Here is a 72,089-nt window from a genome sequence, read left to right as displayed (position 1 = left end):
GTTTGAGCATGGATTTCTTGGGTGATACAGATACAGGCTTTTTAAAAATTCATTCATTCATGTATTTATGGCTGTGCTGGGTCTTCGCTGTGCATGGGCTTTTCTCTAGTTGGAGCAAGCAGGGGCTACTCTTCATTCCCCTAGAGTTGTAGGTGCAAGGGCTCAGTACTTATGGCACTTGGGCTTAGCTGTTCCAAGGTATATGGGGTCTTCCTGAACCAGGGTTGAACCTGTGTTCCCTGCATTGGCAGGTGAATTCCCAACCATTAGACCACCAAGGAAGTCCCTGTAGGTTTTCATTTTTAAGAAAAATAGCCATATTGAGGTATAATTCATATACTATAATTCATTCATTTAAAGTGTACAAAATTAAGCTTTTTAAAGTGTTTTTTTTTTTTTTATTTTAGAGTTGTGCAACAATCACCACTGTCTAATTCCAGAACATTTTCATTAACTTGCGTACAGGGCGTTTCATTCCTTTCTGCCTTCAGTCCCTGACAACTCACCTACTTTCGTTTTCTATAGATTTCCCTATTCAGCATTTCATATTAGTGGAATCATACCATGTGTTGTCTTTTGTGACTTACTTTTTTTCACTTAGCATAATGTTCTCAGGATTCATCCATGTTGTAGTATATGTCAGTACTTGTAGCCTATTCATTGCTGAATAATATTCTCTTGCATAGATTTACCATATTTTGTTTATCCATCAGTTGATGGACATTTGGATTTTTAACACTTGTTATTACAAATTATGGGCTTCCCAGGTGGCTCAGTGGTAAAGAATCCTCCTGTTAGTGCAGGAGACGCAAGAGACGTGGGTTCAATCCCTGAGTCCAGAAGATCCTCTGGAGAAGGAAAAGCAAACCACTCCAGTATTCTTACCTGAAGAATTCCACGGACAGAGGAGCCTGATGGGCTACAGTCTCAGTCAGACACGACTTAACAACAAAACAACAACCACGTTACAAATAATGCTGTTACAAACATTCATGTACAGGTTTTTGTGTGGACAGATGTTGTCATTTATCTTGGGTATATGCCCAAGAGTAAAATTGCTGGGTTATTTGATAACCTCATACTTTACATTTTTAGACACTGCCAAACTGTTTTCCAAACTGGCTTTGTCATTTTACATTCTCTGCAGTAATATATGTTGATTCCAAATTCTCTGTATTTTCTTACTGACACTTATTTCCTGGTTTTTGATTATAGTCATCCTAGTAGTTGTGAAATGGAATTTCATTGTGCTTTAGATTTGTATTTCCCCAATGATTAAAATGCTGAGCCCACATCCTCTGCATTGGAAGGTGGATTATTAACCACTGGACCACCAGGGAAATCCCAACTTTCCTAATGCTTTGCTTGATCTCCTAACACTAGGTTATGGTGAAGAAAAATACAGCATTTATTGCAGGGTGCCAAACAAGAGAGTGGGAGAAAAGCCTCAGATCCACTCCAAATTGGTCTTTGAATTAGGTTTTTTTTTTTTTTTTAAGAGAAATAAAAAAGAGAATGGGATTAATTAATCATTATCTTGTGACATTCCTCTGACTTTTCTTAATCATAGTTTTGGGAGTCAGGATGTCTCTGGTTTAAGATTCTGTGGCCAGGTGGTCCATGACTTCAGGATCAGTTAGCTCATCTTGCTCTGGAGGAAAGAAACCTGAGTTTGTACACTAATGATGATATCCATAATAGCAGTTTTAGTACATTAATGATGCTACTAAAAACGGCAATTTTAGTCATCTGACTGATTACTGTTCAGTTAGCATAGGATTGAGGTCAGAGGGGATAAAAGAACAGGAATAAAGTTTTGGATAGCATGATTAATCATAAACTTGGTAAAGGAACTCAGTTTTAAGGAAATTTGGTTTCATTGCTGGCTTTTATTGTTTTCTTGTTGGTGCTTATTTGTTTAGTGACTTTACTAGATGAATTCCACAGATTCTGTATTCCCTGCAGTGTGCAGCCACAGTTTTCTTTTTTTTTTTTTAAGTACTTAATTTTTAAAAGCCTGGCTTTTGGGAAGTCACTAGCTGGTCATTATAATTTAGTAGTCCACCAATGATTGGTAAAAAGATTTTCTTAAGTGCCTTGCCTGTATCTTTTTTTTTCATTTGTTTTGTTTTAAAAAGATGTATTAATTTATTGGCTATGGTGGGTCTTTGTTGCTATATGTGGGCATATAGTTGTGGTGAGTGGGGCCAATTTTTGTCGTAGTGGATTTCTCAGTATGGTGGCTTCTGTTGTTGTAGAGCGCAGGCTCTTGAGTGCTCCAGTTTTGGTAGTTGGAGCATGTGGACTCAGTTGATGCTTGCAGCTCGCTGGCTCAGAGCCCTCAGGTTTAGTTATTCTGTGACATGTGGTATCTTCCCAAACCAGGGATTAAACCAGTGTCCCCTGCATTGCAAGGTGGATTCTTAACCACTGGACCACCAGGGAAGTCCCTTCCCTTTATCTGTTCCACGTCTTGCCAAGGGGACCTATGGGAAAAGTCACAGCTTTAAGCTTCAGGCAACTTATAAGACAGGCTTAGCTTTCTCTTCCTGCTTAGACTTGGAGAGGGTCTTAAAGTCCACCAAAGGACTTGGGGCTTAATCTTTCCTAGATATTTCCTAAGCATGTGCATAGCCTTGCTGATGCACACAGCCTTTTAGATCGTCAGGAATTTGTTGGGAGCTTTTCAAAGTTCCCTGTGACTGTCTAGTTCTTACTCTTCTTTAAAACTCCCAACCCATCTTCCATTCTCCCCAAGTGAAATCAGAGCCTTAAGCATCTGGGAATGTTACTGCTGCTGCTGCCAAGTCACTTGAGTCGTGTCCACCTCTGTGCGACCCCATAGACGGCAGCCCACCAGGCTTCCCTATTACTAGCAGGTTGCAAGTATTTGAATAATGCCTTGAGGTTAAGGACTTTTTTTTTAGTCTGTTCATCTAGGCTCTGAGTAAATCAAATAGCCACACAACCCTAAGTATGGAGATTTTCTAAGGAGTTGCAAGTTTAGAAAACAAAAATATTGACTCTGTTCTATGGTTCTTTTAACAGAGCTCCCAAAGAGGTCAGACCACCTCTCTGTTGACTGCAGAGCTTCTGGCATTGGCCGCTATGCCACTGAGCTAGGGAGAGTAAAGGAATGAAATAATTCTTTTTTAAGTTTTATTTATTTATTTGGCTGCATTGGGTCTTAGTTGCAGCACGAGGGATCTTTTGTTGCATCTCACAGACTCTGTAGTTGCAGTGTACAGGCTTAGGTACTCTGCAGCATGTGGAATCTTAGTTCCCTGACTAGGGATCTAACTGCATATCCTATATTGCAAGGTGAATTCTTAACCACTGGACCCTCAGGGAAGTCCCCGGTGGGGCTTCTTAAAAGAGCCTTAAAATGTCAAATATCCTGTTCTCTTACCAAGGTTCAGTGATTTCTCTAGACAGTTTTCCATTTGTGGAAAGTTGATCTCCCAAATGCTTTACTTTTGCTTTCTCTGTTAGAAGTTTGTCATCATTTTGCTCTCTGTAATGTCACAATAATCAATCTTCAGAACCTCAAAGACCAAGTTCTTGCCACAGTTTGATGATAGTTTTTGTTATACACTGCATGGCCCTCTCATATATATCATCCCCAATTATAGGACATCAACTCTGCAAACCTCTCATCACCCATCTGGAGCAGGAAGATGAAATGAAGATAGTAGAGCGAAGAATTCACCAAAATACCTGTTCATGTGAGCACAAGGCATATATGAATGTCTTGCCTACAAGATCTGTTGGGGGTGAAGGAAAAGGTGCATTATGAAATGTCAATCAGGAGACTTTAAGAAATAACCCCTTTTGTTTAAGGAGAAAGCAGAGACCCTTTGGTGTGAGCTTCCTTATATAGTTTCAGTTCATTTCAGTCGCTCAGTCATGTCTGACTCTTCGCGACCCCATGAACTGCAGCACACCAGGCCTCCCTGTCCATCACCAACTCCTGGAGTTCACCCAAACTCGTGTCCATCGAGTCGGTGATGCCATCCAGCCATCTCATCCTCTGTCGTCCCCTTCTCCTCCTGCCCCCAATCCCTCCCAGCATCCAAGTCTTTTCCAATGAGTCAACTCTTCGCATGAGGTGGCCAAAGTATTGGAGTTTCAGCTTTAGCATCAGTCTGTAGTTTCAGCTTTCCCTAATCTTTCACTTTTTGCCTTTCATTTCATACTTTCCTGTGCTCTGAAAGATCCGTCTTGATTTTTAATATTTACATTTCGAATCATTGTCTGATTCTTCCCATTTTGCATAGGTAATAATGGCTTGTCAACAACATGGCTTTCAATCAAGACAGAATGATTCATTAGTAAATTATGTGAAATCCTAAACCATGTAAATGTCATTGGTTTCACTGTAAATAGATTTTTCTTTCATATTGTCTCCCTAAGTCTAGGATCAATATTTGAAGAGAAATCCACATGGGGCTTACTATTTTGGTCATCATCCCACAATTTTATTTAATTAATTATTTTTTATTGGTGTAATAGTTAATTTACAGTCCTGTGTTAGTTTCTGCTGTACAGCAAAGTCAGTCATAGATATATCCACTCTTAGATTCTATTTGCATATAAGTCATCAGAGAGTATTGAATAGAGTTCTCTGTTCTATACATTCCACCATTGTATTAGAAACATGAGGTTACGTTTCCCATTTGTTTCAGATTGGGATTGGGCATTACCTGTTTTTGTCAATATATGGTCACCATGTCTTTTCCAAAACTCTTCCCTACTTTGTTCAGATGAGATGATTCTCCTTAAAACCAAACGACCACAGCAAGAACAAGGTATTTTGGAGAAATATACACTCAATGGCAAGAAGGTAAGATTCACATGGAATAATTTCTTGTCCTCACCTTAGAAGTCCAGAATTCTATATGATAGAAAAGAACTAGAGCAGGGTTCTCCAATCCCTGGGCCATGGACTGCTACCAGTCTGCGAAGCAGGAGGTATGTGATGGGTGACCCCATTGCTCACATTGCCACCTGAACTCTGCACCCTGTCAGATTAGTGGCAGCATAATAAATATAATTCACTTGAATCATCCCAAAACCATCCCCACCCCCATCCATGGAAAAATTGTCTTTCACGAAAACCAGTCTCTGGTGCCAAAAAGGTTGGGGACTGCTAGATTATAGGGTAATCCAAGTGGTATCACACTTATTTCACCAACAGAAAGCAGAAGCTACTGTTAAATTTTCATTTGAAGGAAACTCATAACTTAGCTCCAAAAATGGTTTCAGAGAATCACTAATGTAAATATTTGCATAATGTAATTAGATATTAAATGTTTAAGATATCATTCACCCTAAGGCAATTTTATCTTAAATCTGTTGAAGAAACTTTAGTGGGATCTATCTGGTATAGCAATCTGCTTATTCAAGCTAATAAATTCAGTCAGAAACTGTGCATATTCACTGAGAAAATATAAAACTCTCATGCTAATAAAGTGCTTGTTAGACATGTCAGAATTTATGCTGGGGGAGAGTCTCAGTCATGAACATGATAAATCTCGTGATCATAATTCGTATTTTAATCATTAGGAACAAACTCTTGGAGGAAATACCATTCAGTGCAGAGAAATTGTTGAAACCTTGAGTGTGAAATCTAGCATTATTCATAATAAGAGAATTTACCCAGGCAAGAAACTCCATCGATACCCTGACTCTGCAGAAGCCCTTGGTGAATCTTCACATCTTAAGTCACATGAGAGAATTCTTCCTCAGAAAAAATCATACAACTGTGAAACAGATGAAAATTCCTTCATCAGGAGCTCTAACTTAGCCAGCCACAAGAGACAACATACAGGAGAGGGACCCTGTGAATGCAGTGACTGTGGGAAAGTCTTAAATTCAATCTCACATCTTAAGAAGCATGAGACAACTCATATTAGAGAGAAACCTTTTGAGTGTAGTCAGTGTGGTAAAGTATTACAGAGCCATGGGTCCATTAAGTTGCACATGAGAACCCACACTGGAGAAAAACCATTCAAGTGTTATCAGTGCGGGAAATCCTTCAGCTCAAGCTCTTACCTTGCGCGTCACAAGAGAATTCATACTGGAGAGAAGCCCTATGAATGCCATGACTGTGGAAAAACCTTCCGAGATAGCTCACTTCTCAGACAGCATGCAAGGACTCATTCAGGAGAAAAACCCTACAAATGTAATCAATGCAACAAAACCTTCAGTAGAAACGATAGGCTTACTACACACCAGATAACACATACTGGAGAGAAACCCTATAAGTGCAATGATTGTGGAAGAACCTTTAGTGTTCTCCTATACTTTAAACAACATAAGAGAATCCACACTGGAGAGATAGTCACTGAATGTAGCCTCTGTGGTAAAGCCCTAAAGAGTAAGGCATCTCTAAAGACACACATGAGGATACATACTGGAGAGAAACCTTACAAGTGTAATCAATGTGGGAAAGCTTTTAGGATGAGCTCCAACCTTACCACACATAAGAAAATTCATACAGGAGAGAAACCCTGTAAGTGCAATGACTGTGGGAAAGCCTTCAGGGATCGCTCATGCCTTAAAGAACATGTGAGAATTCACACTGGAGAAAAACCCTTTACATGTAATCAGTGTGGAAGAGCCTTCAGAGTGAAATCTTTCCTCATGTTACATAAGAAAATTCACATGAAAATGAAGTATGAATGTAAGGAATGTGGGAAAACCTTCCGTGGTCTCTTATCTCATGGGAGGCATATGAAAATCCATACCAGAGGCAAGAAACCTTTTAAGTGCAGTGAATGTGGAAAAGCTTTTAGCAGGCATGTTTCCCTTACAGTACACATAAGAACTCATACAGGGGAGAAACCCTATGAGTGTAATCAATGTGGAAAATCCTTCAGTGTAAAATGTAATCTCACTGTGCACAAAAGAATACATACTGGAGAAAAACTCTATAATTGCAAGATCTGTGGGCTCAGTTTCAGTAAACCCTTACCCTTTCAGCGTCACGAGAGAACTCATGCTCAATAAGTCCCTTTTGGTGACATCCATGTAAAGTAGCTTTCAGGGAACTCTCAATCTTTAAGACATGCAACAGAACGCTAAGTGGAAAGAACTGGTTTTGAATAATGTGAGAAAGCCTCTGAATAATGCATATATGGGAGAAGCCTAAGTTGTGCAATGATTGTGAGAATTTTTTTATTCATTCATTATCCCTTAGAGAATATGTAGTAATGCTGAAAGATAATGTTTTAATATCTTCAAGACTTGTCACTTGAGAAAAATAAAAACCTAATGTTTTAAGCCACCATGTTTTCTGTGTATTTGTTCTTTTGTTTTCCGTGCATATGTGTGTGTGGTGGTGATGGTGGTGGTGGTGGTGATGTGTGCTAGGTTACTTCAGTCATGTCCAACTCTTTGCAACCCTATGGACTCTGTGGTGGTGGTAGGGAGTTGTTGTTGTTGTTTTTTTCTCCCAGTTGCTGTAATCACTAACCAATATAGTCCACAGATGGTCAGTTTTTTAAAATAACTTTTACATATGGTAACAAAATTAAAAAACTATTTAGTATGGGGATATAGGTTTGATAGATATTTGTGTGCATGCTTAGTCACTCAGTCATGTCCAACTCTTTGCAAACCCATGGACTGTAGTCCACCAGATTCCTCTGTCCATGATATTCTCCAGGCAAGAATACTAGAAGAGTAGCCATTCTTTAGGGGATCTTCCCAACCCAGGGATCGAACCTAGGTCTCCAGGATTGCAGGTGGATTCTTTACCTGCAATCACTATTAAGAGGAAGCCCCTTAGTAGATGTTTGCCTATTAGATAAAGCTCTTAAATTGTGCTTACAAATCACCTGTGTACCTCTACATTTCTTGTCTCCTATCACGTCCTGCACGAGGTCTGTAGTGAGTCTTCCCATGAAGACTGCAGGTGGTTCAATTCTTGGAATTATGAACTTTTCACAACACATTTTGTTTATACATTTAACATATATGAGAACGAACAAATGCATGAATCTTTACAAGGTAAAATACCTCTGGGACAGGGAGGCCTGGCATCCTGGTGTACTGCAGTCCATGGTGTCACAGAGTCAGACACAACTTAGTGACTGAACAACAGCAGAATACCTCAGTATTAACTATTGCAAGCTCTGATCAAGATAATAGAATATTAAGGGCACTACTAATAACTCTGATTCCTGCCATTGGAATGTAGGTACTCTATGGAATCATGTATTTTTAATTCTTTTTAAAAATTGAAGTACAGTTGATTTACAGTGTTGTTTTGGGTGTTCAGCAAAGTGACTCAGTAATACATATATATGTATGTTGTTGTTCAGTCGCTAAGTCACATCTGACTCTGCGTGTCTGACTGTAGCCCACCAGGCTCCTCTGTCCATGGGCTTTCCCAAGCAAGAATATTGGAATGGGTTGGCATTTCCTTCTCCAGGGGATCTTCCTGATTGAGGGATCGAACCCGAGTCTCCTGCATTGGCAAGTGGATTCTTTACTACTGAGCCACCAAGGAAGCCCATACATACATACATATATGCATACATATATTCTTTTTCATATTCCTTTCCATTATGGTGTATTAAGTTCAGTTCAGTCGCTCAGTCGTGTCTGACTCTTTGCCAGGCTTCCCTGTCCATTACCAACTCCCGGAGTCCACCCAAACCCATGTCCATTGAATCAGTGATGCCATACAACCATCTCATCCTCTGTCATCCCCTTCTCCTCCTGCCTTCAGTCTTTCCCAGTCAGGGTCTTTTCCAATGAATTATTACAGGACATTGAATATAGTCCCCTGTACTATACAGTAGGACTTTGTTGTTTATTTTATATATATAGTAGTGTGTATCTGCTAACCCCAGTATACTAATTTATTCCTTCCTCACCCCCTTTTCCCATTCGGTAGCCATGAGTTTGTTTTCTATGTCTGAGTCTGTTTATGTTTTCTAAGTAAGTTCATTTGTGTCTTTTTTTTTTTTTTTTTGACTGCACTGTGCAGCTTGCAGGATCTTAGTTCCTTGGCCAGGGATCAAAACCAGGCCCTAAAAAAAGAACAAGAAACCAGGCCCTGGCAGTGAAGCACAGAGTCCTAACCACTGGACACCCAGGGAATCCCCTAGAAACATGTATTTTAAAAACAACTTTGTTGAGATATAATTCACATACCAAAAAGCTCACCCATTCAAAGTGTACAATTCACTGACTTTAAGTTACATGTACTCTTGTGCCTGATATCACATGTTGTCATTTGTGCCTGGCTTCTGCTCAGCATTACATTTTTGAGATACATTTTTGCTGTTATATCTAGCCAGAGTTTATTTTCATTGTTCTATAGTTTTTCATAGAATGAATTTGTACACTATATTGTTCAACTGTTTTGGACATTTTATCTGTTTATAGCTGGGATATTTTACAAATAGTTCTGCAATGTACATTCTTATACATGTCTTTTGATTCACAACTACATATTTTTGTTGGGTATGTATTAAGGATTAGGTATGGCAAGGAGTCAGACACAATGCGTGACTGAACTAAACTGAACTGATGGTAATGTTTATTTCACAACTACCATGCAGTTTTCCAAAATAATTGCACCAAATTTCATTCCTGCTCTCTTGCCAATATTTCACGTTGTCTCTTTTATTTGGACCATTTTGATGAGTATGTAGGGCCATATTTTGGTTTTTCTCCATTTTAAAAACTTTTATATTGAACTACTTTTACACTAGAGAAGGACTTCCCAGATGGTGCAATGGTAAAGAATCCACCTGCCAATGCAGGAGATGCTAGAGACTTGGGTTCAACTCCTGGGTCAGGAAGATCCCCTGGAGAAGGAAATGGCAACCCACTCCAGTATTCTTGCCTGGAGAATCTCATGGACAGAGGAGCCTGGTGGGCTGCCGTCTGTGGGGTTGCACAGAGTCGGACCTGACCGAAGCGACTTAGCAGCAGCAGCCAGTATTTTTGCCTGAAGAATTCCATGGACAGAGGAGCCTCATGGGCTACAGTATGGGTCACAAAGAGACACAACTGAGCAACTAACACACGTATCTCTCAGTTAAGTTCAGTCACTCAGTCATGTCCAACTCTTTGCAACCCCATGGACTGCAGCAAGCCAGGCTTCCCTGTCCATCACTAACTCAAATTCATGTCCATTGAATTGGTGATGCCATCCAACCATCTCATCCTCTGTCATCCCCTTCTCCTGCCTTCAATATTTCCCAGCAGGAGGGTCTTTTCCAACGAGCAGTTCTTAGCATCAGGTGGCCAAAGTATTGGAACTTCAGCTGCAGGATCAGTCCTTCTAATGAATATTCAGGACTGATTTCCTTCAGGATTGATTGATGTGATCTCCTTGCTGTGCAAGGGACCCTCAAGAGTCTTCTCCAGTACCACAGTTCAAAAGCATCAATTCTTTGGCGCTCAGCTTTCTTTATAGTCCAGCTCTCACATCCATACATGACTACTGGAAAAACCATAGCTTTGATTAGATGGACCTTTGTTGGCAAAGTAATGTCTCTGCTTTTACTGATGCTGTCTAGGTTGGTCATAGCTCTTCTTGCAAGTAACAAGTGTCTTTTAATTTCTTGGCTGCAGTCACCATCTGCAGTGATTTTAGAGCCCCACAAAATAAAGTCTATTACTGTTTCCATCATTTCCCCATCTGTTTGCCATGAAGTGATGGGATCAGATGCCATGATCTTAGTTTTTTGAGTTTTGAGTTTTAAGTCAACTCTTTCACTCTGCTCTTTGACCTTCATCAAGAGGCTCTTTAGTTCCTCTTTGCTTTCTGCCATAAGGGTGATGTCATCTTCATATCAGAGGTTATTGATATTTCTCTCAGCAATCTTGATTCCAACTCATGCTTCATCCAGTTCAGCATTTCGCATGATGTACTCTGCATATAAGTTAAATAAATAGGGTGACAATATACAGCCTTGATGTACTCCTTTCCCAACTTGGAACCAGTCCATTGTTCCAGGTAATGTTCTAACTGTTGCTTCTTGACCTGCATACAGATTTCTCAGCAGGCAGGTTAGGTGGTCTGGTATTCCCATCTCTTGAAGAATTTTCCACAGTTTGTTGTGATCCACACAGTCAAAGGCTTTAGTGTAGTCAATGAAGCAGAAGTAGTTTTTCTAGAATTCTCTTGCTTTTTCTGTGATCCAGTGGATGTTGGCAATTTGATTTCTGGTTCCACTGCTTTTTCTACATCCAGCTTGACCATCTGGAAGTTCTCGGTTCCCGTACTGTTGAAATCTGGCTTGGAGAATTTTGAGCATTACTTTGCTAGCATGTGAGAGGAGTGCAATTGTGCAGTAGTTTGAGCATTTTTTGGCATTGCCTTTCTTTAGGATTGGAATGAAAACTGACCTTTTCCAGTCCTGTAGCCAATGCTGAGTTTTCCAAATTTGCTGGCATATTGAGTGCAGCATTTTCACAGCATCGTCTTATCCCTCAGAGTTTCCCAATATTAATGCAGTCAGTTTATTGGTCACTTCTTTCATAATTAGTGCTTTTTCTTATGATTTTTTTTGACCCTTCCTTGTGGCATGTGGGTTCTTAGTTCCCTGAATAGGGATTGAACCCGAGCCTTCTGCATTGGAATCATGGAATGTTAACCACTGGACCACCAGGGAAGAGCCACTGTGATATTTTTTAAGATTGCTGGCTTATGCCTATTTTTCAGGCAACCTTGAAAAGCTTAAGTAACTATTAAATTTGTTTCCTTGCTACTTTCTTTTGTCTTCATTGCTGTGTGTGGACTTTCTCTAGTTGCAGCAAGCAGGGGCTACTCTTCATTGCGGAGTGCAGGCTCCTCACTGTGGTGGCTTCTCTTATTGCGGAGCATGGACTCTAGGCACACAGGCTTCAGTAGTTGCAGCACCTGGGCTCTAGAGTGCAGACTCAGTAGTTTTGGCTCATGGGCTTAGTTGCTCTGTGGCATGTGGAATTTCCCAGACCACGATTGAACCTGTGTCCCCTGCGTTGGCAGGCAGATTCTTAATCATTGGACCACCTGGAAAGTCCCAACCTTGCTACTTCTTTGCTACAATGATACTAACCTCGTACATGCAGACTTTAATTAAAAAAGCAGAAAATTTTCTTGCGACTTTGTAAAGATCCCATGACACATTCTATCCATCACTGAGTCTCTGTCCCTATGGAGACTAAGGCACTCTGGTTCTCTAGTCCTTTAGTGATTTTGGCTCATAGAAGGCTGGGAATTAGTCTGTGGAGAAGCCCATCAGTTCCCTTCAGGTTAGACCCAAGATTCAAGAATGAGAAGCTCTGGAGGTTAGAGGAAATGTAGGGGGGGAATGACATATACCTGTCTGTCCTTTCAGGGTCAGGAAGTCAGCCATGCAGGAGTTCTCCCTTCTAAGATCTGTGCTCCTTAAGGATTTGAACTGCCTAAGGGAAGAAGTGATGGTACACATTTGGCTAATGAGAAGCTTTGAAAATTGAGCACCACCACCCCCCACCCCCACCCCCCCCCACACACACACACTCCTCTGGACCACAGAGACTGCAGACGGTTCACCTGTGAACAGCACTACTTAGCTCAGGAAACAGCGCACTTGAGTCTCCTGGGATGATCCCTCTTGCCCTGGAGCCAGTTGCCTTACTTAGGCCATCTACCCTTTGTGGGGGCAGATCTTCCATCTCCATCCTTCAATATCCAGAGGAAAGGTAGATGAGTACATTGATAGCTCCAAGGTAATCTGAAGTGCCCAATAAATGCAATGAGAAAATTGAAGAGTTTTTTTTTTAATAATTTTATTTATTTATTTTTGGCTGTGCTGGGTCAACAACACAAGAGAAGACTCTACACATGGAATCACCAGATGGTCAACACCAAAATCAGATTGATTATATTCTTTGCAGCCAAAGATGGAGAAGCTCTATACAGTCAGCAAAAACAAGACCAGGAGCTGACTGTGGCTCAGATCATGAACTCCTTATTGCCAAATTCAGACTTAAATTGAAGAAAGAAGGGAAAACCACTAGACCATTCAGGTATGACCTAAATCAAATTCCTGATGATTATACAGTGGAAGTGAGAAATAGATTTAAGGGCCTAGATCTGATAGATAGAGTGCCTGATGAACTATGGACGGAGGTTCGTGACATTGTATAGGAGACAGGGATCAAGACCATCCCCATGGAAAAGAAATGCCAAAAAGCAAAATGGCTGTCTGAGGAGGCCTTACAAATAGCTGTGAAAAGAAGAGAAGTGAAAAGCAAAGGAGAAAAGGAAAGATATAAGCATCTGAATGCAGAGTTCCAAAGAATAGCAAGGAAAGATAAGAAAGCCTTCTTCAGTGATCAATGCAAAGAAATAGAGGAAAACAACAGAATGGGAAAGACTAGAGATCTCTTCAAGAAAATTAGAGATACCAAGGGAACATTTCATGCAAAGATGGGCTCGATAAAGGATAGAAGTGGTGTGGACCTAACAGAAGCAGAAGATACTAAGAAGAGGTGGCAAGAATACACAGAAGAACTGTACAAAAAAGATCTTCATGACCAATATAATCACAGTGGTTTGATCACTCACCTAGAGCCAGACATCCTGGAATGTGAAGTCAAGTGGGCTTTAGAAAGGAACAAAGCTAGTGGAGGTGATGGAATTCCAGCTGAGCTATTTCAAATCCTGGAAGATGATGCTGTGAAAGTGCTGCACTCAATATGCCAGCAAATTTGGAAAACTCAGCAGTGGCCACAGGACTGGAAAAGGGCAGTTTTCATTCCAATCCCAAAGAAAGGCAATGCCAAAGAATGCTCAAACTAGCACACAACTGCACTCATCTCACATACTACCAAAGTAATGCTCAAAATTCTCCAAGCCAGGCTTCAGCAATATGTGAACCGTGAACTTCCAGATGTGCAAGCTGGATTTAGAAAAGGCAGAGGAACCAGAGATCAAATTGCCAACATCCACTAGATCATGGAAAAAGCAAGAGAATTCCAGAAAAACATCTATTTCTGCTTTATTGACTATGCCAAAGCCTTTGACTGTGTGGATCACAATAAACTGCAGAAAATTCTGAAAGAGATGGGAATACGAGACCATCTGATCTGCCTCTTGAGAAATTTGTATGCAGGTCAGGAAGCAACAGTTAGAACTGGACATGGAACAACAGACTGGTTCCAAATAGGAAAAGGAGTTTGTCAAGGCTGTATATTGTCACCCTGTTTGTTTAACTTATATGCAGAGTACATCACGAGAAATGCTGGACTGGAAGAAACACAAGCTGGAATCAAGATTGCTGGGAGAAATATCAATAACCTCAGATATGCAGATGACACCACCCATATGGCAGAAAGTGAAGAGGAAGTAAAGAGACTCTTGATGAAAGTGAAAGTGTAGAGTGAAAAAGTTGGCTTAAAGCTCAACATTCAGGAAAGTAAGATCATGGCATCCGGTCCCATCACTTCATGGGAAATAGATGGGGAAACAGTGGAAACAGTGTCACACTTTATTTTTCTGGGCTCCAAAATCACTGCAGATGGTGACTGCAGCCATGAAATTAAAAGACACTTACTCCTTGGAAGGAAAGTTATGACCAACTTAGATAGCATATTGAAAATCAGAGACATTACTTTGCCAACAAAGGTTCATCTAGTCAAGGCTATGCTTTTTCCAGTGGTCATGTATGGATGTGAGAGTTGGACTGTGAAGAAGGCTGAGCGCCGAAGAATTGATGCTTTTGAACTGTGGTGTTGGAGAAGACTCTTGAGTGTCCCTTGGACTGCAAGGAGATCCAACCAGTCCATTCTAAAGGAGATCAGCCCTGGGTGTTCTTTGGAAGGAATGATGCTAAAGCTGAAACTCCAGTACTTTGGCCACCTCATGCGAAGAGTTGACTCATTGGAAAAGACGCTGATGCTGGGAGGGATTGGGGGCAAGAGGAGAAGGGGATGACAGAGGATGAGATGGCTGGATGGCATCACTGACTTATTGGATATGAGTCTGAGTGAACTCCGGGAGTTGATGATGGACAGGGAGGCCTGGCGTGCTGCGATTCATGGGGTCGCAAAGAGTCGGACATGACTGAGCGACTGATCTGATCTGATCTGACAAGTTTTTGACTTTGGTATATTTATCCTCCCACTTTCATCCAGTTTGCCTTCAGCTTTCATCATTTCTGGCTCTGATCTCCTAAATCCCAGGAACCCACCTGAGCATGAATGAGCCCCTTCAGAAATCTGGCGCCTGTTCTATAATTCTCTACCAATTTTTTTGGGAGTGAGTGGGCCTGGAGTGGGGTGAGTTCAGCCTTTTTATTTTCCCATTCCTTGTTCCAGATTTCATTCTTAGAGAATTCAAGTCTTGTCCTCATCTCCTACTTGTGAGAACTCTGGGCAAGAAGGTTGAGACCCACTGGTCTACTTTTCTAGTCGTTCTTTGAAAACCTCCAAGCAAAACATTACAAAATATTTTAAACCATGAAAACAGCACAGTGAGCAGTAAAATAAATAGCCATCCAACCACCTTACAGAATTAATGCAAACCTTTTGTCTTATTGGCCTCAGACACCTTTAAAAAAATTGTGTCAAAGGTAGACATCATTACAGAGCATGCTAGATGCTCAGAAGAAAACTGCCCAGACAGAAGCCGGGAGCTACAAGCTTTCAGAGTGAACAGGGTCTCAGTGCAGTTTCAGGAAAACATATGTGTGTTAGAGCATATGGATATATGAACCTACCTTTTCAACTATAAATTGTAGGAAATCTAAATATAGATGAAGTGAATCAGAAGAGAAAAACAAATACCAGACATTAATGCATGGACGGAGGAGCCTGGTAGGAGGAGCTGGTAGGAGGAGCCTCCAAGGGGTCACGAATAGTCAGACACAACTAAGCGTCTTCACTTTCACTTTTCACTTTCATGCATTGGAGAAGGAAATGGCAACCCACTCCAGTGTTCTTGCCTGGAGAATCCCAGGGACAAGGGAGCCTGGTGGGCTGCCGTCTATGGGGTCACACAGAGTCGGACACGACTGAAGCAACTTAGCAGCAGCAGCAGCATGGAATCTGGAAAAATACTACCAATGAACCTTGTGCAGGGCAAGAATAAAGCCACAGCTGTAGAGAAGGGACTTGTGGACACAGCAGGGGAAGGAAAGGATGGGACAAATTGAGAGAGTAGCATTGAAACATTGTGTGTGAGTGTATGTGTTAGTTGCTCAGTCATGTCTGACTCTTTGTGACCCCACAGACTGTAGCTTGCCAGGCTCCACTGTCCATGGAATTGTACAGGCAATAATACTGGAGTGAATTAAAAAATGGGCCAAAGAACTAAACAGACATTTCTCCAAAGAAGACATACAGATGGCTAACAAACACATGAAGAGATGCTCAACATCACTCATTATCAGAGAAATGCAAATCAAAACCACAATGAGGCACCATCTCACGCCAGTCAGAATGGCTGCTAGCAAAAAGTCTACAAACAATAAATGCTGGAGAGGGTGTGGAGAAAAGAGAACCCTCTTACACTGTTGGTGGGAATGGAAACTAGTACAGCCACTATGGAGAACAGTGTGGAGATTCCTTAAAAAACTGGAAATAGAACTGCCATATGACCTAGCAATCCCACTGCTGGGCATACACACTGAGAAAACCAGAATTGAAAGAGACACGTGTACCCCAATGTTCATCGCAGCACTGTTTACACTAGCCAGGACATGGAAGCAACCTAGATGTCCATCAGCAGATGAATGGATAAGAAAGCTGTGGTACATATACACAATGGAGTATTACTCAGCTATTAAAAAAGAATACATTTGAAACAGTTCTAATGAGGTGGATGAAACTGTCTATTATACAGAGTGAAGTAAGTCAGAAAGAAAAACACCAATACAGTATATTAAAGCATATGTATGGAATTTATAAAGATAGTAATGATGACCCTATATATGAGACAGCAAAGGAGACACAGATGGATAGAATAGACTTTTGGACTCTGTGGGAGAAGGCAAGGATGGGATGATTTGAGAGAATAGCACTGAAACATGTATATTACCATATGTGAAATAGATCGCCAGTCCAGGTTCAATGCATGAGACAGGGTGCTCAAGGTCAGTGCACTGGGATGACCCTGAGGGATGGGCTGGGGAAGGAGGTGGGAGGGGTTTCAGGATGGGGGACACATGTATACCCATGGCTGATTCATGTCAATTTACAGCAAAAACCAATATTGTAAAGTAACTAGCCTCCAATTAAAATAAATAAATAAATTAAAAAAAAAAAAAAAGAATCCTGGAGTGCATTGCCATTTCCTCCTCCAGGGGATCTTCCCAACCCAGGGATTGAACCCAGGTCTCCCCCATTGCAGGTAGATTCTTTACTATCTAAGCCACGAGGGAAGTCCTGAAACATACATTACCATATGTAAAACAGGTAGCCAGAAGGACGCTGCTGTATAACACAGGGAGCTCAGCTCAGTGCTCCGTGATGACTTAGAGGGATGGGATAGGGGTTTGTGTCTAGGAGGCTCAAGAGAGAGGGGATATATGTATATGAATGGCTGATTAAGGTTTCCCAGGTGGCTCAGCAGTAAAGAATCTGCCTTCAGTGCAGAAGACACAGGAGACACTGGTTTAATCCCTGGGTTGTGAAGATACCCTGGAGGAGGGCATGGCAACCCACTCCAGTATTCTTGCCTGGAGAATCCCATGGATAGAGGAGCCTGGTGGGCTACAGTCCATGGAGTCACAAAGAGTCAGACACTACTGAAGCGACTGAGCATGCATCCATGGCTGATTCACTTTGCTGTACAGCAGAATCTAATACAACATTGTAAAGCAATTATTTTCCAAAAAAATAATTTAAAATATAGGTCAAATATTTCTGATGAAAATCTAGCACCCAAATTGAGATGTGCTCTAACCATAAAACATACACCAGATTTTGAACTCTTTCTATGAAAAAATAATATAAAATAGCTCACTAATAATTTTTATATTGGTTTCATGTTGAGACGACCTTTTGTATATATTGGGTTAAATAAAATTCTATTGAAATAGAAAAATTTAAAGATAAGACATACACATACATAGGAAGTCCTCTTTCTTATTATTTCCCTCCTGCCTTTCCCAGAGAATACTTGGTGGGCATTCACCATGCTTAGTTTAAAACTGTTGTTACGTATGGATGTGTCTCCATAAATACTCTAGGAAACAGAATTGGACATACCCAAATACCCATTGACTCAGAGAAGGCAACGGCACCCCACTCCAGTACTCTTGCCTGGAAAATCCCATGGACGGAGGAGCCTGCTAGGCTGCAGTCCATGGGGTCGCTGAGGGTCGGACACGACTGAGTGATTTCACTTTCACTTTTCACTTTCTTGCATTGGAGAAGGAAATGGCAACCCACTCCAGTGTTCTTGCCTGGAGAATCCCAGGGACAGGGGAGCCTGGTGGGCTTCCATTTATGGGGTTGCACAGAGTCGGACATGACTGAAGTGACTTAGCAGCAAATACCCATTGATGTTAGATTGATGTATGTTAAAATCAATGGGCCAGGGGTTAAAATGGGCCAGGACTTCCCTAGTGGCCCAATGGGTAAGACTCCACCCTTCCAGAACATGGGGCTCAGGTTTGATTCCTGGTCAGGGAACTAAATCCCACATGCCTCATGCAAGTTTGCATGCTACAGCTAAAAAGATCCTCCATGCTGCGACTAAGACCCAGTGCAGCCAAATAAATATTTTAAATACTGTAAAAAAAAATGAAGGAAGTATGAAACAATACTTGAATTTGAATTAGAACATGTTTTCTGGTAGGTTTGGTGGTGATGGTGGTGTGGTTTAGTTGCTAAGTCGTGTCCAACTCTTGAAACCCCATGAACTGTAGTCCACCAGACTCCTCTGTCCATGGGATTTCCCAAGCAAGAATACTGAAGTGGGTTGCCATTTCCTTCTCCAGGCAAACTTCCCTGGAAGTTTCAACCCAGGGATTGAACCCATGTCTCCTATATGGCAGGTGGTCTCCTGCGTTGCAGGCATTCTTTACTGCTGAGCCACCAAGGAAGCTCTGGTAGGTTTAAACCCTTCATTGTCACTCTCTGTACTTTTCCAGATGCTTGAAATCTGACATTATAAAACATCATAAAAGTAAACAATTGTTCATTTTAAGGGGTATTTGTATGTTTTCATAACTGTGACCATACTCTAGCTGTGTATAAATTGCTTTTATCCTTTAATATTTTTTCAGGCTAGCTTTATACATGTAGAACTAACTTAAATATTTTTATTTTGAGCATTAAAAAGTTAATATGATGAACATTCAAAAAATAAAGTAGGATGAAATAACATTAAAATAGTATTGCAATAACATGGCATATCATAGCCATGCCATAACTTATTTAAATGATTTCCTCCCTCTATTTCATTATACTAAGAGGATTCCCAGTGGGAATTTGTGCACATCCTTCCTTTCTCAGCCTTGAGACATTACTCTTGGGATGTTCTCCTTCCTCTGTCCCTCCTTTTTCACTCTGTCTCACTCTCAAGTTCCCTTCTAGGCATTAGGCCAAGGGAGAAAAGCAAAGTGAACACAAGAATCAAGATGTATTCAGCTTTTGTTATAAGAACTCAATTTCTTGAGAAATCAACCTATTTGTTTAGAGGAAGTTTCTCTAATACTTATTGGAAGCAGTTCAGCCAATAATTGAAAAAAGAATTAAAATATCATCATTTAGTAATTCGTCGTGAGTTAAGGGATCCAGGCCAAAAGTGTTATAAGAAGATAAATAGACATATGCTTCCTCATGAAAATATTTAAGGATGTTTGCCAAAAATTGACCTAAATTTAATCAAATTCTAGACTAGAGGTAGGCACATTTTTTTCAAGAGAGAGCCAAATAGTAAAAGTTTTAGGTTTTGTGGGCCATATGGTCTTTGACATGAGTATTGTCAACTCAGATGTAGAAAGGAACCTGCCAAGGACAGTAAATAAATGAATGACTGTGTTCCAATAAACCTTTATTTACTATTACTAAAATAAATAAAATGAGGCTTCCTGGGTAGCTCAACAGGTAAAGAATCCACCTGCAATGCAGAAGACCCTGGTTCAATCCCTGGGTTGAGAAGATCCCCTGGAAAAGGGAACGGCTACCCACTCCACTATTCTGGCCTGGAGAATTCCATGTACTATATTAGTCCACAGGGTCACAAAGAGTCGGACACCACTGAGCAACATTCACTTTCACTTTCAAACAGCAGGCAGAATTTTGTCCACAGACTGTATTTTCCCAAACTGTATTCTAGAGTACAGTCTTTTAAAAAATATTTGTTCATTTATTTGGCTGTGCTGGGTCTTTGTTGGGGCATGTGGGATCTTTGGTCTTCGTTGTGGCATGCAGGATCTTTTGTTCTTTAGTGTGGCTTATGAACTCTTACATGCAGCATGCGGGATCTAGTTCCCTGACCAGGAATCCAACCTGGGCCCCCTGTAGTGAGAGCATGGAGTGTTAGCTACTGGACCATGATGGAGGTCCCTAGAATGCAGTCCTAATTTTATACTGAAATGATTTGCTTGGAGGCATCTTAAGGGAGAAAACAACATTCCATGATTGTTCTTCCAAGTAAGTACCCCTACTTGACAAACAATAGATGGACTATAAAAACTTAGGACATGGGGCAGTGTGGAGGGAAATTTTGAGGAAATGTAAAATGAGAAAAGGAGAGAGGAGGAAGCAGGAAAAAAGACCTGTAACTGATTTGGTTTCAAAACAGACACACAGGGATTCCCTGGTAGTCCAGTGTTTAAGAATCCACTTGGCAATACTGGGGACACGGGTTCGATCCCTGCTCTGGGAAGATCCCACATGCCTCGGAGCAACTAAGACCGTGTGCCGCAACTACTAAAGCCCGAGCACCCTAGAGCCTGTGCCCCGCAACAAGAGACACCACTCAGTAAGAAGCCTGCACACCACAGTGAAGGGTAGCCACAGCTCGACACAACTAGACAAAGCCCTCGAGCAGCAATGAGATCCCAGTTCAGTTTATTTCAGTCGCTCAGTCATGTCCGACTCTTCGCGACCCCATGAATCGCAGCACACCAGGCCTCCCTGTCCATCACCAACTCCCGGAGTTCACACAGACCTATGCCCATCGAGTCAGTGATGCCATCCAGCCATCTCACCCTCTGTCGTCCCCTTCTCCTCCTGCCCCCAAACCCTCCCAGCATCAGAGTCTTTTCCAATGAGTCAACTCTTCGCATGAGGTGGCCAAAGTACTGGAGTTTCAGCTTTAGCATCATTCCTTCCAAAGAAATCCCAGGGCTGATCTCCTTCAGAATGGACTGGTTGGATCTCCTTGCAGTCCAAGGGACTCTCAAGAGTCTTCTCCAACACCACAGTTCAAAAGCATCAATTCTTTGGCTCTCAGCCTTCTTCACAGTCCAACTCTCACATCCATACATGACCACTGGAAAAACCATAGCCTTGACTAGACGGACATTTGTTGGCAAACTAATGTCTCTGCTTTTCAATGTGCTGTCGAGGTTGGTCATAACTTTTCTTCCAAGGAGTAAGCATCTTTTAATTTCATGGCTGCAGTCACCATCTGCAGTGATTTTGGAGCCCCCAAAAATAAAGTCTGACACTGTTTCCACTGTGGCCATAGCAAACACCCTCTTCCAACAACACAAGAGAAGACTCTACACATGGACATCACCAGATGGTCAACACTGAAATCAGATTGATTATATTCTTTGCAGCCAAAGATGGGGAGCTGACTGTGGCTCAGATCATGAACTCCTTATTGCCAAATTCAGACTTAAATTGAAGAAAGTAGGGAAAACCACTAGACCATTCAGGTATGACCTAAATCAAATCCCTTATGATTATACAGTGGAAGTGAGAAATAGATTTAAAGGACTTGATCTGATAGAGTGCCTGATGAACTATGGAATGAGGTTCATGACATTGTATAGGAAACAGGGATCAAGACCATCCCCATGGAAAAGAAATGCCAAAAAGCAAAATGGCTGTCTGAGGAGGCCTTACAAATAGCTGTGAAAAGAAAAGAAGTGAAAAGCAAAGGAGAACAGGAAAGATATAAGCATCTGAATGCAGAGTTCCAAAGAATAGCAAGAAGAGATAAGAAAGCCTTCCTCAGCGATCAGTGCAAAGAAATAGAGGATAACAACAGAATGGGAAAGACTAGAGATCTCTTCAAGAAAATTAGAGATACCAAGGGAACATTTCATGCAAAGATGGGCTCAATAAAGGACAGAAATGGTATGGACCTAACAGAAGCAGTAGATATTAATAAGAGGTGGCAGGAATACACAGAAGAACTGTACAAATGAGGTCCCAATGCAGCCATAAATACATAAATCTTAAAAAAAGGAAAAGGCCCCATAGACACAAAATTAAGGAAGTTTCTCTGAAGTTTTGTTTTCTTGTCTCCATCTTTCCATCAGCTCCACTGACAGCATGAAACCTGGAAACCTCTCCAATACCTCAGAATTCCTCCCTCTGGGACTGTCAGGGGATCCAGAATTGCAGCCCCTCCTTTTCTGCCTGTTCCTGTCCATGTACTTGGTCACTGTGCTGGGTAACCTGCTCATCATCCTGGCCATCATCTGTGACCCCACCTCCACACCCCTATGTACTTCTTCCTCTCCAACCTGTCCTTTGTAGACATCTGCTTCATCTCCACAACCATACCTAAGATGCTGGTGAACATCCAGACCCAGAGCAAATCCATCAGTTACACAGTTACAAATCTGCTTGGTCCAGACATTTGCTGGACTGGAAAATGGAGTGCTGGTGATGATGGCCTATGATCGATTTGTGACCATCTGTCACCCGCTGAGGTACAAGGCCATCATGAATCCCAAGCTCTGTGGGCTGCTGGCTCTGGTCTCTTTCTCTATTAGTGTTCTCAACACCCTGCTCCACACTCTGATGGCCCTGTGGCTATCATTTTGCACAGACCTGAAAATTCACTTTTTCTGTGAACAGGCTCATATTCTCAAACTCACCTGTTCGACATCCTTGTCAATAACATCCTTGTGTATTTAGTGGGATCAGCCTGTTGGGTATTATTCCTCTCTCTGGGATAATTGTCTCTAATTGTCTCTTATATTCGAATTGTCTCTTCTGTCCTGAAAATCCCATCAACTGGTGGAAAGTATAGGCATTTTTCTGTGAGTCATGATTAATAGTTGTTTCCTTGTTTTACGAGACAGGCTTTGGAGTGTACCTTAGTTCTGTACACTAGAACTTAGGGCTTCCCTGGTGGCTCAGAGGTTAAAGTGTCTGCCTCCAATGCAGGAGACCCAGGATTGATCCCTGGGTTCAATCCCTGGGTTGGGAAGTGCCCTTGGAGAAGGAAATGGCAACCTACTCCAGTATTCTTGCCTGGAAAATCCCATGGTCGGAGGAGCCTGGTAGGCTACAGTCAATCGGGTCGCAAAGAGTCAGACACAACTGAGCAACTTCACTTTCACTTTCTTTAGTTCTGTAGCCACTCATTCCTCCAGAAAGAGTGCAATAGTATCTGTGGTGTACACTATGATCACTCCTATGATGAACCCCTTTGTCTGTAGCCTGAAGAACAAGGACATGATGGGGGCTTTGAAGAAATTCATCTCTAGAATATCATGTTTCCATTGATGTTCAGTTGCTTTGTACTTATATTCCTAGAATATAGAGCTTCCCTGGTGGTTCAGATGGTAAAGAATCTGCCTGCAGTGAAGGAGACCCAGGTTCAATCCCTGGGTCAGGAAGATTCCCCAGAGAAGAAAATGGCAACCCACTTCAGTATTCTTGCCTGGAGAATCCCATGGACAGAGGAGCCAGGTGGACTACAATCCATGGGGCTGCAAAGACTTCAGGGCTGCAAAGAGGTGGACACACGACTGACTGACTTTAACTTCCTAGAATATAAAAGAGAGATAAATAATGAACAGTCCAGAAAGTCTGACCAACTTCTTGAAATACTTAATACCAGAGATCAAATGGATAAGGATGAGAATTTTTTTTAATTAAAAAACTAGGGTTTCTCTTTTTAAAATTTTATTTGACTTTATTTTTAAATATTTATTTATTTGGCTGCTCCAGGTCTTAGTTGCAGCATGTGGGATCTAGTTCCTTGACCAGGGATAGAACCCAGGTCCCCTGCATTGGGAGTGCAGAGTCTTAGCCACTGGACCAGGAAAGTTCTCATTTTTATATTTTTTGGGGGTAAGAATTTTGGAATCAGACCACCTGAATTTGAATCCTACTTCTACTAAACAATAGCTCTGTGACCTTTGACAGTTTACTTGAACTTTCTAAGCTCAGCTTCCTCATCTGCAAAATTGGCATAATGATATTATAATATTTACAATTTTGGAAGATTTTAATTACTTCAGCTCTGTCAGTGAGAATGCCCACTTTCATCAATAATAAGGTAAAAGTCTTGACTCCAACAGGTCAAATGATAAAAACAATTATCATCTTTTCTAACAGTGACTTCAAAGGTCAGGTAGGTCTAGGCACAAAAGCACAGGACTCCATTTCATTCTTTTTGCCTTCCTCTTAAGGCATCCCCTGATGGTCACCAATGGCTATAGCTGGGCAGAGACATTTCAGACACAACATGTGTGCATGCTCAGTTGCTTGGTCGTGTCCATCTTTGTGACCCTGTGGACTGTAGCCCACCAGGCTCCTCTGCCCATGGGATTTCCCAGGCAAGAATACTGGAGTGGGTTGTCATTCCCTTCTCCAGGGGATCAAACTCAGGGATCAAACCCACATCTCCTGCATCCATTGTATCTCCTGCATTGCAGGCAGATTCTTTACTACTGAGCCATCAGGTAAGCCCTTTCAGATACAGTCAGTTCAGTTCAGTTGCTCAGTCTTGTCCACCTCTGTAATACCATGAACTGCAGCACGCCAGGCCTCCCTGTCCATCACCAACTCCCAGAGTTCACCCAAACCCATGTCCATCGAGTCAATGATGCCATCCAACCATCTATCCTCTGTCGTCCCCTTCTCATCCCACCTTCAAACTTTCCCAGAATCAGGATCTTTTCCAATGAGTTAGTTCTTCACATCAAATGGCCAAAGTACTGGTTTCATCTTCAACATCAGTTCTTCCAATGAATATTCAGGAATGATTTCCTTTAGGATTGACTGGTTTGATCTCCTTGCAATCCAAGAGACTACTCTCAAGAGTCTTCTCTAACACCACAGTTCAAAAGCATCAATTCTTCGGCGCTCAGTTTTCTTTATAGTCCAACTCTCACATCCATATATGACTACTAGAAAAAACATAGCTTTAACTAGACAGACCTTTGTTGGCAAAGTAATGTCTTTGCTTTTTAGTAAGCTGTCTAGGTTGGTCATAACTTTTCTTCCAAGGAGTAAGCGTCTTTTAATTTCTCGACTGCAGTCACCATCTGCAGTGATTTTGGACCCCCCCTAAAAAAAAAAATTAACTCTGTCACTGTTTCCACAGTTTCCCCATCTATTTGCCATGAAGTCATGGGATCGGATGCCATGATCTTAGTTTTCTGAATGTTGAGTTTTAAGCCTACCTTTTCATTCTCCTCTTTCACTTTCATCAAGAAGCTCTTTAGTTCTTTGCTTTCTGCCATAAGGGTGGTGTCTTCTGCATATCTGAGGTTATTGACATTTTTGCCGGCAGTCTTGATTCCAACTTGTGCTTCATCCAGTCTGGTGTTTCTCATGATGTACTCTGCATATAAGTTAAATAAGCAGGGTGACAATATACAGTCTTGACACATTCCTTTCCCAATTTGGAACCAGTCTATTGTTCCATGTCCAGTTCTAACTGTTGCTTCTTGACCTGCATACAGATTTAATATTGTCAGACACAATAACTAGAAATAAAACTCTCCCTCTCCTTTGCTCTTTTTGCAATGCAGAAAGAATCTTGCCCAGGAGATGCCCCAAAGACATTGTTTTTATTAGCCTGAATTGGTTCATGTTCTGCATTAGTTTCCTATTGTCACTGTAATGGACTTCCCTGGTGGCTTAGTTGATAAAGAATCTGCCTACAATGCAGAAGATCTGGGTTCAGTCCCTAGGCTGGGAAGATCCCCTGGAGAAGGAAAAGGCAACCTACTCCAGGATTCTTGCCTGAAGAATTCTGTGGACAGAGGAGCCTGATGGGCTCCAGTTCATGGGGTTGCAAAGAGTCAGACATAACTGAGCAACTTTCACTTACTCACTGTCATTGTAACACATATCACAAGCTTAGTATCTTAAAACAACACAAATGTTTTCTTTTGCAGTCTTGGAAGTCAAAAGCCTGAAATCAGCTACACTGGGCAAAAGTCAAAGTGTTGGGCTCCTTCTGAAAGTTCTGAGAAAAGAATGAAAGGCCGAATTTGCAGGAAGTTTTTGTTGTTTTTGTTTTTTGCCATTCATCACGGCTTGTAGGATCTTAGTTCCTTGACCAGGAATTGAACCCCGGTTAGGGCTGTGAGAATGCCAGGAATTCCCTAATCACTGGAATGCCCGGGAATTTCTCAGAGTTATTATTTAATACATAAAGAATTTCTCTTCAGGGTGATGAAAATGATCAGGAAATGGATAATGTTAGTGGTCACACAACATTGTGGATGTTCTTAATGCCATGGAATTGTACACTTTAAATGGCTGAAATAATATTTTTTTCTCTTTTAAAAGGAGAACCACTTTATTTTGAGTAGTAAACAAAATTCCATTTATAACATTATTCCATCAGTTTCTTCACAGTTAGTCCAAAGAACAAAGCCCCTGACTTAATTAGAATTTACATTTAACCTTAAATATTTTAAAATCCATTCAGGTCAACTTTGGAATTTTAATCTTGCCTGATACTATGAGAGGGCAAAACTTGATTAACAGTCAAATTCCTACTTTTTTTCTGTTAGCCACTTTTGAGATGATAAATTTTATATCTATTCAAAGTGATTAAAATTTTGGAAGGTAATATGCAAAGATATTTTTATGACCTTAGAGAAGTTAAATATTTGAAAGAATAGCACAATCCAAAAGGGAAAGACTGAGAAATTCAAGCACTTTAAAAATAAGCTACTAAAACAAATGATTCAAAAAATGAAAATTTAGAATTGTTCTTTCAGTATAGTGAAGAAAAAAGCAGGGCAAGTAAACTTCCAGTGAAATATCTCCACATGTGACATTGCTCACCACATCAATATCAACGTGCTTTTATTAGTCAGTACAGAAATAAACAACTTTTAATATAGTCCAGCTCTCTTAAAAACCAATCCTTCTCCCCTTATCCTCTGCAACCACCATTCTACTTTCTGTCTTTACAAAGTTGCCTATTCTAGATACCTCATAACTTAAATCATATAATATTTGTCCTTTTCGGCTTGGTTTATTTCACATAGCATAAAGCTTTTAAGGTTGTAATGTGTAATGCTGTGATGTGTCAGAATTTCATTCCTTCTTATATGGCTGAAATGAATGAATGAATGAATTTCACATCTACAATTATAAACCATAACCAATTATAACCTGATATTATTGATTACATGGATATGTCATTGGTTGTATCTAAAAAAAGAATACTGTTGTCCAATTAGAGAAAAACGGTGTGTCCACATTTGCACTGGGTGTGAAATACATATGAGCAGAAAAAGGTGGAACAGTGACTGGTGAATACCTGGCCTCATAGCATCAGGGACTCCACCACCCTAAATTCTTCCATATCTTCTTGGTCTCTAAGGATTTGCACTGGCCTGGCATCAGCATGATGATGAAATTGTTTGACTAATGAGGAGCTTTGGGTATTGGTCCTCCAAAGGTACAGAGACTAAAAATTGTCGGTGACAGCCTCACTCAACAGCACTTCCTCGATACTATCAGCACACATGTGCCTCCTCCTGGAAGTGACCCTCCTCCCCCTCTGCTCAGGAGCCTAGTGCTTCTCTCAGTCTGTCTCCTCTTATTAAAACTTCAGCTTTCATTACTCAACATCTAGGAGACGCATCATTGCGTCTCGACAAGAGTCTGTCATTACCTAGTAAAGTCATTCAGGTAAACCTTCATTCCTGTTTGGCAATCAAGAGAGGTGTTTTACCACAAGTTTAACCAGGGGAAATTGTGAGAAGAGGACATGCATAAAATTATTAGAACCAAGGCATCCATTTGCCTCTTGCCTGTCTTCTCTTTTCTCGACATGTTCCTTTGTATCTTTCCTGTAATCTTCAAACAGCTCTTATTCTGCCAGTCTCCTACTGTCTCTCCATTCTCAAAGACTATTTGCCTTGTCAGCAGGAATGTGCTTGTTTACAAACATGGTGATTGTTTTCCATGTTTTCCACTTTGCTGGCATTTAACTTCCTTTCTGTAGCGATTCAGGGAAGAGGCTTGGGCAGTTTGACCGTATCTTGTACTTCTGGGTTTTTGACACAGCTTTGTATTATCTCTGTTGCCAGGCTGTGAGGTCTCTGGGGAAGGAGGTGATGATTCAGATAGACTCATCAGCCCTGATTACCTGCTTCTCCTAATAAAGTTACCAAATGTTATTATAAAAATAATCAGAACAACATAGTGTGATTTTATCTTTTAAGATAATTTACAATTTATTTATTTATTTTTGGCTGTGCTGAGTCTTCGTTGCTGAGAGGGCTTTTCTCTAGTTGCTGAGCACGGGGGCTATTCTCTAGTTGCAGTGTGCAGGCTTCTCACTGCAGTGACTTCTCTTGTTGCAGAGCACAGGCGCTAGGGCACATGGGCTTCAGTAGTTGTAGTGTGTGGGCTCAGCCATTGCGGCTCCCACGGTCTAGAGCACAAGCTCAATAGTTGTAGTGCATGGGCTTAGTTGCCTCGGGGCATCTGGGATCTTCCTGGATCAGGGATCGAACCATGTTTCTTAAATTGGCAAATGGATTCTTTACCACTGAGTCACCAGGGAAGCCGGATAGTGTAATTTTTAAAACGGCTATTCTTCAACTCTTTCCATAATTAACAAATGTTGACACACTGCTTTTAGTAATTTCAGGTCTTTATTCAAAATAACGAAATAATGTGTGTTCCTCTATTCCATTACATCCTTTCTCAAATTGGGGTTTGCCTCTGGTGATACACCTGCTGCTGGACTAGGGGCCACGTCTTTCCCATCAGATTTATCAACAATATGGAACCAAGAAACCAAACCGATGTTTCAGAATTCCTTCTCATGAGCCTGACAGAAGACCCAGAACTGAAGATCACCTTCTTCAAACTGTTCCTGTCCATGTACCTGGTTACTGTCCTGGGAAACCTGCTCATCATCCTGGCTGTCATCTCTGACTCCCACCTCCACACCCCCATGTACTACTTCCTCTCCCATCTGTCCTTTACAGACATCTGTTTAAGCACAACCATGATCCCAAAGATCCTAGTGAACATCCAAGCACAGAATCAGAGCATCACTTACACAGGCTGCATCACCCAGATCTGCTTTGTTCTGACTTTTGTTTGTTGGGAAAATTTTCTCCTTTTAGTAATGGCCTATGACCGCTATGTGGCTATTTGTCACCCACTGAGATACACAGTCATCATGAACCCTCGCCTCTGTCTTCAGCTGATTCTACTCTCCTTGTTCATCAGCATTGCGGACGCTCTGCTCCACAGTCTGATGGTGTTGCGACTGTCCTTCTGCACAGACCTGGAAATCCCCCTCTTCTTCTGTGAAGTTGTTCAGGTCATCAAACTTGCATGTTCTGACACTCTCATCAATAACACCCTGATATATTTTGTGGCTAGCTTATTTGCTGGTGTTCCTCTTTTTGGAATCATTTTCTCTTATATTCAAATTGTTTCCTCCATTTTGAAAATGTCATCATCAGGCAGAAAGTATAAAGCTTTTTCTACCTGTGGGTCTCACCTCTCAGTTGTTACCTTGTTCTATGGGACAGCTTTTGGGGTGTATATTAGTTCTGCAGTTACTGATTCTTCCAGGAAGACTGCAGTGGCTTCGTTGATGTACACCATGGTTTTTCTGTGATGTGTCATTGGGTATGGGATGAGTTCACTACAATGAATCAAAGTAAAAGGAATGCTAATGAGATAGAAAGCCTGCCTTTTTCACCACCAGGTTCTTAAATAAATAGATAATATGATAAGCTAAGTGCATTTTAACTTAGGGTTAATACTTGACTTTATTTTATTTTTTTGGCACTGATTTTTTAAAATTTATTTTGTATTGCAGTATAGTCGATTAACAATGTTATGAGAGCTTACAGCAAAGGGACTCAGCCATACATATACATGTATCCATTCAACCCCATACTTCCTTCCCATCCAGGCTGCCACTTAATGTTAAGGAGAGTTCCATGTGCTATACAGTAGGTCCTTGTTGGTTACCCATTTTAAATATAGCAGAGTGTACCTGTCCATCCCAAACTCCATAACTATCCCTTTTCCCCATCCTTTCCCCAGCAACCGTAAGTTTGTTCTCTAATTGTAGCACTGTGGTTTTTGACAAATGATTTCTATTCTCTAAGATAAATTTCTCCAGTTAGGGTACATGGAAGCTGAATCTGAGGCAGATATTTTTGGTATGGTCATTTCATGGGAAATGTTCTCAGCACAAAGAAAGTGGGGGGAAATATTAACTTATCTTTATTATAGAAAGTGGGAAAGGACTTAAATCTGTGGTCATGCAGAGATGTATCCTGCCTGATTCTATGGACCGCACCATATGAATTGAACCTTAGATGTAAGCCTACTGTGAGGCATAGTGGCTGATCTTTTATACCCCAGTTCAGGAGTTCCTGAGACTGTACTGGTATATTGGACATGTGTGATCCAATATTTACATCCAGAATATTCAGCTTCATCAGTTGTAAAAAATTGCTATGGTTAGATTATCTCAGTAGTTTGAAATGACAGTGAGGTTTTGAACTTGATTTGTGGGGAAGCCTTTCTTTAAATAAGGGAAAGAAATACTGACTCTAACATGCCCAAACTATAAAGATAGCTATCTCTCATGACAAAGATTTTACAGGCAGAAAATGTACAGGAGCAGAAAAGTAGAGATTCATTCATTCCTCCATGAAGTGGCTTCATGCTAGGGTTGATTCCCCTCATGGGCCCAGATGCCTGCATCAGATGCAGGTATCATATCTAGACATGGTTCCAAGAGGAAAAAACCCGACTGTCCTTCCGGAGTCTGTTGTTGACCGAGGCTTTATTTATAATATATACTTACATGGCATCATCCACAAGATTGTGCGTGCGTGCTAAGTTGCTTCAGTCGTGTCCGACTCTTGGTGACCCTATGGACTGTAGCCACCGAGCTCCTCTGTCCATGGGATTCTCCAGGGAAGGATACTGGAGTGGATTTCCATGCCCTCTTCCAGGGCATCTTCCCAACCAGGGATCAAATTCAAATCTTCTGTTCTCCTGCATTGCAGGCAGATTCTTTGCTGCTGAGCCACTGGGGAAACCCCCACAAGATATTACCTTCTATCTTATCACTGAGACTATGATCATAAGTCACGTCCTTAACTAATTCCTGATATGGGGAAAGTAATTCCATTGTATGTATATAATACATTTTGTTTATCTATTCATCCTTTGATGGACACTTGGATGGACACTGCTCCTACCCCTTGGTTATTGTAAATCATGCTACTATGAATAAAGGTATGTAAATATATCAGATGTTTTATTAAATTTGTTTTTAGAATTGTTATTATTATCATTATTTTGGGCTGCACTGCTTGGCTTGTAGGATCTTTGTTCCCTGACCAGGGATCAAATCCAGGCCCCCACAGTCAAAGCTCAGAGTCCTAACCACTGGGCCATCAGGGAATTCCCTAGAATTGTTATTTTTTAACTACACACTTTCCTGTCTCTCTTTGAAAATGCTATCTATACTCACGATTTAATCTTGCAAAAATTTAGTTTTAAAATGATCATACAGCAAAATGCCCTTCTTGTGTGCGGCTCTCTGTATTTTAAGACATACATTGATTCTTACCACCACCACCACAGTCAATATACAGAGCAGTTACATCATCTGCCAACAGACTGCCCTGGACCAGACTAGGCACTTGGTCCTCCGTGTTTGTGAACCTCTCTGAGCCACTGATCTGCTTTTTAGCCTTACCTTTTCTGTGCTTTTCATGATATCATATAAATGAAATCATACATCACCTCAACCTGTGCATGAATACTTTGAGTTGTTCTACTCAAAATTGCCCAAGACAAAATCAACTCACATGTACTTCCGTGGATATGCATAAGTAAACTGCGGTTAAATCATCATAATAGAAACACACCAGTAAAGAAGAATGAATAACTGAGATAGGCAGCAACTTGAATGATTCTCAGTAGCATTATGCTGAGTGAAAGAAGCCCCATGCAAAAATCAAACCTTTATTTAAAAAATCTTATCCTGGAGCAAATTGATGATCTGATTCTTGGTTTGGAAGGTTAAACATTTTAGGATCATATTCTTCCTGGTGTTTAAAATTTGAATTGTAGATTCATTTTACTTGCTAGGTTTTTTCCTCCCTCTCCTTCCATTTTTGTATTCATACATTATCACCTAACAGATTCACAGTTGCCCTTGGCAATTACCAGTCCTCTAGCCTTGAATTCAGACTGATAACTAATCCCTGATACTCAGTGATTTTGAGAACATCACCAAATTCAGCTACCAAACCACTGACTAACTTGATTCAGTTCTGCCCTGGGGGCTTCTTTTGAAACTTTCTGCTGTTCTAAGTCCAAAGTTGTAGTCCTAGAAAGAGTCCCCAACTCTTGTGTTCACTCCCATTTCTCAGTAACAAACCTCCACAAATGCCTTTGGTTTTTTAAATTCGATATTTCTAAGTCTTTTGTATTTTCTATTATTTTATGTGTTCAAAGCAAATGAGATTAAGATAGTAAGGGATGATAGTACAAGGCTCTCCTGTCTCATGTCGGTTCTAAAATATCAAGAAACTTGTATGTTCACAAGTTCATACAATAGCAGTGAACAGTGAAAGGAGTTAATTGACAAATAGATGAAAATATTTTTTTAATTTTTTATTTTGTATTGGGGTGTAGCACATTAACAATATTGTGATAGTTTCGGGTGAACAGTGAAGAAACTCAGCCATACATATACATGCATCCATTCTCCCCCAAACTCCCCTCCTATCCAGGCTGCAGCATAACACTGAGCAGAGTTCCCTGAGCTATACAGTAGGTCCTTGTTGGTTATCCATTTTAAATATGGCATTAGACACATGCAACTCTTGAATTCCTTAAAGATGAAAATTATTTTAATTGATATTAATGTGGAGTACCATGCCAACCTGTTAGATAATGGATAAAATATAATTAAATGTACTGAGATTATGCTTGACCACTGTTGTCTTGGGATGACATTGTAACCCCTTACAGCTTTATGAAAAGTTAAGAGATGAACATGAGGCAGTACAGATGCAGAAAAGTCCACTTGGTCTCATGGGGTCAGAAAAGCAACCATCTTTAATTTCTCCCACGTAGAGTCTTGATCTTAAGGATTTGCACTTTCCTGGGATCACAGTGACAATGAATCGTCTGGTTAATGAGGAGCTTTGGAAATTGAAATCTCCAGGGTTCAAGACTGTGATCTGCCTGTGACTACCTCAATCAACTATACCTTTTCTGGGAAAGTAGTAGCACACCTGAGACTCTTCCCATAAATGATCCCTCCTGCCCAGGAGCTGGTGACTCACTCAGACCTTCTGTTCTTCCTAAGGACAGCTGTTCTGTATGGTACATCAGAGATGTCAAGCATCTTTCCACTGTGATACCAGCAAGGTGGCCTAAATTCCTTTAGTGAATATTTGGTGTTTTGGTACAGGTTCATATAGGGGAAGCTGTGAAAACAGTATATACATCAGATGATTAGAACCCAGTCTCTCTGCCTAACATGACATCTTTACCTTTTTTAAATTATATTTTACACCAATATTTGTAAGCATATTTAATTTACTAATATGAAACTCTCTATATGACCTTGTACTTCTTTCTGATTAGAAATCTTCCTGTTCAGATACAGGGTGACTTTTAAAGAATTGTCCAATATTTCTTTGTGCATCTGTCATTGTAGGGGAGGGGAGAAAACTTGATAAGCTTCATCTTATCTTTCCATTTTTGGTTCTTGACATATATATGTATTATTTCTTTTCCCTGGCCCTGAGGTCACTGGGGATCCAGACAAAATTTTCAGTGGCCTCCCTCATCTGTTTCTCTTTATAAAATTACTAATTTTTTTGATTTGGCTGCACCAGGTCTTAGTTATGGCATATGGGATCTAGTTCCCTGACCAGGGATCAAACCCAGGCTCTCTACATTGGGAACACAGTGTCTTAGCTACTGGACCATCAGGGAAGTCCCCTAATGTTTCAAATAATCAGAACAGTACAGATAGTTTATAAAAGAACCATGTCTTTATCCTTTCTAGCATTAACTGTTCATGCTCTGAAATATCAACTTTGGGTATTTTAAGGACAGAAAAACATGCATGCAGAAGGCATTACTTTTCCCCTCCCTTCATTAATCTCCTTCCCTTCCCAAGATGGTGTGGATCTCTTGTGATACTCCTGATGCTCATCTAGGGATCACAGGTTTCCATGTCTTTTTTAACCACATCTTTTTCATCAGATCATCAACAACATGGAATCCAGAAATCACACAGATGTTTCAGAATTCCTTCTCATGAGACTGACAGAGGACCCAGAACTGAAGACCATTTTCTTCAGCCTGTTCCTGTCCATGTACCTGGTCACTGTCCTGGGAAACCTGCTCATCATCCTGGCTGTCATCTCTGACTCCCACCTCCACACCCCCATGTACTTCTTCCTCTCCAATCTGTCCTTTACTGATATCTGTTTAAGCACAACCATGATCCCAAAGATTCTAGTGAACATCCAAGCACAGAATCAGAGCATCACTTACACAGGCTGTCTCACCCAGATCTGCTTTGCCCTGATTTTTGTTAGTTGTGAAAATTTTCTCCTTGGAGCAATGGCCTATGACCGCTATGTGGCCATTTGTCACCCCCTGAGATACACTGTCATCATGAACCCCCACCTCTGTGCTGTGCTGATTCTCATCTCATTATCTGTCAGCATCGTGGACGCCCTGCTCCACAGTCTGTTGGTGTTGCGACTGTCCTTCTGCACCGACTTGGAAATCTCTCTCTTCTTCTGTGAAGCTGTTCAGGTCATCAAGCTTGCCTGCTCTGACACCCTCATTAATAATATTGTCTTGTATTTTGCAGTTAGCATATTAGGTGGCATTCCTCTTTCTGGAATCCTTTTCTCTTATACTCAAATTGTTTCCTCTATTTTGAGAATGCCATCATCAAGCAGAAAGTATAAAGCTTTTTCTACCTGTGGGTCTCACCTCTCAGTTGTTTCCTTGTTCTATGGAACAGGTTTTGGACTGTATATTTGTTCTGCCATTTCTGAGTTCTCTGGGAAAACTGCAGTGACTTCATTGATGTACACTGTGGTCACTCCCATGATGAACCCCTTCATCTATAGCCTGAGAAACAGAGACATGAAAGGAGCTCTGAGGAAACTCATTGGTAGTGTAGCTTCTTTTCTGTGATGTGTCATTGAACTTGAGATAAGGCTACTAGAATAAGGCCAAATTAGAAGATTACTGATGAGCTAGAATGCCTGACTCTTTCATCACCAGGTTCTTAAATGAATATATAACATGATGGCTAAGTGCATTTTAACTTAAGATTTAAAACCAACTTATGTTTGTCTAGCTCTGTGATGTTTGACACAAAATTTCCGTTCTCTAAGATAAGGTTTTTGGTTAGGGCCAAGAGAAGCTGAGTCTGAGGCAGAGGTTTGTGTATAGTAATTTTGCTGGGGAATGTTCTCAGCATAAAGGATATCAGAGAAGGTGAAGGAAAGGATTTAAACAAGTTTGTGGTCATGCAAAGATAGAGTCTGCCTGATTCCCTGGATAACACCATATGAACTGAACTCTAGAGTTAAGGCTATTGTGACACATGCTGGCTGATCTTTCACACCCCAGTTCAGGAGTTCCTGGGGTTGTTCACTGGTAAATGGGACATGTGTAAGTGGATATTTGCATCCACAATATTCAGCTTCATCATCTGTAAAGTTGCCATGATTAGCTTATCTCAGTCATTTGAAAAGATTGTGAGGTATTTGAACTTGATTAGTGAGGAAGACTTTCTAATGGCAGGCTACAGTCCATAGGGTCGCAGAGTCGGACATGACTGAAGTGACTTAGCACACAGCACATACATCCTTGCTCTAATATGTTCAAATGGTAAAGACAGTTATCCTCATTATAGGAATTTCAGAGGCAGAAAATGTGCAGGCACGAGAGAGTAGAGATTCATTCATTCCTCCATGGAGAGGCTTCGTGCTACGGCTGATTCCCCTCATGGATTCATACGGCTGCATCAGATGGAGGCATCATACCTAGAGGGATTCCCAGAAACCAAGACAACTGTCCTTCTCTCGGTCTGTTGTTAACTGAGGGTCTATTTTTAGTCGCTATTTCCATGGTGTCATATTACCTTCAGTTGGAAAAGTTGGTACTGAAGTTCTATAAATGAAATAATATGCCTACTGTTTTCTCATTTTGCTTTTTAAAATTTGTGGTAAAATGTAAAACATAAGAATTGCAATTGTAATGTGTTTAAGGTGTGCCATTTTGTGTCATATTAACATTCACACTGCTGGGCAGTCATCACCACATTCTGTTTCCACCTATTTTATTTTTTGGCTGTGCCGGGTCTTTGTTGCTGTGTGGGCTTTCTCTAGTTGCGGTGAGTGGAGGTTACTTTTCCTTGTGCTGATCATGCTTCTCATTGCAGTGGCTTTTCTCTCTCTCTGTCTCTCCCCCCACCCCGCACTGGCATGTTTTATTTATTTATTTATTTTTTAATTGAAGGATAATTGCTCTACAGAATTTTGTTGCTTTCTCTCAAACATCAGCAAGAATCAGCCATAGGTACACCCATGTCCCCCGCTCCTGAGCCTCCTCCCCACCCCCACCCCCCGGCTCCCTCCCCATCCCACCCTTCCAGAGCCCCTGTTTGTGATCCCTGAGTCATGCAGCCAATTCCCACTAGCTATCTACATTACATATGGTGTTGTAAGTTTCCACGTTACTCTTTCCATACATCTCACCCTCTCCCTCCTCCCCATCCCCGTGTCCATGGGTCTGTTCTCTATGTCTGTTTCTCCACTGTTGACAGTGGCTTCTCTTGTTGCAGAGCACAGGCTCCAGGCACGTGGGCTTCGGTAATTGTGGCATGCAGGCTTAGTTGTTCCACGGCATGTGGGATCTGCCCAGACCAGGAATGGAACCTGTGTCCCCTGCATTGGTAGGCAGATTCCTAACCACTGCACAACCAAAGAAGTCCTCCAACTATTTTTCATCACCTTTGACTCTCCCCATGCTTCAGTCCCTGGCAATCTCTGTTCCTTTTTCTGTCTCTATAAATGTTTCTAATTTGAAAATTCTTATAATATATGTCATACAATTCATACAATACATGTCCTTTTTTCTTTTTCAAGTTTTGATTGTGAAAAACTAAAAATACAGCAAAAATTGAAAGAATGATACAATTAAAAACCATTTATGGACTGCTTATATTCAACAGTTACTATTTCACAATATTTGTTTTATCAGTCTACATATACTAATTTTCTTCTTTCTTGTAGTGTTAAAATACACATTGTATAAAATTATACCATCCTAATTATTTTTAAGTTCACAATTAAAAGTGTTCAGTATAGGAAATTTTTCATCTTATAAATCTGAAATTCAGTTTCCTTTAAGCAGTAACTCTCCTTTACCTCATCTTCCTAGCCCCTGTAACCATTTTACTTTTGTTTTCTATGAATTTCAGTATTTCAGATACTTCTTATAAGTGAAATTTGTCTTTTTCTGACTGGCTTGTTTCACTTAGTATAATGTTCTCAAGCTCCATGCATGTTGTAGCATGTGGCAGGCTTTCCTCCCTTGCTAAGGATGAATAATATTCCATCATATGTATATAACACATTTTGTTTATCAATTCATCCTCTGGTGGACACTTGGGAAGCTCCCACCTCTTGGCTAATATATATAGTTCTCTTATGAATAAAGATGTATATATATATATATATATATATTTCATTTTAATTTCTAATGCACAGGTTCCTTTCTGTCTTTAAGAGTACTATCTGTGTGTGTGTGTATGTTTGTGTGTGTGTGTGTGCACACGCATGCATGCGTGTGTGTGTGCTCAGTCATGTCTGACTCTTTGTGACCTCAAGGACTGTAAACTGCCAGGCTCCTCTACCCATGGGATTTTCCAGGCAGGAAGGCTGGAGTGGGTATATATATTCAGTTGCTTATACCCGACTGAATACAGAGTTTCAGAGTTTCCTACTCCAGAGGATCTTCCTGACCCAAGGATCAAACCTGTGTCTCTTGCATCTCCTGCATTCTTTACCACTGCTCCACTATCTACTTAAACTTTACCACTGCTCCACTATCTATACTTATGTTTTAGTCTTTCCAAAATTTATTTTTAAAATATCATACAATTTAATGCATTTTTGTGTACTGTTCTTTGTTTTTTTAATTAATAACTTAATTTTTTATTTAGAAATTTTTCTTTGTGGAAAGCTTTTCACTGTTAGTTGAAGAGATCTTTAAAAAATATTTATTTATTTACTTGGCTGTATCGGATGTTAGTTGCATCATGTGGAATCTTTTGTTGTGGCACACAGACTTTCCAGTTGTGGTACATGGACTTATGAGCTCTGAGGCATCTGGAATCATAGTTTCCCAACCAGGGATCAAGGCTTTGTCCCCTGCATTACAAGGTAGATTGGTCACTACCTAACCACTGGACCACAAGGGAAATGCCTATTTTTAATTTTTATTTTAAAAAATTATCCATTTATTTGGCTGGACCAGGTCTTAGTTGGGGCATGTGGGATCTAGTTCCCTGACCAGGGATCGAACCTGGGCCCCCTGCATTGGGAGTATGGAGTCTTAGCTACCGGACCACCAGGGAAGTCCCTGTACTGCTCTTTATATTTCAACTCATGTATCAATTCTTAGAACCACCACTGCACTCAGGATACAAGGCAGTTACATCATTCATGGATAACTGCCTTGTGTTGCACTGTAATCACACATTCCTTCGTCTTTGTGAATCACTATGAGCCACTGATAGCCACAGAACAGAACTGATCTGTTCTGCATCCTTACAGCTTTGTGTTTCTCATAATACCACATAAATGAAATCACCACACTGTTCATAAATACAATGGCTCTTTTCATAACTGGCCTAAACAAAAATATCCACGTGGACTTCTCCGGACAATGCATAAATAATGTGCTGTATTATAATAGCAGCAATAAAAAGGAGTTAGGTATTGATACTCTCAATAACTTGTATAATTCTCAAAGGTATGCTGAGTGAAAGAAGTCCCCTGTAAAAAGCAAACATTTATTTAAAAATTCTTATCCTGTACGGCCCTTATGGAAAACAGTATGGAGATTCCTTTAAAAACTAGGAGTGAATCGACCATATGACTCAGCAATCCCACAACTGGGCATATACCCTGAGAAAACCACAATTCTAAAAGGTACATGTACCCCAATGCTCATTGTAGCAATATTTACAATGGCCAGGACATGGAACCAACCTAGATGTCCATCAACTGATGAATGTATAAAGAAGTTGTGGTATATTTACATAGTGGAATAGTACTCAGCCATAAAGCAGAATGAATTTGAGTCAGCTGTAGAAAAGTGGATGAACCTGCTGCTGCTAAGTCGCTTCAGTTGTGTCCGACTCTGTGCGACCCCATAGACGTCAGCCCACCAGGCTCCCCTGTCCCTGGGATTCTCCAGGCAAGAACACTGGAGTGGGTTGCCATTTCCTTCTCCTATGCATCAAAGTGAAAAGTGAAAGTGAAGTTGTTCAGTCGTGTCCAACTCTTAGCGACCCTATGGACTGCAGCCCACCAGGCTCCACCGTCCATGGGATTTTCCAGGCAAGAGTACTGGAGTGGGGTGCCATTGCCTTCTCCGGTGGATGAACCTAGAACCTGTCAAATAGAGTGAAGTAAGTCAGATAAAGAAACACAAATACTGTATATGAACACATATATATGGAATCTAGAAAAATGGTACTGATGAACCTAGTAGAGAACGAGCTTGTAGACACAGCGGGGGAAGGTGAGGGCGGGATGAATTTAGAAAGTAGCACTGACATATATACACTATCGTGTGCAAAATAGTTAGGAGGAAGCTGCTAAACAACACAGGGAGCCCAGCCTGGTGCTCTGTGATGACCTAGAAGGGTGGGATGAGGGGAGGGGAGGGAGGGTCCGAGGGAAGGGATATATATAATTATGACTGATTCGCATTGTTGTATGGCAGAAAGCAACACAAAACTGTAAAGCAATTTTTCACCAATTAAAAAATAATAAATTTAAAATCTCACCCTAGAGTGGATTGATGATCTGATTCTTGGTTTGATAGGTTGATCTTTTTGGCATCAAGTTATTCCAGGCTATTTTGAAGTTTGAACTGTGGATTCATTTTTTTTTTAATTTTATTTTATTTTTAAGCTTTACAATATTGTATTGGTTCTGCCATATATCAAAATGAATCGGCCACAGGCATACATGTGTTCCCTATCCTGAACCCTCCTCCCTCCTCCCTCCCCATACCATCCCTCTGGGTCACCCATGTGGATTTATTTTAATTGCTATGTTTTTTCCCTTCCTCCGTTTCTCATGTTTTATCATGCAATAGCTTCACAGCTGCCCTTACCAAAAACTAGCCTTGAATTCACTCTAATAACTAATTTCTGCTGCCCACTGATTTTGAGAGTATAAAAAATCCAGCCACCAGACCATCAGGTAGTTCGATTTGGTTTTGCCTTTGAGGCTTCTTTTGAAATTTTCTACTGTTTTAAGTCTAGAGTTAAGGTCCCAGGCAGTGTCCAAGACTTCATGTTCACTCTAATTTCTCAATAACAAACCTCCACTGAGCCCTTGGCTTTTAACTTTTTATACCTCTATGTCTTTTATACTTTTCTATTATTTTATGTGTTTGAAGCAAAAGATGCTAAGATGGTAAGGAGTGACTTTACAATGCCGTCTTGTCTCCTGTTGGTTTTACTATATCATGACAGTTGTAGGTTAACAAAATTCATACAGTAGCAGTGAAAAATAGAGGGAAGAAATGGATAGGCACATGAAAACATTGATCTCTGTAAAGATGAAAAATATTTCAATTAATATTAATGTGGAATACCGTCTCCAATTATTGGGTACAATCTAAATAAATATACTGAGATTAAATCTGCACACTAGCATTTTGCCGTGACATTGGAACCTCTTACAATTCCATGAAAAAATTAAGAGATGGGCGTGAGCCTGCACAGACACAGAAAAGTGAATGGTATCCACTTGGCCTCATAGAGTCAGAAAATCGGCCATCTTGAATTTCTCTCATGTAGTCTTCACCTTAAGATTTTGCACTGTCCTGGGATCACAGTGACAATGAATTGGCTGATTAATGAGGAACTTTGGAAATTGAATCTCCAGGGTTCAAGACAGTAATATGCTTGTGACCACCTCAGTCAGCAGTCTCTCTCAGGAAGGAAGAAGTGCAACTGAGACTCCTCTCGTAAAGGATTCCTCCTGCCCAGGATATGGTGACTCATTCAGATCTTTTGTTCTTCCTAAGAACAGCTTTTCTCTATGGTACCTCAGAGGTGTCAAGCCTCTTCCTATTGTGATCCCAGCTAGGTATCACAGGTGATATCCCTTTGCGAATGTTTGGAAATGTGGGCAAATATTTTGGTACAGGTTTATCCAGGAAAGGCTGTGAAGACAGTACCTACATCAGATAGAACCCAGTCTCTGCCTAACTTATGTCATTATGTCATCTTCACACTTTTTTTTTTCTTTTTTTGCATTTTGTACCAATACTTGTAAACATCTGTTTTACTAATACCATATTCTTTGCTGTGACCTTGAGCTTTTCTTCCTGAGTAGAAATCTGCTTGTTCTACAACAGGGTGACTTTTTTTAGATTTTTTTAAGCTGAAGTGCAATTTTATTTTTTTATTAATTTTTATTGAAGTATAGTTGTTTTACCATGTTGTGTCAGTTTCTGCCATTCGGCAAAGCAAATCAGTTATAGATATACCCATGAAAAAGTGACCCCCTCTTTTTTAGATTTTCTTTCCATTTAGGTCACCACAGAGCATTAGGTAGAGTTCTTTGTGCTATATAGTAGGTTCTTATTAGTTATCTATCTTATACATAGTGGTGTATATATGTCAATCCTTATCTCCAAATTAATCCCATTCCCTTTTCCCCCTTGGTGTCCATAGATTTATTCCCTATATCAAATAAGGTGACTTTTTTTTTTTTTCTGACGTTTCTCTGTGTTCCTGTGATGGTATGGATGGGCAGAAAGGTTGGTAAGTTCACCTTATCTTTCCTGTTTCTTGATATATCTTTATATTATTTCTGATGCATGGTACTGAAGCTGCTGGTTACATAGAATCTTCACTGCCTCCCTAGCCCACTGTTTCTCTTTACAAAGTCACCAAATGTTTTTAATAATCAGAAGAACACAGATAGTATAACTTAAAAATACAACCAAGTCTTAAAACTTTCTAGAATTGTTTGTACTCTGAAATATCCACATCATTTTTTTTAAAGGAACCCAGGAATAAAAATGCATAAAGAAGGCATTCCTTTTTTGTTCCCTCAGTTTGTCTCCTTCCATTCCCCAAGTGGCATTTACCTCTTTCGATACCCCTGCTTCTTCTTCAAGGACTACATATTTCACTGTATCCTTACCACATCTTTTTAAAAGAATATTTATTTGGCTGCACTGGGCCTTAGCTGTGGCACTCAGAATCTTTTAGTTGTGGGATCTAGTTCCCTGACAAGGATTGAACCCAAGCCCCTTGCATTGGGAGTGTGGGGGATTTTAGCCATTGGATCACCAGGGAAGTTTCCTGGTTATCACATCTTTTTAATCAGACTCATCAACAGCATGGAACCCAGAAACCACACAGATGTTTCAGAATTCCATCTTATGAGACTGTCAGAGGACCCAGAATTGAAGACCATCTTCTTCAACCTGTTCCTGTCCATGTACCTGGTCACTGTCCTGGGAAATCTGCTCATCATCCTGGCTGTCATCTCTGACTCCCACCTCCACACCCCCATGTACTACTTCCTCTCCCATCTGTCCTTTACAGACATCTGTTTAAGCACAACCATGATCCCAAAGATCCTAGTGAACATCCAAGCACAGAGTCAGAGCATCACTTACACAGGCTGCATCACCCAGATCTGCTTTGCCCTGACTTTTGTTTTGTGGGAAAATTTTCTCCTTTTAGTAATGGCCTATGACCGCTATGTGGCTATTTGTCACCCACTGAGGTACACAGTCATCATGAACCCTCGCCTCTGTGTTCAGCTGATTCTACTCTCTTTGTTCACCAGCACTGCAGACGCCCTGCTCCATGGTCTGATGGTGTTACGACTGTCCTTTTGCACAGACCTGGAAATCCCCCTCTTCTTCTGTGAAGTTGTTCAGGTCATCAAACTCGCATGTTCTGACACCCTCATCAATAACATCCTGATATATTTAGCAGCTGGTGTATTTGGTGGCATTCCTCTTTTGGGAATCATTTTCTCTTATATTCAAATTGTTTCTTCCATTCTGAGAATGCCATCATCAAGCAGAAAGTATAAAGCTTTTTCCACTTGTGGGTCTCACCTCTCAGTCGTGTCCTTGTTCTATGGGACAGCTTTTGGGGTGTATATTAGTTCTGCAGTTACTGAATCTTCTAGGAAGACTGCAGTGGCTTCCATGATGTACACCGTGGTCACTCCCGTGATGAACCCCTTCATCTACAGCCTGAGGAACAAGGACATGAAGGGAGCTTTGAGGAAGCTCTTTGGAAGAATATCTTTGCTGTGATTGTGTCACCTGATTTTGGCTGGGTACTCTAGAATGAATCAAAATTAAAATAATATGAATGAACTACTCTGCCTGACACTTTCATCACCAAGTTATTTTTTTTTATTTTATTGAAGTATAGTTGATTTGCAATGTTGTGTTACCAAGTTCTTAAGTGAATAGATAACATGATGGCCAACTGCATTTCAACTTAGCATTGAAAACCAACTTGTTTTTCTAGCTCTGTGGTTTCTTTATTATTTTTTTTTTCAATTTAATTATTTGGCTGGTCAACGTCTTAGTTGTGGCATGCAAGGTCTTTAGCTGCAACATGTGAACTCTTAGTTGTAGAATGTGGGATCCAGTTCCCTGACCAGGGATCAAACTTGGGTCCCTTGCCTTGGGAGCATGGAGTAACCACTGGACCACCAGGGAAGTCTCTAGATCTGTGATGTTTACCACAAATTACCTTTCTCTAAGGTTTTTTGTTACAGCAAACAGAAGCTGAATCTGAGGCAGATCTTCTTGGTATGATAATTTTGGGTGGAATGTTCTCAGCACAAGAGAAGTGGGAAAAGTTGGATAGGTCAAGGTTTAAAGAAGTCTGTGGTCATACAGAGGTAGAAATGTGGATTGCACCATGTGAACTGCACCCCAGAGTTAAGCCTGCTATGAGACATGGCAGCCGATCTTTCTTACCACAGTTCAGGAATTCTTAAGACTGGTCACTCACTGGTAAATCAGACATATGTGGGGCAACATTGACATTCACAACACTCAGCTTCATCATCTATAAAAAATTGTGATTAGATTATCACCGTGGTTTGAAATGATTGCATGATATTTGAAATTGGTTAATGAGGAATCCTTTCTAATAAGATAAAGATATCCTTCCTCTAATATGCTCAAACAATAAAGATAGTTATCCTCATTACAAGGATTTCAGAGGTACAAAATGCACGGGAGTGGGAGAGCAGAGATTCATTCATTCCTCTGTGAAGTAGCTTCAACCCAGGACTGACTCCCCTCATGGACTCAGATGGCTGAATCAGATGCAGGCATCATATCTAGACATGAATCCCAGAGGCCAGTACAATCGACTGTCCTTCTCTGGGTCTGTTGTTAATTGAGGGTCTATTGACAATAGATGTTTCCATTGCATCATCCATAAGATATTACCTGCAATTCTATCACTGAGAATAGGATCATATGCCACTGACTTAATCCAGTTCCGGATAAAGAACAAATGATTACTGTGAAAGCCTTATACTTATCATGTGTGTGGGCTCAGTCACTCAGTGGTGTCCAACTCTATAACCTGCCAGACTCCTCTGTCCATGGAATTTTCCAGGCAAGAAAACTGGTGCCAGTTGTTATCTCTTACTCCAGGCGATCTTCCCAACCCAGGGATCTAACCTTGAGTCTCCTGTGTCTCCTGCATTGGCAGGTGGATTCTTTACTACTGAGCCACCTGAGTGCAATTATTGCTGCAAAGTTAATCTCCATATAGGCGATAAATACTTAGACCAATGCCCTAGTAAAATTTAATAGTATTATCATGTTCCACAAATTTCCTCTAACCTTGAGTCTTATAATGTTATTGATCCCATATATTTCTCTACTTGCTTTAACAATTTGATTTGTTTTCTTTTATTGTTATATTTATCAGCCTTTTCCTTCTAGTCTGAGTAATATAATAAAATACATAATAAAAATAAATAATTATTAGTCAGGCAAGGCAAATGTTGGTAATTTTCCTCTGGCATCTTATTTGCTTTGAAACTTTCTTTCTCATTGACTTATTTACAAGAATGTACCTGAATTTTCACTTCTTTTCTTAGTCATCTTATATCATTGTATTTCTTACACATTTCTGGTGAAGTCCACACAGAAACACTGTGAAATAAAATCAATTGTATCATGAACATCTTAGCAATTGGGTGTAATCTTAGGCCTGTAGTGGAAAACTTTAATTTTTTTTTTTTTTTGGCTGTGCTGGGTCTTTGTTGAGGGGTGCAGGCTGTTCATTGCCGTGTATGGGCTTTTCTCTAGTTGTGGTGCATGGGGGCTTCTCTAGTTGCAGTGGGGAGGTTTAGTTGCCCAAGACATGTGGAATCTATTTTCCCAACTAGGGATTGAACCTGAGTTCCCTGAATTGGGAGGTAGATTCTTAACCATTGGACTACCAGGGAAGTCCCTCATGAAAAACTTTTTAATGTGTCTTTGTGAAGAAAGCTGTTCTATGGAGAACTACTTTCATTTGACAGAGAAGTGCTGAGAGTAAGACAAGGAAAAAGGGAAGTGGACAAGATTAGGTGGATCCGTTTCCCCAGAAGCACAAAAATGTATGGTCATCAGTCAGAATCACCTCTGTGGTGAATTGGTGAAAACAGTGGAGCTGTCAAGGGAGAATCAAGAGTGTGGATGAAGAACCTTCTATTCACTGAGAAGTGAGAGGTGGTTTTATTTTAAGCACCAAATCTAGGGAACAGCTCCCTGGCTGGCACTCCTGTTCACTCTAGTGCAGAGGTTCCTCCATTGTTGTCATTAGAACAGCTGCAGAGATTAATTACCTGAGACCTTTGTTCATACTGAGGTATCCCTGACCTCCAACAAGAACCACTGATTTTGAACTTCAGAGGTGGGGGGTATGTGCATGCCTGCTAAATTGCTTCAGTCGTGTCCAACTCTTTGTTGGACAAATCCTATCCATATGATTCTCCAGGCAAGAATATTGGAGTGGGTTGCCATTCCCTTCTCCAGGGTATCTTCCCCACCCAGGGATTGAACCCGCATCTCCTGTGTCTTCTGCATTGCAAGCAGACTCTTTACCAGCCACCAGGAAAACCCCAGGGGGGCATGTGCTGGTCTGCAAAAGTAGTAACATAATAAAATGCATGTAACTGACCTGAAATTTAAATAAATAGTTTTTCTCATATTGCACTTTGGAGATTTCATTGTGCTTTGGGGTATGACAGTAACTGATTAATTTCCAATATTCTGTATATCTACATTATGTTTGATGACTACAAAATAGATATCCTTTAAGAAACTGATGGAAATTTTGTTTGCTTTTCTTGTTATATTTATCAGCCTTTTTCTTCTGATCTGAATAACATAATAAAATAAATAACTATTAGTTTTTGTAGCTAAGTTTCTGCCATTATGAGTAAATCTGAAGGTTTTTTTTTTAATATTTCTTGGTAGAGTGAGAGAGGAGATCCATATCATCATCAACACTTTTCATTTATAGTAACAACTTACTGAGTGTAAAAATTATTTCATCAAGTGGCATACCTCATATTAATATATGGTTCAGAGTCTTTTGATCTTCCTTTCTGTTAAATATCTAATTGTGATGTATCTACTGAGTTGTTTATCCTTTTCTCACTCATTCATATGAGTTATTTACATAATCAAAACATTAGTGCTAGTCATACACATTGCAGATTTCTTCAAGTATATCACTTCTATTTGGATATCCTCTCAGTTTTGCTTCAGATGAATACAAGTACTTCATTTTAATTATGTAGTTGTAATTTGTCAATACTTTCCATAATGGCCTGTACCCAATACGTCTTGTTTATGAAATCCATAGGTCTTGCATTTATGTATTTTAAATGTAAATATGTAATAGTTCGTTTATTTCCAACTGTTACCTCCCTATTATGATATTTCAATTTCAAATCTTCTCTATTCTCTTCATTTATGAAACTCACATTTCTATGAACATCTTAATTAGACCTCAAGCGATATAGATTACTAATCTGATAAAAAAGAAAATTGTTTGAATAGATTAGTACCATGTTCATTTTTCATTTGTTTTGTTTTTTGCTTTATATCTTATTTGTTTTTTGTTGTTTATATATCTTATTGTAATATAGTTGATTTACAATATTGTGTTAGTCTCAGGTGTATAGCAGAATAATTCAAGTTATACATATACATGTATTCATGATTAGATTTTTTTCTCATACAGGTTGCCACAGAGATTTGAGTCGACATGCCTGTGCTATACAGTAGGTCATTGTTGGTTGTCTATCTGATATATAGCAGTAGTGTGTGTACATCCCTATCTCCTGATTTGTCCTTCACCCCCGTGTTTTCCCTTTGGTAACCATAAATTTGTTTTCAATATTGAAAGTCTGTTTGTAAAACTATTGTTAAGTCTGTTTCTGTTTTGCAAATAAGTTATTTTGTATCTTTTAAAGAATTATATTCCATATATGAGTGATATCATGATATTTGTCTTTGACTTACTTCACTTAGTGTGATAATCTCTAGATCCATCCAGGTTGCTACAAATTGCATTATTTTATTCTTTTTTATGACTGACTAATAGTCCTTTGTATATATGTACCAAGTCTTCTTTTTAAAAACAAATTTTTGGAGTATAGTTGATTTTTAATGTTGCATTGGTTTCAGGTATACAGAAAAGTGTATCAATTATACATATACATATGTTCATCCTTTTTTAATGATTTTTTTCCCATATAGACTGTTACAGAGTATTGAGTAGAGTTCCTTGGGTTATAAAGTAGGCTCTTGTTAGTTATCTATGAACCACATCTTCATCCACTCCTCAGTCAACGGACATTTCGGTTGCTTCCATGTCCTGGCTATTAGAAACAGTGCTGCAGTGAGCACTGTGGTGCATGTATCTTCCCAGATTACAGTTGCCTCCAGATATACGCCCAGGAGTGGGATTGCTGAATCATACAATAGTTCTATTTTTGGTTTTTTAAGGAACCTCTATATACAGTGTTTGTACCCATAGGCATTCCTACCAACAGTGTAAGAGGGTTCTCTTTTCTCCATACCCTATCCAGCAGCTATTGCTTGTAGATTTTTTTTTGATAATGATGACCATTTTTTTTTTGGCTAATAGCTTAAAAAAATTTTTTTAATTTAATTTTTATTGGAGTACAGTTGCTTTACAATGTTGTGTTAGTTTCTACTGTACATCAAATGAATCAGCTATACATATACATATATCCCTTCTTTTTTGGATTTCCTTTCCATTTAGGTCATCACAGAGCATGAATAGAGTTCCCTGAGCTATACAGTAGGTTCTCATTAGGTACCTATTCTATACATATTGTCAATAGTGGATATATGTCAATCCCTTCCCCTTTCCCACCCCACTGTGTCCATATGTTTGTTCTCTATGTCTGTGTCTTATTTCTGTCTTGCAAATAAGATCATCTATATCATTTTTCTAGATTCCGCACATACACATTAATATACAATATTTTTTTTCTTTCTGACTTACTTCACTCTGTATGATAGTCTGTAGGTGCATCCATATCTCTACAAATGACTCAATTTCATTTCTTTTTATGGTTGAGTAATATTCCAGTGTATCCATGTACCACATGTTCTCTAGTCACTCATCTGTCAATGGACACTTAGATGGCTTCCATGTTCTGGCTATTGTAAATAGTGCTGCAATGAACATTGGGATGCACATGTCTTTTTAAAATATTTTTTAAATTTTATTTATATTTTTAATTGAAGGATAATTGCTTTACAGAATTTTGTTGTTTTCTGTCAAACAGTTTTCACTGGGTATAAGCCCAGTAGTAGGATTTCAGGGTCTTATGGTAGTTCTATTTTTAGTTTTTTAAGGAACTTCCATACTGAACTTCATAGTGGCTGTATATAATTTACATTCCCACCACAGTGCATGTAGGTTTCCTTTTATCCACACCCTATCCAGCATTTATTGTTTGTAGATTATTTGATGATGGCCATTGAGGTGATATTTCATTGGGGTTTTGATTTGCATTTCCTTAATAATTAGTATTGTTAAGCATCTTTTCATGTGCTTTTTGGCCATTTGCTTGTCTTCCTTGGAGAAATGTCTATTTAGATCTTCTGCCCATTTTTTTTGTGGAGAAGGCAATGAATGGCAACCCACTCCAGTACTCTTGCCTGGAAAATCCCATGGACGGAGGAGCCTGGTAGGCTGCAGTTCATGGGGTCACTAAGAGTCAGACACAACTGAGCAACTTCACTTTCACTTTTCACTTCCATGCATTGGAGAAGGAAATGGCAACCCACTCTAGTGTTCTTGCCTGGAGAATCCCAGGGACGGGGGTAACCCCAGTGGGCTGCCATCTATGGGGTCACACAGAGTCGGACATGACTGAAGCGACTTAGAGAATTATTGAATGTGAGGAAGTTCCTGATTTGTATAAGTAAGGGTGGTACTGGAAATCCTTGAACTTTTAGCTGGTGTCTGAAGTGAAGGCAATCTCATGAGGAGTGCTCCCTTAAGCTTTGTGGCTTGGCAAACTCTTTGCAGCAAGGCAGGGGGTGAAAAAAATCAAGCCAAGTTGAAGCCCCTCAAAGGTCTCTGAAAACTACCAGAGAGCTCTGGGGCTAGAATGATCCCTTAGAGTCGGCTGGAGTTGGGACAAAATCATACAGTCATTGGCTGTGGGCTGCCTGCTGGCTCTCTGTAGCTGAGGCAGATTGCTTTAGGAGTTGATTGCAGAGAGCTGAGTAACACCCAACATTGGAGAAATATGTCCCTCATTCCAACAGTAGATATTTTTTTTTATTGTGGTAAAATAACATAACATAAAATAATATAAAATTTACTGTCTTCATGATTTCCAAGTAAACTTCACATGGTTTTGCAACCATCACCACCATCCATCTGCAGAACTTTTCATCTTCCCCATCTGAAACTCTGTCCCCACTAAACACTAACTCCCCATTTCTCCTCCCAAAGCCTCTGGTAACCAACGTTCTAATCTCCGTCTACATGTGTCTGACTACTTTAGGTACCTTATATAAGTGGAATCTTTCAATTTTTGTTCTTTGTATCTGGATACATAATATGATACATAATACATAAAATTTTGTTCTTTGTATCTGGATATGGTGGTTGGAATTGGAAGAATTATCAGAAAAGTTGGTAATTGACTTTGGTAGACACTCTTTCATCTGCTCCTTGGGAAACATACATGTGAGGTTTCCTAGGAAAGTTCCAGTTGATAACTCAGTATTAATCATATCGCATTTCAATTTCAAAATACCCTAGTTTGAACAGGAAATTAGTCATCCTATTTGCTCAAAAATATGGCCAAGACCATTAAGAAACAAAAATGCACTAAATATTTTGGTCCTTAAGGTAGAGTCTAGATCCTCAAATCAAGGCGTAGGCAAAAAAATCATAGGAGAAGTTTAGAAACAATAAATAAGAAGAAAGTGAGAGCTATGATTATTTTACAGTGCTAGAAATAAGACTCCCTGTGAACAGAGGTCCTGGATAATGTATAAAGAGAGTGAGAAGGGTATACTGATGTGCTTCACAAAGTCCAGGAGAGCTATGACTTGTGTGGGGAGTCCAAAATAACTTATTATTTCCATTAAAGCTATTCTAAGAGGAAAAATGGGGCTTCCCTGGTGGCTCAGTGGTAAAGAATCCACCTACCAATGCAGGAGATGCCAGTTTGATCCCTGGGTCAGGAAGAAACCCTGGAGTAGGAAATGGCAACCCATTCCAGCATTCTTGCCTGGGAAATCCCATGGACAGAGGAACCTGGCAGGCTCCAGTCCATGGGGTCACAAAGAGTCAGACATGACTGAGCGACTAAATAACAACAATTTCAACAACAGGAGGAAAAATTGTGTAAACAGAAAGCAGAGTGCCAAATAGGTACAAATCACTATGGGACTGCAGATTCAGAATTTCTTGTTGCACATATTTGAATTTACTGCCTTTCCCAGTATTATGAACCAAAAGAAAAAAAAAAATGTTGACGCAGGTATTAAAATTAGGCTATTCTGATGATAATCCCCCACAGGGCACTCTTGATGTCCTTGTTCCTTAGACTGTAGATGAAGGGGTTCAGCATAGGGGTGACCACAGTGTACATCACCGAGACCACTGCACTCTTCCTGTGGGAAGATGAGACAGTGGAGCTGAGATACACCCCAAGGGCTGCTCCATAAAATAAGCAAACAACTGACAGATGAGAACCACAGGTAGAGAAGGCTTTGTACTTCCCATCTGAAGATGAGACTCTTAGAATGGAGGATATAATTCGAATATAAGAGTAAAGGATCCCTGAGAGTGGAACTCCAGCCAAGATGGTACCAATGAAATAGATTAATATGTTACTGGTGGAGATGTCTGAACAGGCGAGGTTGAGAAGTTGAGAAAGCTCACAAAAGAAATGAGGAATTTCCACATCTGCACAGAAGGTAAGCTGTGACATCATCAAGTAGTGAAGTTGAGAGTTCAAAAGGCTGATGGAAAATGACACCAGGACCAACAAGCCACAGAGGTGGGGATTCATGATGACCAGGTAATGCAGAGGGTGACAAATGGCCACCAATCGATCATAAGCCATCACCGTCAGAAGGAGACTCTCCAAGCATGCAAAAAGAGAAAAGACAGTCACCTGAGCTAGGCATCCTGCATAAGGGATGGATTTGCTCTGTGTGTGGAGGTTCACTAGCATGTTGGGGACAGTGGTGGTGCTTATACCAATGTCAGCCAAGGACAGATTGGAGAGGAAGAAGTACATGGGGGTGTGGAGGTGAGAATCGGAGCTGACAGCCAGGATGAGGAGCAGGTTCCCAAGCACAGTGGCCAGGTACGTGGACAGGAAGAGTCCAAAGAGGAGGGGCTGCAGGTCTGGATCATCTGAGAGCCTCAGGAGGAAGAATTGTGAGACACGTGTACGATTGTGTGGTTCCATGAAGAAGGGACACCTTTTTAAAGAGAAGAGGATGTTGAATAAACAATACAAATATAGAGGCACAGACATAAGTGTCCAGAGTTTGGATTTGAACAATTCAAAATTCAGAAATAAAGTATGCATGCTTGAGGACCATACAGCACAATTCATTGAGCAGTATTTTTCAGTGTGAACACATCTTTACTAATGCTGAAGACATTCATTTTTTCCTTCATACATCTATTTTAGAGGCATGGGGCCAAAGAGTATTAGAGAAGAACATTTTGAGATCACAATCCATGAACATGGTCATATATCTGTCCCCTACCTTTGAGAGAAAAATATAGAATAAAAAGTATTCTTCTTTTTTAAAAGATTATTATAATTAAAGCACAAGAAATAGCAGTCAAAAGTACTATATCTTATTCAAATGCAGTACAAGAAATTCCCTTGATTTGCACTGTAGTCCCAGAAAGCTAAAAAGCACTGTCTCTGGATTCTAAATTAAAATCAAATGTTCACAATCAGATAGCATTTGTATAGGTTAAGTAATTTCAAGGGTTTTTTCATCTTTATTTATGTTTATTTATTTCATCTTTATGATATTCATCTTCCATGGAAGTAACTGCTTATTCAAATATGTGGGTTGTCTGGTCACTGTCTCTTTAAATATAACTCAAATATAAATATTTGACCTTGATGGACTCCACATTTTGATAAGTATATTTTTGTTAAAAGAGTAAAATCATATGGCATCCACGATCCTGAAGATAGCATTAATGTATGATGCAGCAATTATTAAATAATAATTAAATTTTAATACTTTGAAGTTTTTTTCATTTTTGTAGAGTTTTTCTCAGTGCTATATACTCTTGGAGAAAGATTTGAGGTTGAGTTTGCATTTTACTGTTTTTGTTTGTAAGGCTAGGAAAACTTCTTAATTGTGTCTTTACTCCTAAACGTTTGTAAAGTGTTGCTGCTGCTGCTGCTAAGTCGCTTCAGTCATGTCCGACTCTGTGCGACCCCATAGATGGCATCTCACCAGGCACCCCCGTCCCTGGGATTCTCCAGGCAAGAACACTGGAGTGGGTTGCCATTTCCTTCTCCAACTCATGAAAGTGAAAAGTGAAAGTAAAGTCACTCAGTTGGGTCCAACTCTTAGCGAACCCATGGACTGCAGCCCACCAGGCTCCTCCATCCATGGAATTTTCCAGGCAAGAGTACTGGAGTGGGGTGCCATTGCCTTCTCGGTGTAAAGTGTTGACTCCTCATCAAATCCAGTCCTCTTAAGAATAGTTGAAAAATTTAAGAACAAAGCCCAGTCTCAAACCCTAAATTGGTCTTCTTATGCCAGATTAAGAGCTGTTCAGGTAGTTCTTTTTTATTGAGGAATCAAGTTTCAATCAACATTGAACTCCCTGAAGGCAACTCAAGTCTTCATTTCTCCTGACAAGTCAAAATATGAATGTAATTGGGAAAAATCAAAACGGGAAAAAAAATAGTAATATCACAAACAGTTGGGTAGTTTGTACATCTGTAAAATGGGTACATTAATTGAACTGAACTTACAGGTTTGCTATAAGCAATTAAAGTACTCACACTTACAAGCAACTGGTCACCATAGTCTAGCCTAGTTAACATATAAAATTAGCTTTCACATGCCCTTTTAACTTCCCAACTTCTGTCAGTTATACTTCGAAGGCTTGTTTTAATATCCAGATAAGTTGAATTTACAAATTGAAAAACCAAAAACTATGTATGTATCTTAATTTAATTGAACTTACAGTCATTATAATGTTGATGTAGCTATCACAAAAAGGAATCTGTGCCCTATTTGTCTATTAAAAGTCAAAAAAAAAAGAAAACTAGAGGGAATTTTGCTCTCCCTGCATGATCTTATTCCCTTGCACTTCAGTGTTTCCCCATGTTAAACACATCATGAGTTGGGTAAGCATGTTTTCTTTCAGTGTTTCCATAACATTTGTATTGATTTATGTATTCATAAGAAGTTTTCTTGAAAACTTTACTAGATACTACCTACCATAGATGAGTCCCTATTTACCACTTTATGAAATACTTCTATTTCAACACATAATATGATGTATGATATTACCTGAGGGATAAATTTTATTTTCCTTTTCAATTTTTTATTATGACACAGCTAAGAAAATTCTTGGGCCCCTATCTATATTACACAAATAAAAGTCCCAAAAGACATATGCATCTAAGACTATTGTTTGAGTTTTAAAAATTGAAGCATGTGCAATTTTCCTATTCCTATCTTCTTGTGTGATAAAAAAGATCACACAAAAGCAAGTGCATGCTCTGATTGTCAAGGTACAAAATTAGAAAGATCTCTGAAATCTCACTGGCAATAGGCTTTTCATGATAAAATCACAGGAAAATTCCCGTCTTGTATAGGGAATGACATTTCTGTAACTCAAATGTTTTAGATGGGCTGGAAAATGCATTCTTATTCACAGAAAACCCTATCATCCATAATAGTCATACAATAAAAGCCCCTGAAAACCACTTAGTCTATTTGTTAATACACAGATAAATTCACCAAATCCCCAGCAGAAGAAACCCACAGTTCTACTTCCATTTGATCATCTGGGACTAAAGCAGGTTTCAGAAGAAAACAAGCAATCCACTCTGGTGGGACAGAGTCCTAGGACTGGAATTGGGAGGCCCTTGTCTGAGGCCCACACCTTTCATACACTAAATATGGAGTGTGTGTAAATCTCCCTACATCTCTGCGAAGGTGTTCCTCACATTGAAGTCAGGCCAATAACACCCATTTGTAGGACATGTAGGGTGTCAGGGAAGGGGAAATTACCCCTTCTACCCTTCTGGAGTTCTTGTGGCTGGATTAATAATAAAATCAACACAGGGCACGTTAACAGGAGAAAAAGGAATCAAATATTAATTTGTGCACTTGAAGGTCACATAAAAATAGAACCTAAGAAGTGGCCAAAGCAGGCAGCTTTTATCCTCTTTAGATAAAGAAACAAAACATTTGTAAGAAATTGACAGGACAAAGAAACTTAGGCTTTGAGTGCTTCATTAGTGAAGAATCTAAACAGTTTGAGCTTGAGGTAGTGTATTGAAGAAATAATGAGTTTTGTTTAAACAGATTTCTGGGCCCTAAATTCCCTATGTCTGAAAATAAGGATGTCCTTCTCCCCCTAGATAAAGCTTCCCAGGTGGGTCAGTGGTAAAGAATCCATCTGCCAAAGCAGAAGATGCAGGAGACATGGGTTTGATCCCTGAGTCGGGAAGACCCCCTGGTGAAAGAAACAGCAACTCACTCCAGTATTCTTGCCTGGGAAATCTCTGATGGGCTACAGTCTGTGGAGTTACAGAGTCAGACACGACTGAACTCACATCTCCCTCTAGATACAGGGAGTGCCCCTTTCATATGAGAGATTTTCCTCCTTCTCAGGGGGACAGAGGAGGATCAGAATTTCCTTCTTGCACTGGCTGCTTCAGAAGCAACTTCATTTCAAACTGATCAATAGATCATTGCAGTATGCTTTATGGCAACCCATCCTGATCCCCAGTAGAGGTATCTGAAGAGGTCAGCACAATAAATATTCTGTCATAGGTTTTGAATCAGAAGTTGAATTATTACTGGAGTACTTGGATATTGATGAAACACAATCCTAATAAAATTTAATGATCTTATATTCTATTTTATATAGGAGAGGTAGAAGCCTATTGAAGGAAAGTTACACGGCTCAAAATAGCCTGGAGTTAAAACTCCCCTACAGGTCCTCCCCACCATTCTATGCAAAACAAAGAACTCGCTCATCTGAAGAAAAATATGGACATTAATTAAGGTTGATTACACCCAGCTCCCAGCTGGTTCAGCCTCTGATCTCCAAAATTCCATGCCCCAGCCGTTTAAGAGATAACTACTCCGAAAAACCTTGGAGAAGAGCAGGCTCCCTTAAGACAGTAACTTTCCACATATGTGCCTATATATACTTACTCTTTTCTTGGATAAGGGCCGCAGCTCACTAGTCTGACTGCTGCCCCTTCTCGCCTCATTAAAGGTGATCAGTTCTTGTAGCGTGCCAGTCTCGTTCTTTTTCTGAACCTCACCTTCTCTAACTCCCTTACCCTACATTTTTGGTGCCGAAACCCAGGAGTTTGAAGTTCCTTCTCGTTCTTCACAGCCAGCTCTTCGCAGCGTGGAAGCCTGCCAAGCTCACTTTCCTGCCCGGGCTTTCAAGACCTCCTCAAAAGGACGCCCTGTGCCTTCTTGAGCGGTACCAGTCCTGTGTAAGGGCTTTATTGGTTTTCCACATAACCCGAGGAATATTGGTCTCTCTCTCTCTCTTTCTCTCTTTTCCTCTTTTCTCTACACTTTCTTTTCCACAAGACCAACCAACTCCAGGACAGAGGCCTTTTGCCATTCTCGACCACGCTACATGCAACACTCCACTCGAGCTGGCCCCTAGATTAAGGTAAGATCCGGACGGTGTTCTAGAGGTGCCCTAGAACTCAGTCTTCTCAGGGTCCCAGCGACCCCTGGCCCAGGGCCACTCTGTAGGTGATGGTGGGGGATGCTCCACCTCGACATAGAGCTCTCTTCTCAACTCCTATTGTGACTACAGGTGACAACTCGAGCTCCCAATAAGAGCCTCTTCTTGCCTTTCAATTATGGGGTCTGGCCAATCTGTCCCAAAAAATTCCCCTCTGGCCTATGTTCTCAAAAATCTCAGACCACTCTCACTCACTGAACTCAAAGCTAATCACTTAAAACAACTCTGTATACAGATCTGGCCTCAATACCAATTAGACAACCAAAACCTTTGGTCTGAGTTCGGGACTTTCGATTTCAGTATTTTATCAGATCTCACTAACTTCCTCAAAAGGAATGGCAAATGGTCGAAGCTCCCCTATATTCGAGCCTTCTGAGACCTTAGAAGCCGTCCTTCTCTCTGCAAAGACTGTTCTACCTATCAAATCCTCCTCTGCTCTCTCTCCCCGTCCATTACAAAAGAATCCAAATCTAAAGCCCCTAAAAGGCCCCCTAAACCCTCAGCCCCCAGTTTTGACCAGACAGATGAGCCTCCTCCCTACTGCCCTGGAGAAAAAGCTTCCGGAGATGAGACCCCATCCTCTAGCCCTTCCTCCTCCAAAACAGAAGGCTTTGACTCCAGAACCCCCAAAGAGATTTCCAGCCCCCTCCATCGGCCAGGACCTGAAGCAAACACATTTCCTCTCAGAGAGGCAGTGGGACCGGAGGGCCCTACATGGGTTCATGTGCCTTTCTCAATTTCTGATATGAGCCAAATTGAAGAAAAATTTGGATCCTTTTCAAAAAATCCTACTAGATACAGAAAAAATTCCTCTGCCTTGCACAAACATATCATTTAACCTAAAATGATCTTTATTACATCCTAAATGCCACTTTAACCCCTGATGAAAAGAAACGGATATGACAGACAGCCCAGACTCATGCTGATCAGCTCCATAACCAAGATAAAACTAATCCGGTGGTTAATGATACAGTCCCTCTAACTGAGCCACGGTGGACATATCAAACAGGCGATGCCAACATTCAGTACCTGCATCATATGATCACCTGTTTACTAGAAAAAAAAATATGAAAAAGTATTTTATTACTTATTACACATTCATATTAACTACGATAAGATTAGAGAAGTGACTCAAGAAAAAGATAAAAATCCTGCCCTTTTTCTTTCACGGCTTACGAAGGCAGTCCAAAAACACACTAATCTAGATATTTCCACTCCCGCCGGACTTCTATACCTACATGTCCAGTTCATAAGCCAGTCAGCCCCCAATATTCACTGAAAACTATGCCAGCTAGAAAAGGGCCCTGAGACCCCCCAAAGAGACCTTCTAGAAATAGCCTTCAAGGTGTTCAATAATAGAGAGAAAGAGGCTAATAGAAAAAACAACTGTGAGAGAAAAGCTAAATATGCCTTTTTGGTGGCAACAATCAAGATCAGCCCAGCCCAAGTCATCCCAGACTGGAACTTAAGACTCCCTCCCAGACCCTGCTTCCGATGCAACCAGTCAGGACACTGGACAAAAACATGCCCGAACCCGTGCCCCCCCACAAAAACATGCCCAACCTGTGGTCAGTGGGGACACTGAGAGGTAGACTGTCCCCAAGGACGCCCTGACACCCCTGGGGAGGTCCACACCTCCCAGACCTGGAGAGTGAAATGTCCACAGGGATGCCCTGGCACCCCTGGAGACATCCCCACTTCTCCCCAAACCCCAGCCCAACCCTATGAGAGTTGTTCCAATGACAAGGCCCTGGTTCCAGCCCCCTGGTCCGTGTCCTGAACATGAGCTCAGATCTTAGGGTAGATGGGGTAGTGGCCAAAAAAAGACCTACTTTATAGTAGACACTAGAGCCACTTTCTCTCTCTTAACTTCCTACTCTGGCCCAACTCAAGACTCAGAACTCACAATCAAGGGGGTGTCTGGCCTTAAGGCCAAAAATCAGCCCTCCATTACTGTCAATTTAAAAGATCCACCCTCATACACTCATTCCTCATAATGCCTCAGTGCCCAATGACAATCCTAGAGAGAGATTTGTTATCCAAATTGGAAGTCTTTATTACCATAGCCCCCCTCAATACAGTCTCTATATTCTGCATGCAGATGACACCTAGACCATTTCTATCCCTCACCCCTGACCTTCCCTTGGATCTACCCAGCTTAGACCCCCAAGTCTGGGACACTGATCACCCATCCATAGCCAAACATCATCCCCCAGTTCACATTACCCTAAAAGACCCCTCAACTATAATCACCCAACAACAGTAATCTCTCACCCTAGAGGCCCACAAGAGACTTAAGCCTATCATAGACCGCCTTCTTCAAGCCTCTATCTTAATTCCTACCCATTCATCACACAACACCCCTATTCTGGCAGTAAAGAAGAGACCAAACTCTTGGAGACTGGTCCAGGATCTGCAAAAAATCAATGAGGCCATCACGCTGACATTCCCAGTAGTCCCTAAGCCTCACACCCTTCTGTCTGCCATACCCCCCGACCGCAACCCACTTCACGGTATTAGATCTCAAAGACGCCTTTTTCACCATCCCCCTCCACCCCCTCTCCCAACCCCTTTTTGCCTTCACCTGGCAAGACCTCAAGACTCATGTTTCCCAACAATTAACATGAACAGTTCTCCCCCAGGGGTTCAGAGACAGCCCCCACTTTTTTGGACAGGCTTTACAAAAGGACTTACAGACACTCGACCTAGCCCCGAGTCATCTCCTCCATTATGTAGATGACCTCCTCCTTTGTAACCCAACCCCAAAACTCTGCCTCCAACATACTGCCAAACTCCCCAGGGCCCTGGGATCCTGCGGTTATCAGGTGTCCCAATCCAAGGCCCAAGTAGTACAGACAAACGTCACCTACTTGGGGCTTTCCATATCCCACCAACAAAGAACTATTCCCCCAGATAGAACCCAGGCCTTGATTAACTGTCCGCTTAAAAAAAAACGAAAAGGGAATTCCTGTCTATCCTCAGTCTCCTAAACTTTTTCCATATCTGGATCCCTAACTTCCCCCTCATTACAAAGCCACTCTGTGAGACAACTAAAGGATGTCTGGGTGAGCCCCTTTTTAACCTTTCCTTGCTGGCTAATCCAATTCGCCAGTTCACCCAAAGCCTCCTCTGAGTGCCAACTCTCCACCTGCCAGATCACACCATACCATTCTTTCTCTTTGCCCATTCCAACCAAGGACAGGCCCTGAGACTTCTATGTCAGCGGGCCGAAGACACCTGGGCTCCCATAGCCTATCTGTCAAAACAGATTGACATGGTGACCAAGGGGTGGCCTCCCTACATACAGGCCATGGCTGCTATCACAGCCCTCGTACCCGAAGCAAATGAACTCTCTAGACATGCCCCTTTAACAGTCTGTTCTCCACACACCTTCTGAGACTTACTATCACATTGGGCTTTCCTCTCCCTTCCTCCTTCCAGGGTACAGGTCCTACATGCCTTTCTCCTCGACCCTTGGCTCTCATTCTGCCCCCGCTCTCCCCTTAAGCCCGCCAGCTTATTACCCACGTCTGCTACAACAGACCCTCTCTTACATAGCTGCAACCACCCTCTTAATACCTGAAGCCCAAAAACTAACCCGAAATGCTCCTCTAAATGTATGCTCACCTCGTTCCTTCAAAGATTTACTCTCTCATCGGGCTTTCCTTTCTCTGCCCCCTGCTCGACTACAAATCCTCCACACACACCTCCTCGGCCCATCCCTTTCTTTTATGCCTTATAAACCCCTTAATCCTGCTAGCTTACTCCCTGCACCAGATCCAGAAACAAAACACCTATTTCGTGACTGTGTTCAGACCTTAGTTATGACACTTAATCCCTTTAAACACATAACTGGTCAACCCCTTACTGACCCCAAAGTCCCATCCTGGTTCACAGATGACAATGCCAAAAAACAAGCCCCATTTGGGGCTCAATACTCCTTGGAAGAAAAGTTATGACCAACCTAGATAGCATATTGAAAAGCAGAGACATTACTTGGCCAACAAAGCTCCGTTTAGTCAAGGCTATAGTTTTTCCAGTGGTCATGTATGGATGTGAGAGTTGGACTGTGAAGAAAGCTGAGTGTTGAAGAATTGATGCTTTTGAACTGTGGTGTTGGAGAAGACTCTTGAGAGTCCCTTGGACTGCAAGGAGATCCAACCAGTCCATTCTAAAGGAGATCAGCCCTGGATGTTCTTTGGAAGGAATGATGCTAAGGCTGAAACTCCAGTACTTTGGCCACCTCATGCCAAGAGCTGACTCATTGAAAAAGACTCTGATGCTGGGAGGGATTGCGGGCAGGAGGAAAAGGGGACAACAGAGGATGAGATAGCTGGATGGCATCACTGACTTGATGGACATGAATTTGAGTGAATTCCGAGAGAAGGTGATGGACAGGGAGGCCTGGCATGCTGCAATTCATGGAGTCGCAAAGAGTCGGACACGACTGAGCGACTGAACTGAACTGAACTGAATGCTATAGTTCAGGGACAACCCAACAAAGCTATCCCCCCTCGCCTCATCAAGTCAGCCACACTCCCAACTCACACATCCTCACAACAGGATGAACTGATAACTCTTACACAAGCTTTGACCCTAGCCAAAGACCAAAAGATAAACATTTACACTGACTCCAAATATGTCTATAACATATTACATTCTAACATTGTAATTTAGAGGGAGACAAAATTCCTCACTTAAGAAAACACACGTATTTTCAATGATTCTTTTATTTCTAAACTCCTCCATGTGGCTCAACTCCCAAAACAAGCTGCTGTAATACATTGTCAGAGACATCAGCAACATAGTCCTATCTCCTTTTATAACAGTATAGCAAATCATGAAACAAAACGACAAGCCACTTCTGTTAGTCCTGTCTTTACTATAGCTCAAATTGATGAGCCTAACATGCACACGTTACTTTCATATTTACATTTGCTTTTCCACCCCTCTATAAAAGTACTTAAGGCTTTCCTTCAGAACTTTATTAAACTAAGGACAATGTGACTTATTTAAATAATTTGACCCAAACTTGTACCATTTGTCAGCAGACAAATCTTAACATTCACCCCTCTCCTTTCCCCACCCACCAAATTCACAGACATCTTCCTGCTGAAAGATAGATTTCACCCGCATGCCACCCGTAAAAAGGGTTAAATTTCACCTAGTCTTTGTAGATACATTTTCTAGACAGATTGAAACTTTCCTGACTACTAACAAAGGAGCCCCTACTGTGGCTCAGCTTATTCTTAGTGAAATCCTCCCAAGGTTTGGAATGCCTTCCTCCCTCCAGTTTGACAATGGGCCCAAGTTCACATCCCAAATCACCCAAATTATTGCACGAGCCCTTCAAGTTCCTTAGAGATTTCACATTCCTTATCATACCCGGTCTTCCCATAAGGTTGAGAGAGCCAACAGAGTCCTAAAAGAAACAATGACCAAATTAACGATCGAACTTCATCAAGACTGAAGTAAACTCCTCCCTTTAGCCCTCTTAAAGGTCCGGGCCTTACCAAAAAAAAAAAAAAAACAAAACCTTAAATATCAGTCCATTTGAGGCCATGTATGGGAGGCCCATAATACCTTTAGATCTTCCCCCTCCCAAGACAGTCCCAAACTGCCTTCCCACCTTTTCCTTTACTTGCCCAGATACGAGATGCCCTTTGACAACATATAGATAACTTACTCCCTCGACCACACCCCAATCTTCCATACCCATCCCTTCAAATAGGAAACAAGGTCTATATGACAGTTCAGTCCCACTCAGATCTAACCCCAAAATGGCAAAGACCCTAAATGGTAATTCTGCTGACCCCTACCACTGTAACATTAAAAGAAATCACCCCTTGGATACACATCACCCAGTTTAAAAAGGTTATGCAGCCCAATCATAAAAATGCTTGCCAGACTAATACTTATCAAGTCTCTCACACAGGCCCTACAACTCTAAAGTTCTCACAATTTCCACTGGCCCCACTGGTGATGGATGAGCCTGTCGGTTTCATGGCTACAATTATTCCTGGAACAACTTCTGACAGATATCTAGGTCTTGAGTCCTCAAACATCCACGCTCGAACACATTGAAGATTACACCTCCACCCTGTGACTACAAAAAACCTTCTATAACTTTTAACCCCTTCTCAGACCATTCATTTTTATCATCCTCCTATACCTACCTTTGGGCCTTGTTTGTTTAATCTTTTCCAGAGATTCCTCCAAGACCGAATTCAAGCCATTTCCTGAGACCAAGTCAAGACTGTTCTTTTGCTTGAGACCCTAACAGCTAAAATAAAAAATCAACACTACGAGCCTTAGACTTCCTTCCTCCCAGACCACAAATCCCTGACCCTCATTTATCAGCGCGAAGAAGCCCTAGACATTAACGGCGTCCACCTCTCTTTCTTTTTTCTATATATTCCTTAGGGTCTGGAGTGAAAGAAAGCTACAAGGCTCAAAATAGCCTGGAGTTAAAACTCCCCTCCAGGTCCTCCCCATCATTCTATGCAAAACAAAGAACTCTCTCACCCAAAGAAAAAAATGGACATTAAGGATGATTACACCCAGCTCCCAGCTGGTCCACCCTTTGTCAGATCTCCAAAATTCCTTGCCCCAGCCTTTTAAAAGATAACTACTCCGAAAAACCTTGGAAAAGAACAGTCTCCCTTAAGACAGTAACTTACCATATACATACTCTTTTCTTGGATAAGGGCTACAGCTCACTAATCTGACTGCTGCCCCTTCTCACCTCATTAAAGGTGATCTGTTCCTGTAAAGTGCCAGTCTCATTCTTTTTCTGAACCTCACCTTCTCTAACTCCCTTACCTTACACCTGTTATATCCCAAGAAATTCATTTGCAGAATGAATGGAAATCCAAAAATGTGTCTTAGTCCACATGATAAGATTGACTTCCCTCCTTTCTTTCTTTTTAAATGTTTATTTATTTATTCTTGGCTGTGCTAGGTCTTGGTTGCTGTGGACAGGCTTTCTTCAATTGCGATAGGCAGGGCCTACTGTCTATTGGGGAAGACAATTTCTCATTGTGGTGGCTTCTCTTGTTTCAGAGCATGGCTCTAGGGTACGTGGGACTCAGTGGCTGCAGCACATGGGCTCAGCAGTTGTGTCATGGGCACGTGGGATCCTCCCGGACCAGGGATCAAACGTGTGTCCCCTGCACTGGCAAGCAGACTCTGGTCCACTACATCACCAGGAAAGTCTTCTTTCTTTCTTTCATTCTCTCTCTCTCCCTCTCTCTCTTTTTAATTTTTGTGAGTGACTGTTTTTTTTTTTTTAAATAATTGAGTGTTGTAGATTCTATTTAATGGAAACTGATGAGTCCCTTAGAAAGTGACACAGAGGCATACAAGCACTGTTTCATCTTTTGTCTAGTCCAGCAAAACATTGCTGGAAGGAATGAAAAAACAATCAGGAAAATGCCCAGTGCATGGAAGTTTTATTGCCCACACTGCTTCTGAGAACTAAAGAAGGGTCTATCAGTATCCAACTGAGATTTTTGTTCTTGTAGCCTATTCTGTGTAAGGAAGAAAAGGCTCTGAGGAACGGAAAATAGATAAATCTCAGTTGTTTTCCTATAGGCAGTCAGAATCCACTAACATAAAAAAAAAAAAAAAAAGTAAAACGTTGTCTCTGGCTTCCCTGGTTGCTCACTGGTAAAGAATCTGCCTGCAACACTGGAGACATTTGATCCCTGAGTCGGGAAGATCCCCTGAAGGATGAAATGGCAACCCATTCCAGTATTCTTGCCTGGAGAATTCCATGGACAGTGGAGCCTGGTGGCTACAGTCCATAGGGTTGGAAAAGTCAGACAAGACTGAGCAACTAAATAATAACAAAAGGTTCTCTCAGGATCTAGGGAAAGCTAAACCTCAGATCACCCATTATTTTAGTTAAGTAACTGGTACTTAGCCTTAAGGATAATATTAATAATAAAACTAACTAAAATTTACTTTGCTTTAACTGTAATGCCTCCATCACACATCTAGGCATGTGTTAGAATACATTTTCTTTCATTCTTTGTCAACACAGTGTATCAACTGGATATCAACTTAGATGGCAACATTGAGGGTCAGAGATGTTAAGGACTTGCTCAGTGTCATTCAGATAATAAATAGACAAGATTCAAACTCAGATTGTGGGTCTCTGAGGTGCATGCACTGAGCTTGTTTACTGTTTCCCCACACTTGAGAGAGTTTAAGCAGAGGATCAGAAGTCTCTTCCAAGCTTTCTAAAGTACACATTTCTTGTTTCCTGCCTCAGAATACAAACCAACACCCTGATGCCACACTCCCTTAGAGATCAAGAAGGTATTAATTACAAGAATAAAAGAGCAAGTGGACAGGGAAGCAAAATCCAAGAACAGGGACAAGAGAGAGAACTGCCTTGAATTGCATGAACTCATTCTTCCTGGAATCCCCACCTCCACCTTCCTTCCGGTAGTTGTTAAGCAGGTACCACCACTGCTTTCCACTGTGTCTACCATGAACGCCTAAAGGGAAGAGCCCAGTGAGCAGGACCTCTCTGCCTGGGATGAAAAGGAAGAGAGTTTGCTTTTTGTTCTTTTTGTTTATAGTGGCTAGGAAAAGCATCTTAAAGATGTCTCCAATCCTAAAACATTTTAAAAAGTTGATTTCTCATCAAATCCAACCCTCTTAAGAACAACTGATAAATTTAGGACCAAAGTCAAATATCAAACTCTAAGCTGACCTTCTTATGCCTGTTTAGGAGTTTTTCAAGTCAGCATTTCTTTATAGAGAGTTTGCATTTCTCCTACATTCAGTCCTGGAATCCAGGCTATATTAGCAGAGGAGGATATTTTGTAGGTGCCTTATGTATAGCATTTCACTGTCCTCATTCAAATCCGAATTTACCCCCTTTTCCACTCCATGGCCTGATAAATATTTCATAAAAATATTGTGTTCCTATCCTCAACTGTAAAGTGATGCTCATGCATGTTGTGGGAGAGGTAATGCAGATAAAAGGAAACAAGCAATAGAAAAATTTAGCTTGGCTCCTGGCAGTTGGAATCCAAAGTAAAGGTTTGTGATACTATGGTTCCTGATATCATTTTCTTCACTATCATCTGCATGATCCTCTGGAGTGCTTAAGCACAGTTTGCTGCTGCTGCTGCTGCTGCTAAGTCGCTTCAGTTGTGTCCGACTCTGTGCGACCCATAGACAGCAGCCCACCAGGCTTCCCGTCCCTGGGATTCTCCAGGCAAGAACACTGGAGTGGGTTGCCATTTCCTTCTCCAATGCATGAAAGTGAAAAGTGAAAGTGAAGTCGCTCAGTCTTCACTTAAGCACAGTTTAGAGGGACCTATTTCTTTGTCAGTTAGAAAAGATGGGAATGGAAGGACAGTAAGTGTGGGATGAAATAGAATTTTAAATAAACAATATGGTAGAGCAATTGTCCTTCAATTAAAAAAATAGACACTAAAAAAAAGAATTTTAAACAAGAGTTCTATGATCTCCAACACACAACAAATCAACTTCGTAAGCCTTTGACCTTATCTATGTAATGGTTCCCTCTCACTGGCTATCTCAACTGTCCCACTGCCTTGACAGTGATCAAACATGGCTCCCCCATCCTGCATTCAGTGTCTCCCACTGCACTTGGCACTCTCTGGGCCGTGCTATGTCTCTGCTGGACCAGGACTGAGGATTACAGATTGGCTGCCCCTCTCCTACCTGCTGTTGGATGAGGGCTGAAGCTGTGTCCTCAGGCCTGGCAGCAAGGCAGACTCAAGAATGGAACTTCTGGGGCAGACCACAACTCTGGGAAGCTGAGATACACAGGTATGGGACTCACTGGAATAGAGCTGGCTATTTGAAGGGCTGGGAAGCACAGGCTAATTATTTACAGTGGTGCAGCCTCGAGGTCTCCGTGCACATAACAGGTAATTAGACAAATTGGTCCATGGTCTCTCAAACTCTAAGGATTTGCTAATTTAATGGAAGATGAAAATTTCAAAAGTAAGTATTAGTAAGGATCTAGATCCTTCCTCTTTTCACAAGGAGACTGACCTCTCTCCTTATCTCTGATGTTCAAGTTGTTTATCAAAAATTTCAACATTTCCCTTTTAAATATATATATAATATTTCAGATTCTTTTTCATAATAGATTTTTATAAGACATTGAATATAGCTCCTATGCTATACAGTAGGTTCTTGTTTATTTTACATACAGTAGTGTGTATATGTTAATCCCAAACTTCCAATGTAACTCCCCTTCCTTACCCGTTTAGTAACCATCACTTTGTTTTCTGTGTCTGTGAGTCTGTTTCGGTTTATTCATTTGCATCATTTTTTTAGATCCTGCATATAAGTGATGCCATATGATACTTGTCTTTCTCTAACTAGCATATTTCACTTAGCATGATAAACTCTAGGTTCATCCATGTTACTGTGAATGGCATTATCGCATCCTTTTCTTTGACTGAGTAATATTCCATTGTACATATGTACCACATGTTCTTTATCCATTCATCTATTGATCAATATTTAGGTTGTTTCCATGTTTTAGCTAATGTAAATAGTGCTGCAATGAATATTGGAGTGGATGTATCTTTGGAACCATGATTTTCTCTGAATATAGGCCCAGAAGTAGAATAGCTGAATCACACATTAGCCCTATGTTTAGATTTTCTAAAAGAAATTTTTGGACTTCAATTGATTTCTAATACTGTGTTCATTTCTGCTGTACAGCAAAGTGAATCAGTTATACATAGGCATATATCCACTTTTGAAAAGATTTTTACCTATTTCCAAAGCAGGAATAGAGTAGCAAGTGTACACAGAGCGGGAGGGGAGGGAGGGACAAACCGGGAGGTTGGGATTGACATATACACTATCACATGTGAAATAGATAGCAAGTGGGAACCTGCTATAAAGCACAGGAAGCTCAGCTCAGTGTGATGACCTAGATGGGTGTGATGGGGGTAGTTGGGAGGGAGATCCAAGAGGGAGGCGATATATGTGTATATATGTGGCTGATTTACTTCATTGTACAACAGAAACACAACATTGTAAAGCAATTATACCTCAATAAAATAAAATTGATTCCAAAATTTTATTGATATTTTCTTATACCATATTAAAAACAACTTTTAAAAATATTTATTTTGGGCTGTGCTGGATCTTCATTGCTGCGTGGGCTTTTCTCCTGCTGCAGCAAGCAGGAGCTACTCTCTAGCTGTAGTGTGCAGGCTTCCATTTCTGTGGCTTCTCTCACTGCAGAGCACAGGCTCAGTGCGCCTGGGCTTCAGTAGTAGTTGCAGTATGTGAGCTGTAGGGTCTGCTAGCTTCAATAATTGTGGCACACAGGTTTAATCATTGTGGTTCATGGCCCCTGGAGCACGCAGGCTTCAGTAGTTGCAGTTTGCAGGCTCTAGTTCATGGGCTCAGTAGTTGTGGCTCATGGGCTTTGTTGTTCTGAGGCACATGGAATCTTCCCAGAGCAGGGATCGAACCAGTGTCCCTTGCATTGGCATGCAGATTCTCATCCACTGTGCCACTAGGGAAGTCCTCTACTTCTGTTTTGTAAGTAAGTTCACTTGTACCCATTTTTTTTTTTTTTAGATTCTACATATAAGAGTTATCACATGATATTTGTCTTTCTGTGTCTGACTTACTTCACTCAGTATGACAAACTCTAGATCCATCCATGTGATTGCAAATGGCTTTATATTGTTCTTTTTTATGGCTGAGTAACATTCCAATGTATATGTGTTCTACATCTTTATCCATTCCTCTGTTGATGGACAGTTAGGTTACTTTCATGTCCTGTAAGTTGTGTTTCCCTGGTAGCTCAGTCGGTAAAGAATCTGCCTGCAGTTCAGGAGACCTGGGTTTGATCCCTGGGTTGGGAAGGTTCCCTAGAGAAGGAAATGGCAACCCACTCCAGTATTCTTATCTGGAAAATTCTATAGACAGAGGAGCCTGGTGGGCTACAGTCCATGGGGTCGCAAGAGTCAGACAGAACTTAGCAACTAAACCACCACCACCATATCCTGGCTGTTGTAAATAGTGCTGCAATGAATATTGGGGTGCTTATATCTTTTTGAATTATGGTTTATCAGGGAATATGCCCAGGAGTGAGATTGCTGGGTCTTATAGTAGTTCTATTTTTTTGTGTTTAAAGGACTCTTTATACTCTTCTCCATAGTGGCTGTATCAACTTACATTCCCACAAATAGTGCATGAGGGTTCCTTTACCTCCACACCCTCTATGGCATTTATTGTTCATAGATTTTGTTGATGATGGCCATTCTGACCTGTGTGAAGTGATAACTCATTGTAGTTTTGACTTGCTTCCTCTAATAATTAGTGATGATAAGCATCTTTTCATGTGTGTTTCAATCATTGAGCTGTTGTTATATTTTGGAAATTAATCCCTTGTCTGTAGCTTCATTTGCAAATATTTTCTCCCATTCTGAGGGTTGTCTTATTGTTTTGTTTATGACTTCCTTTGATATGAAAAATCTTTTGAATTTAATTAGATCCCACTTATTTACTTTTTTTATTTGCATTACTCCAGGAGGTGGATGAAAAAAGATCTTGCTACAATTTCTGTCAAAGGACGTTCTGCCTATATTTTCCCCTAAAGAATTTTATTCCTGCCTTACATTTAGGTCTTCAATCCGTTTTAGTTTATTCTTGGGTATAATGTTAGGAAGTGTCCTAATTTCATTCTTTTGCATGTAGCTGTCCAGTTTTCCCAGAACCACTCATTGAAGATACTCTCCTCCATTGTATATTCTTGCCTCCTTTGTCATAGATTAGGTGACCACAGAGGGTGCGGGTTTATCTCTGGGCTTTCTATCTTGTTCCCTTGCTTTATAGTTCAATTTTTGTGCCAGTAACATACCGTCTTGATTACTGTAGCTTTATAGTATAGTCTGAAGTCAGAGATCCCAATTCTTCCAGCTCCATTTTTCTTGCAGATTGCTTTAGCTATTTGGGGTCATTTGTGTTTCCATAAAAATTGCAAAATTATTTGTTCTATTTCTATGAAAATACCATTGATAATTTTATAAGAATTGCATTGAAACTATAGATTGCTTTGAGTAGTATAGTCATTTTCACAATATGGATTCAAGCCACACAACACAGCCAAAAAGAAAGAGCAAAAAAAGATGTGGGGAGGGGACACAAACAGACAAACAACACCTAAGATAAACAGCAGACAAAAACAAATAAGCAGCAGCAAAAGAGTTTTAAAAAAGAAAACAAATGGGCAGGCAAAGCCCAAGACAAATGGTAAAAGCAAAACTAAATAAACAAAAACAAAACCATATGACCCAGCAATGCCACTACTATGCATATACCCTGCTGCTGCTGCTGCTAAATCGCTTCAGTCCTGTCCGACTCTGTGAGACTCCATGGACTGCAGCCTGCCAAGCTCCTCTGCCCATGGGATTTTCCAGGCAAGAGTACTGGAGTGGGTTGCCATTTCCTTCTCCAGCATATACCCTTAGGAAACCAGAATTGAAAAAGACACATACACCCCAGTGTTCACTGCAACACTATTTACAACAGCTAGAACATGGAAGTAACCTAGAAGTCCATCAGCAGGTGAATGAATAAGGAAGTTGTGGTACATATACACAATTGAATATTACTCAGCTATAAAAAAAAGAATGCATTTGAGTCAGTTCTAACGAGGTGGGTGAACCTAGGGCCTATTTTACAGAGTGAAGTAAGTCATAAAGAGAAAGACAAATATTATATATTAACACATATATATGGAATCTAGAAGGATGGTACCAACGATCTTACATGCAAGGGAGCAAAGGAGATACAGACATAAAGAACAAACTTTTGGACTCAGTGGGAGAAAGAGAGAGTAGGATGATTTAAGAGAATAGCATTGAAACATATAAATCGCCATATGTAAAATGGTCAGTGGGAGTCTGGTATATGATGCAGGGCATCCCAAGCTGGTGCTCTGTGACAACCTGGAGGGATGGGGTGGGGAGGGAGGTGAGAGAGAGCTTCAGGATGGAAGGGGCACATGTATGCCTATGGCCAATTCATATTGATGTATAGCAAAAACCATCTCAAAATTGTAAAGTAATTATTCTTCTGTTAAAATAAATAAATTTATTTTAAAAGCAAAGAAGTAAAGAATATATTGATTAATTAATAAAATTAAATAATAAAAACAAAGAAAATGACAAAAAAAAAAAAAAAAACAAGAGAACAACAAAAGAACCCCAAATGAAAACAAGGGAAAAAACAACAAAGAAAAGAAAAATAGAAAAAATTAAAAATATTTTTTAATTTTTTACATTAAACAAATAAAAATAAAACAATAAGAGAAACAACAGAACAAAGCAAAATAAGAATATTTTCCTGGCATCTCAGCTGTCAGTGTCTTTGCCCCCACCAGGAGCCACAGCCAACCTCTGCCTCCCCTGGAGACTTTCTAACACCTCTAAGTAGGCCTCTGGACCCACTGTGGGCACTGTGGGGCAGCTCAGACTCTGACCTGGGCCAGCTCCCACATGTACTTGCCCCCAGAGTCCACAGCTGCTACCGCTACACAAGTCTTAGTTTCGAGAACATTCATAGTCTATTCAGACTTTTCAGAGATGATCATAGTATCTAATCTGCAATTGCAAGGAAAGATTTTTGTTCCTCTTCCCTAGTTGCCACACCCCTGGGGCTCAGCTGTGGTTTTAGCCCCACTTCTGTGTATTTTCTCCTGAGGCTGCCCTGGAGCTCAAATCTGCCTATGAGGACAGGGCATGGTGGTGGCAGCAGAGCTGCCCAGGGTTGTAGGATCCCCAGCTACAAGTGCGTGGGGAAGCCGGCAGCCACGGGCATGAAAGATCCAGCCCTAGTGGGAGCCTTTCCTAGCACCTGGTGG

The 72,089-nt window shown here is 40.7% G+C and overlaps 5 protein-coding genes and 1 pseudogene across 5 annotated transcripts; 5 read left to right on the top strand and 1 right to left on the bottom strand.

Moving 5' to 3' along the window:
- The first annotated feature begins 5,584 nt into the window (after positions 1-5,584).
- Positions 5,585-7,183, top strand: LOC133251968 (zinc finger protein ZFP2-like). The gene has a single exon (XM_061424738.1). It carries the CDS (start codon positions 5,983-5,985, stop codon positions 7,009-7,011), a length of 1,029 nt encoding a protein of 342 aa, XP_061280722.1. The 5' UTR covers positions 5,585-5,982; the 3' UTR covers positions 7,012-7,183.
- Positions 7,184-22,384: 15,201 nt separating this feature from the next.
- On the top strand, positions 22,385-23,640 carry LOC133251886 (olfactory receptor 7G3-like; annotated as a pseudogene).
- Positions 23,641-29,125: 5,485 nt separating this feature from the next.
- Positions 29,126-29,977, top strand: LOC133251885 (olfactory receptor 7G1-like). The gene has a single exon (XM_061424633.1). The coding sequence runs from the start codon at positions 29,126-29,128 to the stop codon at positions 29,975-29,977; it is 852 nt and encodes a 283-aa protein (XP_061280617.1).
- A 4,652-nt stretch (positions 29,978-34,629) lies between these two features.
- LOC133251967 (olfactory receptor 7G2-like) lies at positions 34,630-35,568 on the top strand. The gene has a single exon (XM_061424737.1). The coding sequence runs from the start codon at positions 34,630-34,632 to the stop codon at positions 35,566-35,568; it is 939 nt and encodes a 312-aa protein (XP_061280721.1).
- A 7,447-nt stretch (positions 35,569-43,015) lies between these two features.
- On the top strand, positions 43,016-43,977 carry LOC133251966 (olfactory receptor 7G1-like). The gene has a single exon (XM_061424735.1). The coding sequence runs from the start codon at positions 43,042-43,044 to the stop codon at positions 43,975-43,977; it is 936 nt and encodes a 311-aa protein (XP_061280719.1). The 5' UTR covers positions 43,016-43,041.
- Positions 43,978-51,743: 7,766 nt separating this feature from the next.
- On the bottom strand, positions 51,744-54,521 carry LOC133251965 (olfactory receptor 7E24-like). Its single transcript, XM_061424734.1, has 2 exons — positions 54,505-54,521; positions 51,744-52,695 (listed from the first exon to the last, which is right to left on the bottom strand). Exon 2 carries the CDS (start codon positions 52,671-52,673, stop codon positions 51,744-51,746), a length of 930 nt encoding a protein of 309 aa, XP_061280718.1. The 5' UTR covers positions 52,674-52,695; positions 54,505-54,521.
- Between the last annotated feature and the right edge of the window lie 17,568 nt (positions 54,522-72,089).

The sequence above is a fragment of the Bos javanicus genome, chromosome 7 (assembly GCF_032452875.1).
Source record: "Bos javanicus breed banteng chromosome 7, ARS-OSU_banteng_1.0, whole genome shotgun sequence".
In the NCBI taxonomy this organism is placed as follows: Eukaryota; Metazoa; Chordata; class Mammalia; order Artiodactyla; family Bovidae; genus Bos; species Bos javanicus.
This window is presented reverse-complemented; position numbering and strand designations above follow the sequence as displayed.

Bases quoted from the DNA above. Each gene is read 5' to 3' on its own strand.
- LOC133251965 (XM_061424734.1), bottom strand. From the start codon at position 52,673: ATGGAACCACACAATCGTACACGTGTCTCACAATTCTTCCTCCTGAGG.
- LOC133251968 (XM_061424738.1), top strand. From the start codon at position 5,983: ATGAGAACCCACACTGGAGAAAAACCATTCAAGTGTTATCAGTGCGGG.
- LOC133251967 (XM_061424737.1), top strand. From the start codon at position 34,630: ATGGAATCCAGAAATCACACAGATGTTTCAGAATTCCTTCTCATGAGA.
- LOC133251885 (XM_061424633.1), top strand. From the start codon at position 29,126: ATGGAACCAAGAAACCAAACCGATGTTTCAGAATTCCTTCTCATGAGC.
- LOC133251966 (XM_061424735.1), top strand. From the start codon at position 43,042: ATGGAACCCAGAAACCACACAGATGTTTCAGAATTCCATCTTATGAGA.